This window comes from Pipra filicauda, unplaced genomic scaffold (genome assembly GCF_003945595.2).
Source record: "Pipra filicauda isolate LSUMZ 115617 unplaced genomic scaffold, ASM394559v2 scaffold238_size1193820_pilon, whole genome shotgun sequence".
Classification (NCBI taxonomy): domain Eukaryota; kingdom Metazoa; phylum Chordata; class Aves; order Passeriformes; family Pipridae; genus Pipra; species Pipra filicauda.
The window spans coordinates 1122547-1193792 of NW_024104352.1; the positions used below are offsets into that span (position 1 = coordinate 1122547).

A 71246-nucleotide genomic window follows, 5' to 3' on the forward strand; every position below is an offset into this window, starting at 1 on the left:
CAATACTTGAGACCTATTTAGACAGTTTTTGTTCCACCATGTAAGCAGTGTTGCCTTCCAATGTCAAATGCAGAGCAATGCTTCTCCACAATATCCTTAAAAATTCAGGCTCACTTTTCAAGCAGGACTGAGTGAAAACCAGGAACAAGAGTAGAGCCTTAAGACAATACCTGGAGTGGCACACAGAACATTGAAATTCTGATAATGTAAGTCTTAAAATAAAAATCTGATATCTCATAACTAAGTCATGAGAAATCATCAGCTCACTCCAACAGTCTCAACGCTTCCCCTAAAAGCCAGGTTGCCTCCAGGGAGCCATCTTGCTAATATTTCTCAGTAGAACATCGTCTGAGCACAATTGCCGCTAATTTTACTTACCTCATTTGCTTGGTATCTCAGACTTTTATAATGGCTGGCACTCCTGATGCATTTTAATATGGTTTAAAAACGAATCAGGCTGAATAAAGAGAAGAAAATGCTATTGTCTCTTTCCCTGCGTAGCTGAAGTCTAGTTGCAAGCCCATTTTTCTGGGAGAGCTACCAGTTTTTCACACAGGTCTCATTCCTGAAGATGTACAGCCTGCAGTTCAGTACAAGGAATTAACTGGTACCAGAGTACAGTGTACTCTAGCAATTTTTCAAAAGCAGAGCCAGACCCCAGGCAGCCCATGGGCAGGAGAGATGGTAAGATCCCTCACCACCGAGAGCAAGGAAGACGCCTGGATCTGCAATTGGGAGGCAGGTGGGAATGGGAAAGAACAGGACCCAGTTTCTTGGGGGATGCTGCAACACAGCCTGAAGAGAGGCCACACAGAGAGGCAGCTGTAGCTGGACAGAACAACCATGGCAGAAGTCCCAGCTTCGAGTGCAGGACACACCACAGAGCAACACAAAAGGCCTGTATGGAGGGGAAATGTGTAGGATGGACACTTCAGTTCTTTCCCCTCACAGCAGCCATCATCCCTTCCCCACTGGAAGGTCCTGTTCTAGCAGCAAGAGCTGTGACCTCTGCAGGCTGTTCATTGTGCTCACACAACCATAGGATTTGAAATTAGCAAATGAATATTTAATCAATTAATATCAGGCAAGTGTGACAGCCTCAGATAAGCCAGTCTTTTCCACAGCAGGAAATCACCAATGTTTCATTAAGCAGAGCATATTTCCATGCATACCTCATGTAAAACAGAAATGTTAAAATGTAAGAAAAAATAAACCCACTTCCACAAATTCCTCTAAAGGATTTTTTTTTTTTAAATGTATAACAAAACAGTATCAAGCCTTCGGTAGCTATTTAAAAAAAAGTTCAAAGCTGTAAATTATTTTAGATTTAGATTTGCTGAAAAGGAGATTACCCCACACTTCGCATGGTTTGTCAAAAAAGTCCCAAATTCAGATAATGGTCTCAATGTCATCTCAAAGAGCTGCAGTAGGAATGCTAAAACTTTCCATGACCCCAGGAAAAATGCTCTGTAACTGTCCAAAGCAGCAGCAAGATCCTTAAATGAGCAGCACTGGCTGCCCCTGCCCAGTACACATGGTTTCATTCAATACCCCAGGCTGCCAGTGTGTGGTCAAGGCATTTGCAGTACCCAAATAGAGTATCTCTACCACAACCCTTTCCACCAGCTAGATTTTCCAGCAGCCCCTCTTCAAGCACTCTTCCTTCCCAGGGAGGGAGCTGGGAGCACACTGGGTTCTCCCAATGCTCAGGTGTGCCCCTGGGAGCAGGTCTGGGTCCATTGCAGTCTGGCAACTTCTTTCTCCACTCACAGAGATCAGTGGGAAAAGAAAAATGAAAATAAATATATAAAATAAAGTGGACACTTCTGCTGCCACGACATGCACACTCTCTAGGCACAATTACTGAACCAAAAAGTAGCATCACTATGATTTTCAGTGGAAGACAAAAATTAATCAGCTCTGCTTTGACGTAACAGTTTCCACAGAGCTCTCAAAGACGTTCGATGACAGGCTACAGAAACAGGTATCGGTGGCCTGTCAAGATGGTGTTTTTAAGAGTTTTCATAAAGGATACAGAACCTTATGCAACAGTTACTAGTGGGCATTTTTCAATCAAGTGCTCAGGGCTTTTAACTTTTCAGAGATAATTGGCTGCACTCCCCAGAGTGGATTTACATACGCTTATTTCCTTGGATCGTTTTCTATCCGTGACAGTAATTGCTGTCCATCCCCGTGTACAGTTTTCACCTTACACAGCGTTAGAAACACTGTGCTGCTGTTGGAGTGCATGGCAAGACACTGATTTCCCAGAGCACCACCTTTCTAGCTCCAAACCCCACATCCTCAAAACTTCTTGCTGATCATGAGCTCATACAGACCAGCAGCCACCTGTGAGTAGGTTCATCTATTTAATTTACAGCAGAGGGACACATTCTGCCCATGTAAAATATCTGAATACTCCCTTTCCAACATTAGTTGAAATTAGAAAGATTCAACAGCAGTACTGGCAACTTTGGGGATAGTAAGTAGGCACTTTGCCAAGATTTTCCTGCCTTGTCATTCTCCAATCTTATTCAAAGCAGCATCACGGCTGTCAAAAAAACCTCTCAGTGCAACAAAGCTGTCATATTTCAGTTCCTTAGCGGTGCCCTTTATGGGATTCCCTGGTTAAAAAGTTAGGGCACAGTGGAAGGTGCAGGAAAATATTCATTTTCTTTTTCCATCCCCAGGAAAAACAACCTCCCACCCATATCTTTTCTATTGGCATGCACCTTTTTTTCTAAAAAAAGGAAGAATACATCACTATATTTAAAAAAAACCATAGCAACCAAGTTAATTGTCCTCTAAGGCTTTACAAATACTTGAAATCCCTCACAAGAACCAGACTTCTTGTTTTAAATGGAAATTTGCAACCTGTGTCTGGATTCTACCAAAATACACGACTTCCCCTCTTTGGCTCATGTACAATGATAAACCATTTATTTGGGAATGAGATCCTTCTTAGTATGTATATAATTAAGAAAATGTCTGTTTTAGAGCAGGATGGCTGCCCTGCAGGTTATGCATTGAAATTCCTCTACAGCACAGCTGGTAGCCAAGAAGGCTTCTTTTAATAAAATCTAACTTTGCCTTTAGCCTTCCTGTAAATGTGGTATTTACCTTATGTTAACAGTCTTTCAGTGATGATAATAAATGTACTGCAGACAGAAAAGAAATACAATTCTATACAGTACTGTATCTGTATGGCAAAATAATAGAACTACATTCTTCTGTGCAGTAGCATCTGCCAAGTCTGATAAGCAACTGCAAGAAAACACTTTTTTTCATGTATAAATCATGATCCGTGTGTAACACAGAAGAAAATTTGAATGGTCTGGACAAAAACCTCAGCAATGCAATGCTCTGGAACTAAATCTCTGGATGTTACTTACTTATCTGCCTTGCAGTGGGCATAGTATCACCTTCAAATATAGAGTTTTACTGCAAAAGAAATCCCATGACCAAATAGAGAAAAAGTTTCTTTCTGCACAGTCTTTCACTCCCAGACAACAAATTTCTATTTTCCAGCTGTAAATTTGCATATAAATATTTTCCATGCAAGAGATTATCATACAGTGTATCTCAATATAAATGTTAGAACCAATAGCCCAGAATCCACCATATTACACTTCAAATAGTAGAATTCCATTGAAGCTGGAAGGAAACACCTTGACCACACTCAAAATCGTGATAAAGTCCTCTGAATTGAATTATGTAAAGTTCATAACCAAGAAAGAAAAATATACCACAAAACTACCCTCAAAATTAGAGCAAGAGAGCTCAGGTCACAAGAAACTATTTTTTTTTTTGCAAAATACATTATTAGCCCTGTGCCGAGCCATAGCGAGCTGAGGTGTCTTGAAATTTATTTAGCAAGAGAAGATCTCTCTGATGCAGATTTGGTTTGCTCATATTTTAGTTTTTATTGTGAAGAAATTGCTCAGATTCTCCAAAAGAAAGAGGTACAAACAGCACACTGACAACTCTCTCATATGCAAATTTTATACCCGCTATGTGACCTCCCCCACTCTGCTTGAACCCTTCTTGCCCAACACAGCAAGAAAAAGAAGAGAAAGTGTAGTTTCCTCTAGTAAGGGGCCAAAATGCCACGCCCAAGGGTCTGAGATGAGTCTCTCCGGCCCTGGGAGGAACAGCTTCACCCACGAGCTGAAAATTAATTAGCAACAGGCACAAAAGAAACCTCTGAATTTTTTAAGCATAAAACTTCTCAGGATGTATCTTAGCATTTGTACTTTGGGGGTTGGTAACACTAATCCAACTACTTAAGCCTCTGAGTACTTCTGAACAGTTATTAACATAAACATTAGACAGTTATATAGACACTCACAACAAATACTTAAACAAGCATAAAATCAGCCAAAAGGACTCTGTTCATTTACATAATTTGCCAGTACCTCTAAAGTGTGTCTTGCAAGTTGTAGAAATGTCAGAATATACTTTCAAGGGTAGATGACACTGAACTCGGTCTTAACTCTTTAAATCTAGAACACATTTAATTTAGAAGTATAGTACATAAGGCATATGCCCCTTTCAGCTAAACATATTTCAAATATATGGGCAGTTTATGATTTTAAAAATATTTTTATGGGAGTATAGCATTAGAAATATCTTAACCTATTAAGCCAAACTCCTGCAGCTGCACTTTTACTGAAAACATGAAGTTGGAGGTACTCCAGCCATACATTAATATATGAAGGATGCACTGATCCCTCAAGTTAGCTTTGCAAAATCAGCTGCTGTGCACAGAATTCAAAACCAGGAGGACTAAAGAGTTCAAAGTAAAACATTCAAATGGATGATCAGTGATGACCATCTCATTCCCTATGGCATTGCTTTGGAAAGGCCAACAAGTGATTCACAGTCAGTCATCTCTCGTAGTTCATGTTCAATCCTATCAGAAGCTCCTACTTTAATATTTATGACCCAGTCACAGGAGACTGGTGCTCAGCTGCCCACTTATGTTCAATTCCTTCCCTGCCACTGCCAAAACATGGACAGTGATATGGCACCACTCCATATCTACCTCACCATTAGGTGGCAATGCAGCAACGTGCATCCCTCTCCTCACTTCACGGGGGCTGACCACCCACTTACCTGTATTGCTGACAGAGTAGATAGCAATAGATCCAACTGAAAAAAACAAAATCGATTGGGTTTTGGGGGGGGGGAAGGGAGTGTTGTTCTTTGTTTTTTTCTCTTAAATATCATCCGAGTTTAAGAAATTTGATCTATAATTCCCTGTCCCAAATATTCCTATTTTAGTGTGATAATTATTCCTTCCTTCATTTTGCTCACAATAGCTATCAACCAAGGGCACTCTGATAGTATGTCTGAAGGGCAGGAAACACTATGAAACATCCAAAAGGTGCCTGACTGCTGGTAGGACCCGGTTCTCCTGCAAACCATGGAAACATGAGGAGTCACATCAGTACAAAACTATCAGGCAGTGGCCTTGGCTATAACTGAAATCTCCAGCACCACCACATCACCTGGAGAAGGCTTACTGCAAAGCAAAGACCAGAGGTAATCATACATAACAAGTTTCATCACAGGCTAAGGGTTCCCTTACTGCTCCTCTATCTCACAGTGTACAGAACCAATATAGATAAGACTGTTTAGATCATGAAGCACTAACTCAGTCCAACGTCTAACTTAAAAAAAGGAACTTAAAATATTTGTTTCACTTCAAACCTGCTCCTGTTTTGCCTTGATCTCTATTTTTATAGCTTAAAAGTCCAGGAAGGGATGTTTAAGACATGCATGATGAATTTTAAATAAACCTAGGAGATTTGTCTTTTGCTTAGAAATCCAGTGATTTCACAGAACTAAAGGAGAGATGCTGCTCCATCCCAGGAGCAGAGGCTCACATGGAGGGTGAGAGCACCCACCTCTCTGTCCTGCCAAACTACTTAGCCCAACCTGGATTATAAAAAGCCTTAGGGACTGATTTTTAAGACCTCGTTCCCACAACATCCAAATACAGCTTTCCTAAACACCACCAACATTTAAGCCTTAAAAAAACAATGGATATGTTTTAGGATATCAATTCTGTAGTTATCAAGAAAAATTGCCAAAGCCTTCGAGGAGTTTGGGGGGGAGGTAGCTTGACCAGGAAATCACATTTCAAACCTGTCAGGCTGAATTGGGAAATAAGATTGTCTCCTACAGGGAAAAAAAAAAAACCAACAAAACAGTATGAAAAATTTATTTTAAAAGTTGAAAAAATTCATATTTGGTTAAGAAAATACTTTTTTCAACTGAAAGAGTAACTCAGTCACACTTGAATGTCGTTAATTTTTCTTTTTCTTTGTGTTGCTTTGTTGCATTTCTAGTGCCAGAAAAGTAGCTTTTAACTAAGCAACAGCTGGAGTCAGACTCTGGGAATTATTGTGTTTTCATCTATGCTTGGGCTGACTCCTAACCACACCACTTCCTCTAGATGGAATCAAAGTGTTTTACATCACAGGGTCACAAGCTATGACATATGTAAGCACTCTGCAGGAATTCAACAAAAGCATTTGCAAATAGAAAGGACTGGAAAAAATTGCTTCCATTAAGTCTTATTCATTGACTCTTTCAAATTCCTACAAACAAATTCCACAGTCTGCTTCTTGTTTTGTTTGTGGACCGTAACATTGGCCTTTGCATTCAGCTTGTGTTATGAAATTCAGCTGCACCCAGCACAGAGAGGTCAATTCTGAAGACCCAACAAAACAAGAGATGGAAGTATAAACTCTCTCCTCCTTCCTCAGTGTGTTTCTGTTGCAGTTGGATACCATTAATTCAGATGGGGGAAACTGAAAATTCAAGTTCTTTGTATAATTTCGTTGTGAATGAACAAGCACACAAAAAGAGAAATATGGGAAAGTTCTGCATCTACACAAGGAAGTTTTAAAATCTATGGGCAGTAACAGAAATCTCAAACAACCTAGCCCTGCAAAGAAATGTGGGCTACCTAAATACAGAAAACTGAACTACAAGTTGTATCTTCATCCAAAGATGGCAGCACTTCAATTTTAATTTTTTAAAAAACTCCACCATCTATCTGGCGCACAGGCATCCCTTTAAACTCATTTCATTGGACAAAAGACAACAGAAGTGTGTTAAGGGCTTTTAGCAAATCTCCTTCTGCCTGCTGTGTCCTTCCAGGTAGGCTCTTAAATCCAGGTCTGTTTTTGGTTAACTTGGTGACTGAGCTGCAGCAGAACATATCCCCTGACACCTGCCTGACTGGTCCATACTCTTCACTACCATATTCCAGACTTTTGGCTCCAGGGATGTTTTTCCCACTCCTTCCCCTGCCTGCTAGCTTCTGAAAAGTTGCACTTGCCCAACTGGTCCCACGAAGAAGTACATTTCTCCCAGAAATCTCCAACTGATCAACCCAGTTCCTTTGCTCTATAAGGAATATAATATGAATTTTAGAGGAAGTTGTAAAAATCCAAATATTGTCTATCATAACAAAGGGGGTTTACAAGTCTCCTCCTCCTGAGTACATAGATTTATCTTTCTAGGAGCAACCCCTGTATTAAGAGGAGGGATGCAAACCCATGGGCACACTGAGCACTTTGGTTGAGCTCCCCATTCACACTGTGTGCCATTGGAACCATACAGAACAAGAGGGCCTTGTTCCACAGAGCAGTGCCCATTTTCATCCACGTTCTCCTTTCATTACCTGTATTTGGGCACCTCACTAGTGGATGCTCAGTGTCTGCCTCCTCACCACAGAGATTCTCATGTGTGGCCATCTGAGTATAGCAGGACAAATCCATACAAAGGAGTACCTGTGGCTTAGAAGCCTGTACACCTTTTCACACCTCAGGAAGCCTATGAAAGAAAGAAGTGACCAGCACACATCCCCACAGGCATACACCACCAGCAGAACCTGAGATTTCACCTTTGAGAAACAACAACAATTCATCCCAATCAGATGATGACAGAAAAACAGTGGGGGTGAATATGTCTGCATCCTTAGTCCTCATCCAACATGAATGTCTAATAATCCATAAATAGCTACACTTCCTTGTGAACAGTCTGATTTTCCCAAAATAAAAATTCAATACAAACAGAAACAGGTTATAGTCGCTTACAAGTATTTCCCAAGTTTTTGTTAAAGGAGCTATAGGGGCCACACATGAACTGCTGTAATTGTTTAGTGTCTGAGATAAATGAAGAAGGATAAACAAAGCTGTGGTTAGAATTTACAGTTCAGGTCAGAACACACATGAAATACTGCAAGCCCTTCAGCAGTGACCATTTGATTCTGATGTTTGTTCTCTGTGACAACACTGTCTCTAAGGAGCCCCTAAAAAAACAAACACAAACCCAGATCACCATATTCCCTCTTGGTTCCCTACAATCTGTCCTATACCAGCAAATCAACAAAGCACAAGTCCTTAGCAAATTGAAAAGAGCATTTAATAAATATAAAAAGTCTTAATTACAGTGAAGCAGAAGCTCCATGGTAGTATGTGTTTTTACCCTCACTATCTTTGCTATCACCACAGCAGCATTATGAAATGATGGGTGATATCAGAAAACGACCAATAATGACCTATAACACCTCGTTTAGCTTTCATGCTTAGTTATCAAGTAAAGATTTATACCTGATACGGGTGGACAGCACAATTCAGTTTATGTTTACCACACTACAAGCCAGTAGCAGAAGAACACAGGTAGAAAAATCAGCAGCAATCTATAATCCCCATTTCTCCTTGCTGCAAAGAGTTGGTAACAAGAATTCCTAAAACTGCATATTGTGACTAAACATAAAGAGACAAAGTGAAATACTTATCAGGTTACTCTAAGAGTTTGTATAGAGAACAAAATGCTCCTTGCTGTCAAGCTGAGAGCAGTCATCTCCCTCAGCTCCAAGGTGTGCCTTTATGCAGGATAGGTGCGAGGACCTTTGGTACATGTGTGTGACTCAGCATGGCCAGGCACACAAAGGATCTGCAGCACACTGAAGTGGCACAGATTTTAAAGGCTGAGAAGCATTCCTCTCTGGGAGCTTTCCACTATGCTTTATAGCTTCTAGATTTTTTTTTTCAGGGCATTATTTTTTAAAATAATCACCCCATTAAAAGTAGTGCTCAAGATTAAAGTTACCAGCAGGAAAATTATTTTACTTATAGTTGATCTATGTATTACTGATATATTTTCATCGTCTTTATGCTATTCCTGTAACCCAGAAAACATTACAGGTCTAATCAATCCTTTTGTAGGACAGGGTTCAGGTGACCCCCCAGATCAGTTGGTTTGTTGGGTGTGTTTTTTTACTAGTATGAAATTCAGTATGATCAATGAACTCACGCTGCCATATAAAAATCTATATGAGAGGTAGAGAACAAGGCCAGGAGTGAGGAGATCCCACTTTGATCAATAAAGTTCACATACTTACTACCTAAGAAGCACTAGACACAGCATGCACTACCTGTTCCACAGTGAGTCATGCCAAGCACAGAGGGGATTAGGCAAGCCTGGTAATGGTATCCCCACAGTTCCCTTACAAACAACAAGGAGTAAGTTTGAGAGGACACTCCTTAAGTGAAACACTGGCGAGGAAGTGTGAGCATTAAAAGGAAATCAGTGTAAAAGACCTTAATTTTATAGAAAGCACAAGTACACAAAATGGAACCCTGCTTGTAAGCTCAACTCCAAAAGCTACGTTATTTGACTGTTATTTACAAGGCAATACAACGCTCACTCACGCTGGGGGATTCAGATTCAGAGAAACTTGTGCCATCTTTATCCTACCTTCTTGTGTCTGCTCAGGGCACAGGGGTATCATGTAACAAAAGGCAGCTGATTACAAACAAATGTCTATCACACTGCATATTTACCATGCTTCCACAAGACTAAACAGAGCTGCTGGCAGCAGCAGAAAGCTATTATCCTAGGGAGAAAACAAACAAACAAAAAAAAGAACACAAAAATTAAGTAATCACTGGGTCAAGGTGACTGAATTTGACTCCTTGAGGCGGCAAAGAACATTTGGCTTGTCTCCACAGGTACAAGGACTAAGTGAGTCTGCCAAGGTGACTGTCTCAGTGAAATCAGAGTGTGAAGCAAGAGATATCACTTTTTGGATGGTGGCTACAGAGGACAGTTAACACTCAAAACCTCTAGGATCATGGCTATAGGGTACATAAGCTCTAAAAGAACTTCCCCAAGAAATGATCCATGAAGAGTCAGGAGGTAGGTCTATCATATGTCCATCCCTGTAACTGGCCCTGTGAGTTCCCCCAGGCATTCATTCCCTAAGCAGCCAGTTCCAAGACTTTGGCAGTATCACAAAAACTGGCTTTTAACTTTTACCACTGAAGCTGGTGCCAGCATTTTTATTGTACAAAAATAAGTAACAGAAAGGAAGTTAAGATTATCACCATCATACATCTGAGTCAAGATGGAGCATAATTTCAGTCAAAAAAGAAATAGCATTGTCACAGCCTTAGGGCTTTCCTCTGCTGACTTCCAAAGTCTAGAGATGCACACAGTAGAGATGCTGAGCTTCTCCAGGTACTGCAAAACCCCATCCTAAAGTAAAGTGGTAAGAAGTCTCTTCAGAGAGGTCACTGCCAGCTCCCCTCTGTAACAAGTTATAACTTGACTAGAATGGTAGAAAATTCAGTGGTTTACATGTCACCTCTATTTGCAATAAAATTTAAAAAAAAAAAAAAAGGACAACAAAAAAGAAAAAGAAAAAAAGGCAGCAAGTTAATTTTCAGGAAAAATCAATAAGCTATACCTTTTTTTATCATTAAAAGAACAACAAACAGCATGACCATAACCTCTGCACCTCAGAAGGACACATCTCAACCTGAGACAGAGGACCTTCTCACTTTGTGACAAAGCACTGCCCACAGTTTATTCCCTTAACAGAGCACGGGTTAAAGGCTTTTCTAGCAGGCAGAGAAGGGGTAGGGTACCACAGCCCTACAAGACCTTCATACTGATTAGGTAGTAGTGAGGTTCTTACCAAAACCGCACAAACGCACACCACTCCACAGTCATTACAGTAGACTCCCAGCCTTTTCAAACACATCTCCTAAGATCCAGAACTATGCAGTTAATAATAATCACAAAAGAACACAGTATAGGCCTTCTTGTGCTGTCACACCTCTCTACAAAAAGGCCAGTTGACTGGCCCCCTAAAGAGGTAAAGAGCCTCACTCTTGCCTTGCTGCACAGCACTTCTGGAGATTTCTACCATCCATCTCCCCCAAAAAAGTCACTGACTGGCACAGTTAGAGCTGGATCTAACAGTGATTCCCAAAAGCGCTCTTCTCACTGCTTTTTGCAGAGGAGCCAAGACACGCACTACAAGTCACTTCCAGTTCCCACTGTATCCATGAGACATTGTATAATTTAGGGTGCATCATAGAACAAAACCCTGGAGATGACAAGTTCAAAGCGGGATGCTGAACTTTAAAATGCAGGCTCATCTGGGTTTGCACTCAGTTCTTATTCCTTGTATTGTTAAAGCACAGGGGAAGGTGGGAGGGAAAGTTGTGAAAACGTTAAGGGGAACGCAGAGGAAAAGGCACAGCTGACAGTAAAATGACAGAGCTTAATCTTGCCAGATTGTCTGTAGGTGCAAAAGATTTTGTTCAGCCCTGGGAGAGCCTGGGTTTTGAATTGTTTTTATTAACTCCTTCCTCAGCATACCAGGGCAGAAAAGCATTTGGAGCCCAAAAGGCTAATTTATTTATTTTTTTATCACCAAAGCAAATGAATCAAGACTTCCAAAAACGTAAGATGATGGCCTCTGCAGACACAAAAATCAATTTTTCTCCCTTTTAATGGTCACCTCTGCCAAGCTACAATTCACTGTAGATTTTTTTGCATCTGCATTTTAAATCCTCAAACATAAATGTTCATATTGCAAAGTAACAGACTTCAGAGCTGGAGAGTGGGACAAAGAGCTACAGCCAATATGTTGCGAGCAACAAAGTGCAGATCTTTTTGTCACAGGCACAATCTTTCCTGTAATATCTGTGTATCACTCTGCAGTAGGGCAGGCGCCAGTCTCCCAGCTAGTAGCTGAGTTCTTCATTTCACCTATATTTTCTCAACTACTTGCTAAAGCAGTGAACCAGATGAAGCCGGTTTGCACTGCCTATGACAGGATATTAGCTATTGAGAGGCTGCATACATTAACTGCCAGAACAGATGAGTGCTTTAACACTTACAAATCACAGGAGGGGAAGAATAGAGCAAGAAGAGATCATTCACGTGCTCCTCACTTAGATATGCTGATATCTTATCAGCTCACTACAGACAAGCCAGATGTTGAGGTGAGTGGAATTCAAGTACAAAAAACCCTCAACCTGTCTGCAAGCACAGACTGCAGGAGTGCAAGCTAGAGCACTCTCAGAGGTGTTTAGCTCCAGCACTACAGAAATTCCAGCTGTCATAAACCTCGATCATATATGGAAATTAAAACTCAATCCCCTGGTGAAAAAACATCATAGGGTCATGGCAGGCACAACTTCCTTGATTCAGTGCAGGTGGAGAGCTTGCCTTGCTACTCACATTCCTTTATGGCAATCTATTACTGGGGAAATGACACGAATTCTGCTTAATCCCCATCTTACTGCATATTGCTATTTGCTCACACAGGAATTTCATTTGTTTCAGCCTTTCACGAGGTTATTCAAGGGACAGTGCAAAACCTTAAAGGAAAGCTAAGAGATCATTCTTCCAGAAGCTCCTCTTTAGGAGGAGAAAATAAAGCATCTATTGCCTTTATGGACTAGATAAAGGCTGAGGTTTCCCATACACACATAATGTTTGTTTAAATGAGTACAGTAACTTTACATTTGAGGAAACACATTTATTTCTGTATATAAACAAAACGATGAAAGATTAAGGACAGCTGGGCATCTGTTTATCCGTAACATATACACTATTATCTGACTTGGGGCAAACAGACATTTTAACCTCTCCTTCAGCACCTGATCTATCATTTCTTTCATACCCAAATGCCTTCCTGCTGCTCTCGCAGACTGCGGAGCTGCTTGGGCGGGTGGTGGGGAATGGGACTGTTCACATCACACTGTGGCAGCTGGAAGAAAGCAAGGGGTTACAGCTCTTCTTTACTCAATCTCTCTCCACTCTGTATCAGTTTGTTTCTTTCACTTCATAGAGCATCCTTGCTTCAAGTGCTGAGGCAGTTGCGCACAGTGAAAAAAAATTGAAATTAAGAATAGACACAGATTCCTTTAAAGCCAATGGAAAGGGTAAAGACTCAGAATTTTCTGGGATTCAAAATCAAATCCCACAGTGACTCAATTAATTTATTAAAAAGTAAAAGATGCAGCTACCAGAGCCATCATGGATTTCTGCAAGCAGGCAGAATCAGACAGTTTTCACCTCACTTCCCTAGTCCTGTTACTGATATCTGTGGCATATCTGAAGAGGGAAAAGCTGTTAGACCAAAATGAGGGCAACCAGATCTGGTTCCTGAAGACTAGAGCACGTGTGTGAGCACCCAATGTTAGTGGGAACAGGCAGGTATGGAGAGCAGGAAAAAACTTGGTGCTCCAAAAGCATATTCCAGGAGGACAGGAGGTTTGGAAAGGTGATCACGGAGCATAATTAAACACACAGAAACTCCAGAGGGGCCAGCAGCTGGGGCTGCCCTCTGTATTTCTTCCCTCAAGGGCTGATCCACACAAGATGTTTGGACATTTACAGACACAGCAGTTTTTAACCACCAGAATAATTCACAACTTTCTGAATCACTGCAGTCAAAAAGAATATTTAATGCCAGGGGAAGGATAAATTTCCCTACTTCAATACTTTCTAATATAAGATTTTAGGTATTACCAAAAGAAAAGGGTTACTTTTAAGTATGAAAAGGACTAAAGAAAACTCGAACAAACCATTTGCCTTCAAATACAGTTTCTTTAAAGTTCAAATGTTTCTGGACTTTAAGTTTCAGCTCAGGCAAAAATAAGACTTCTTTTTTTTGCAGTCAAATATTAACACAGTTCTAATAGCAAAATTGATGCAAAAATGGTGGCTACATCAGCCCTTACAGGGTAAAGAATGACAGCATACCCCTCTAACAGGGATGTGGAAAAAGAAGTTCTAGAAATCGCTAAGTAGGGAGAAGGTAATTAATTCCACATTTCCCAAAACATTTTTGAGTGTGTTGGTTGGGCTATTAAAAACACAGTTATTTATAGAAACCTATAGGGCTTGTGTGAAAGAAGACCTTGTTAGGAGAAGTAGTATTCATTTTGGATTGGCCAAATATAACATGTGCAGTGCTTTTATACCTGCAGGGCATTTCCTCAGGGTAGAGCCAACACATTAGAATGCAGTTTCTTGCAGTATAGTCTCCCTCTCCCATATTTCTAGAGGTTAGTCTTCCCCAGGGAGGAAAAGGACAACAGAGAACCCCAAAAAATTAAAACATGGAGGCACTGACTGACTAATTCCCCTTCAGAAAGGGCATATATGTATATACATACACAATATATATACCTGATTGCCTGTCTTATAAGCAAAAACATTCTCTCTTCTTGGAGGAAGAGACCACATACATATGCATGGGACTCTTGAGTTTTGTCTTGGTGCTTTTATTTTTCCACCCATTTTTTCCATTTTTTGGTTAGCTGGAATTGGGTTTTGGTGGATATTTAAGCTGTAACTTTAATTTTTTTGCCTAGTGTAAACTGAAAGTAGAATAAAACACAACAAGGTACATTTCTATAAAACAAGTGCCTGCTTCCTATAACTGCTACCTAAATTTGAAGGTCTAAACTTGTAAAAGGGATATGCTTGCAGTTTTGTTATCTGAAACCCTGTAAAACCCTGCTCAACACAGAAGGAGAAAGCTCAAAATTACATCTTGATTTTGTCAGTGAGACAAACCCTTCTACAAACCACCAGGGTGAAAGAGCAGCTTGTCTTTGTTCACTTGTATTTACAACGCTGCGAACAAGGGCAGGTGCAGATACAGCACAAGGATGCTGGGGGACAACCCTGGGAGCAGGGAAACATGCTGCTCCAAGCAGAGCAGGGCAAGCATGGCTGCACCAGCCAAGAAGAAACCTGCACCTGCCTTGCTTTCATATATTAGAGCCTTTCTTAGTTTCTCAAGGCACTGAAGCCTCTACACCTCTGAGAAGTCTATGCAGTTAGAAAATATCTGGGTATCAGCTCACAGATTTTTTTATGTAAATTTTCTATCTAATTACTTCCAGTAATTACTTCCATCTAATTACTCTGTTTAGGCCTACAGAAAAGCTAAGCAGCTTCCTGTATCCAAGACATTGTTAAAAACTCTGAATAAAAAGCTGATTCTTAATTGGAACCAGAAATGCGGTAAAACAGCAACAATCAACAATTAGCATCAACATAACATTAGTGTAGCATCAGACCAGGACTCCTGTCCCCCTAGTCATAAACCTTTCTTAAGCCTGGATGTCAGTCATTGCAATGCAAAGCCTTTCCTTTTTTCTGCTTGTGGATGTCTATTCCCACAATTTTCTGCTCAATTCTCCTTCCCCTTCCACCATTTTTCTCTTCTACTCTATATTAAGAGAATAAAGATGCAGACTGCTCTGATTTCTTCCTTACTCAGCCACCAATTTACACAAAGCTTATAGAAGCTTATCTTCTTGAAGACTTCTACCCATCTGTCCAGTATGACTAAAATTAGCCAATAAGGGAGGTAGTATGTAGGAAAAGGAACTGGCAGTTGGACAGAGGAAAATCTCAAGTTATTTCCATATTAAAAAAAAAAAATTAACAAATTCAGGGAAACAGGAAGCTGGGTCTGTGCCTGTAATTCTCACAGATCACTTGACTGTTTTTACTTGAACTATTTCATTCATTCTTAGTCAGGTGTCTTTAGAAACGTGGACTTTTCAGGAACAGATTAAGAACCTGAAATACCAGGGTCACAGTCTTGAACAGAAATGCAGATACAAGTCAGGATAAGTTTTTTATTGCCTATAGCACTCCTAAAAATCCCAACTAGCAACCAGGGAAGCAGCACCCCAGGCGTACGCAGGCACCATCAGCAAAATCTTCTCATGCAGTCCTGTGTAACTATTGCTGCACAAAACCTTCAGGCTCAGGAAGTAACTTGTCATTGATCAATGGCACAGACACTCTCCAAACACATTTGCACTGTTACTGCCATGTAGTGGGTTACACCATTACTTTTTGCCACTTGCTCCCCTGGATCATTTTTTCCTCTCTTAGCAATTAATAATGCCAGTAATTACTACATGAAGTCATACTTCTTTAAAAGCATAATTGCAATTTCCACTCCCAGCTAACACAAGGTAACAATCATTTGAGTGATGAACTTTGGCATTCAGTGTTGACATTATTGAACTCAGAGTCGAAATACAGAGAATAAATGACACACAGTCCAAGGAAATACTTGCACTATGGACTTTATCACCAAATCACAAAGTTATTTGCTTCTTCTGCCTGGAAACATACAATTATTTAGTATTCATATTACAGTGCAGTCCCATCCCAAGCTGATTTAAAGCCTACATTATAATTGCTAATGATTACTCATGAAAAAGAGACTATTATATGTAAAAACTGCAATCAGCACTAATCTATTCACCTATCCATTTTATACTGATACATTTTCTAAACAAAGCTCTGCCTGAATTGCTCATAATTAGCTTCTATTCTTACATTTTTAATTGCTCTTCTCCCCCTCCCATTTTCAAACAGAACATTTTACTTATCTTCAGAATTTATTTTTTTTAAAGACTTGGACTGAATTTTTATGAGTGAAAACCTGACACTGTACAATTTGGAGTATTAAAATAACTCCTCTGTTGTCAAATAATAAATGCCTAAGCAGCGTTTCAGGAAATAAATATTTTAAAACAAGAACAAAATTTCAGGCACAGCATCCGTCTATGTAGTCTGAGAACATCTAAGAGTTACAGCACTAAGGGAGAAGGCTTAGCCACCATTTTTTTTTTTTTTTTCAAAAGCCAAGTGCATTCTGCCCCTCATCTGCAGGCTGTCAAGAGCCTGGTAATCAAGAGACATTTGGCACTCCTGCTGGGAAAAACACTGCATTTAAGGATCTCTCTCTGCTGAGACTCTAGCGCTGTTATGCCAGCTCTAGTATACATGGTATTGAAGCTGCTCTTTCTACTCCACTATCTTTCAGACACCCAAACTGCACTTCATGGAATGATGTGCTGCTTTTGGCTGGGATGGAGTTAATTTTCTTCACAGTAGCTGATATGGGGCTGTGTTTTAGATTTGTGCTGATAACAGTATTGATGACACAGGGACATTTTTGTTACTGCTGAACAGTGCTTACACAGAGCCAAGGCCTTTCCTGCTCCTCACCCCACCCCACCAGCGAGGAGACTGGGGGTGCACAAGGAATTGGGAGGAGACACAGCTGGGAAAGCTGATCCCAGCTGAACCTACATAACATCACGCTCAGTGGATAAAGCCAGGGAAGGAAGGAGGGACATTCAGAGAGATGGTGTTTGCCTTCCCAAGTAACCATTATGTGCTATAGAGCCCTGCTCTCCTGGGGATGGCTGAACACCTGCCTGCCCACAGGGTGTGGTGAATGAATTCCTTGTTTTGCTGACTGCATGCACAGCTTTTGCTTTACCCATTAAACTGTCTTTATCCCAACCCACGAGCTTTCTCACTTTTGCACTACTGATTCTCTCCCTCATCCCAGTGGGGGCAGGGAGTGAGCAAATGCCTGTGTAGTGCTTAGTTCCTGGTGAGGTTAAAACCACAACAAAAGACAATTGGAACAGCTCACAAGTAAGAGCCAACAAAGCATCCTCTGCAGTGCACAGCTGAAGTTCTCCTAGTTATTAGATAATGTGTCTTGCTTAGAAGCACATCCCTGCTGACGTGACACTTGGAGAAAACAGGAATTCCAATTGTAATTCCCATTCTGGTATTTTCTTCTTTCCACTCTATGAAAATCAATTCCACCTTATATCCAGAATAATATCTTATCTCTGGTCCTTAGAGAGCAAGAAGGAATACATCTGCCTTTATGCTACAGACTAAAGAGAGCAGCTTGTTGCTGAGCGCTCTCTGCCAAATCTCTTCCACATACAAAGTTATGTAAAAGCAGACAAAATTATCCTGTTTCAGTGCATTTGACTTGTGGCAAAAACACCGATTTTAATGAAGTGTTCCTCTGCTAAAGCACTTAAAAGTGGCATTTGCTAATGCTCGTCTTTACATCAATTTCAGCAGCTGTTGGATCAGACTCTCAATCTGAAAGAGTCCTTCATGGCCAGTTTTATGCAATTTCCAAAGTGTTGCCCTAATCAGTAGATGCTTTAATCTTCATAAATACAGGAGAGCTCTTAGGCACTAGTGCTACAATCACTGGAGAAACTCATTCCAAAACATTTTAATCCTTTCAGAAGCCTTGCATTTTTAAGCTCAACAAAAAAGGCAGAGTTCATAACCTGCATGAGTCTGGATAAGGCACGATTCAGAGCCTAGAAGTGACCAAATGCATAGTATAAGTCTACTTGCCAGCACAGTTCATTAACCAAATTCATGGACAAATTTCTCATCAAGCCAGACAACACCTTCAGCTGTTTTAATTTGCACCTCTATTTCCAAACTTTTAAAAACTTTGAAAGATTCATACATATGCATCATATGCATTCACAAGAAAGTCATGCATACAAACATCACACACACTGTTTTCAGCTCAGCCCAGCAGGGTACCTGTGTTTTGGTTTCAAGATAGTACTGCCCAATATACTTAGGAAAAGTCACTGTTAAGAGTTGCTGGTCTCACTGTTGATTTGGTTTATCTTAAAATCACAAGTTGCCATATCCTCAGAACTGCTCCAGCATATGCTTGCAACACACCCAAGCATCCCTGTTAGCATGAACAGTGAAGCACAATGTGCTTCCTGACATGTTCTCTTTACCTCTAGGCCCACTATGCTCAGGACCAGAGGACAGTACCATAGGTGGATTTATAAGGCAATCAGTAACACTGCAGTGGATGTAAGGAAGAGAGGAGAAAACAAGATCTGGTTAGCAGGAATTTTCAGATCAAGAGGTTTTCTCTTGGTAGCACTTCTACTGGGTCAGAGTTAACTTTCCTCACAGCAGCCATGCTGTGCTGTGCATTTGTGATAGAACAGCACTGATAATGCACCAGTGTTGTGGCTATTGCTGAGCAGTGCTCACACAACAGCAAGGCTTTCTCTCCAACCTCACCCACTCTTCCCAAAGGCCAGCGAGCTGCTGCAGGGCAAGAGGCTGGAAAGGGATGTAGCTTGGACAGCTGTCCCAGAATGAGCAAAGGGATATTCCTTACCATGTGACATTGCATTCTACAATAAAAAGCTGAGGGAAGGGAGCCTGGGGACACTTGTGGTTAAGACATGCCTTCCAAAGCAACTGTTACACATATTGGGGCTCTGCTTCCCAGGGAGCGACTGGACATCTGCCTGGTAAAAAGAAGTGGAGTGGCTTTGGTTCTCTATGCAGCCTTTACTTCCCTCATTAAACTGCTTTTATCTTGACCCTTGAGCTCATCCATCATTTATCTTCCTTCCCTGTTGAGAAAGAGGAGTGAGAGAACAACCAGATATGGCAGCCAGCTGAGGTCCTTACACCATCACATCTATTTTAGAGCAAAAACTGACATTGGCTGTTTTGAAATAATATTAGGGTTCAGGTTTTAATTGAAGCTCACAGTTATGCTGACACAACAGGAGCCCCCATACACCAACACTACACTCACATTCATGGTTTAATAAAACAGAACTAGGAAAACATTATCAATTTGATCCTTCTGTGCAAGCCAAAGTCACATATAACAATCTGAGAATGAAAAACTACTGTAAGTATTTGAAAGAGTAGCTTCTATATAAGGATGTGTCCTCAGCAGATTAAAACCCTAAAAAAAAAACCAAAAAAACAAACAAGAAGAAAAAAAAAACACCTGTACTGCCCATCTATGCTTCTGGCCACCTGAGCAATAAGATTTTCTCTAGCTGGTGCTGTATCACTAAGTGTTTTCCTTGTTCTCTTGAAGGGAAAGAAAACTGAAACTGTCTCATGTGCCCACAAATATCACAAGCAAAATAGTTATTCACTCTATTGTCTTATCCTTGTGCCAAGAACATGGCCATCTTTTATGAGGCTTGATTTGAATCAAAACTGCTGTGCTTTGAACAGAGCTGTCAATGATACTTAGGCCTTACACAAGCCTTTCCTAAGACTTATGAAATAAAATCAAAATCATTTGATTATCTGCCATTCATGTGTACTTGGTAAGCTGAAGAGAGCTAACGTTCAAGTCCTTTAAAAAGAAATGAAGTTATTCTTTTATGAAGTCCCACTCTAGCTAAACACAGAACGTCAGCTTGGAAGAGCAGAATGATACATTTCCTCTTACAATATCATACACCCGACCCTTACAACAGGTAAAGACTTCAATTCTGAAAGCATTGCCAGAAAGTGCCTGAAATTTTAACCCCAGTTGAATGGATATTTATTACTACATCCTGCATGTACATGTGGGAATTGTTCTCCTTGAGTGAAAAAGTGCAAATGAAGATGCCCACTTCATAACCTCTTCTGTAAGACCCTGTGTTCAACAGAACCTTCAACATTGTTGGGTCCTGGGAACAGCCATTAGTGCTAAGTTTGCCCAGAGCCAGGCTGCAAGAAGAAAGAATTTGGAGACCAGCTTTAAGACAAAGCTCCTCAGCATTGAGTGATCCTAGCTGGCACAGGATCCTGAGGTACAGACCAGGGAAACGAGCTTCAGTTGCAGTTGCTTACTTGGGAGATGAAGTGACTAAATTACTCCAGATCTGCAGGAAATGGAAATCTTTTCCTCTTGTAAAGTCTTCCTCCTTGCTGAGGCACTGTCAGTGAAGCCATGTTTCCTGTAAAATATTCTTACTTTCCATAATACTACACACCAGTCACCTCTCTCCCCTCTGACTGAACTCTCCTTTGCCCCCAGCTGCACACACTTTGATTTCCTGCATTATTTCCTTCTACTCCCAAAGTATTTCAGCTCAAACCTCAAAATCCCTTCCTCTGTCTTTAGTTGTATCATGACACGTCACTACAGACTCACAGCAGGTTTAGCAATATGTACTAGGTCAGCAATTGTCTGCCTCTCATACTCCAGAACATCCTTGGGTTTAGCAGCACAGAAGTCCTTATATACAAGAAAGATCTGAAGACAGCAGCTGGCGAGAAAAACTCTGCTACATCTACCCTCATGGTATGTTTTTTCCAAACTGGATGAATCCCAGGTACTTCTCAGCTTGGGAAGATTACTGCCATTTCTACTTCAGTGAAAGCACACTTTCTGTACTTTTATGAATATAACTTGAATTAAAATGTCCACACAAGTAGACAGTAGTGTTTTAGTTAACTTTGGGGAGAAAAAAGAAAAAAAAAACAAACAAACAAACAAAAAAAAAAAAAAAAAAAAAAAAAAAAAAAAAAAAAAAAACAAAAAAAAACCAAAAAAAAAAACCAACAAACTCAGGCTAAGCTAAGTTAGAAGAATTTGCCTTTCCCTCTCATATTTTCCCCAAACTATTAACCATTATCATTAAGGGAAACAAACTTGCACAATATCGTATGCTGGGGAGGTAAATTGCTGATGTCAGCATCTCCTAGTATGATGTTCTCTCTCCAGGGAAAATTAATGAGTATACTTTACTTGTTCCCATATGCCATTTCATTTTCATTTCAGAAAATGAGAGATTCACTAGTCTTTTTACTGTAGTTCAGAATCAGACCAGGTCTAAGGAGTCTTAAGTTAGGGGAGAAATTGAACTAGAAAACAACTCCTGACTGGCATATGACAGATCAGTCAGAAAACCTACAGATTTTAAATCACTGCAATCAAAACTAACCAAAAGTTTCTCTCAAACTGTCTTGCCATATTGTCTGACACCAGTTCTTGACTATTACTTGAGTGGGTTTCCCCATCCATGGAAGCATTCTGGACTGGGAGCTTTGAGCAACCTGGTCTAGTGGATGGTGTCCCTGCCCATGGCAGGGAGATTGGACTAGATGCCCTTTTAGGGCCCTTTGAATCCAAAGCCTTCAAGGAGTCTGAGCTACATTGCCTCAGTACCTTTTAGAGAGCACTGATTAGATAATTACTTTTCTTAGCTATCAGTAAAGCAGCATATATTTTTTCCTTGCAGAAATTTTACATGGACCTGCTGCAGTAAATGAGGATGTTACGGTCATAAGAAAGATCTGAGAGAAAACTCCACAGAATTTGCAGGAATTAAAGCAATAACGCATCTCCTAAACACTGATTCTGACATGATAGTTAGTGCACTGACACTTATGGGTAGAAAAAAACTAGTTGGCATAAAGCATACACTTCTCTGTGCCAAAACATACTTAAAAAATGAAGCAGTGCTTTGGGTATCTGAAATAAATAAGTGACAGATTCCAAGGCTCCAAGTTGCCTTTTACCACATGGGGCAGCTGCTGAGAAATCTCAGAAACAAAAACGTTCTTGCAAAGCCAATAGCACAGTGTGGAGTTAGACAGCCACAGAACATCTTAACTGATGTCAGTCTTCTGGTCTGATACTGAAATGAATTTGTTAACCAAACAATCATCTGTGGACAAGAAAGCAGCTCTGGGCTGCATATTTTTACAAGCATTCTGTAGTTTTCGCTATGTTGCTGTAGCATAACGACTTTTCACACTGACAGAAGAACAAACCAGTGTTTTAATTTTGAAAGTGTCATTACTCATGTATCCAATTTTCATGAATTAAAGTTTAAGTAGAAGACAAATGAGTGCTGAAGTTGTACATTTTTCTTCAGATTTATTTTTATTTCATATGGTGACTACAGAATGTATAATGTATTTCAGTTCTGGCTGTAAAGTCATACAGTCAAGCTTAACTGAAAGGCATCCAAAAGTTACAGATGCAAAAATTCTAAAATAAGTTTGCATAACTAGGTACTTTTTATATTTTCAGCTTTCATCAAATTACAAACTTAACTAGAAATGATATAAAGTAATTCATTGCATGAATAGCTAACAATCTCTCATGTGTTATAATTAGTCCTGCAAATAAGAAAAAATTTCAGATAGCAAACAATTAACTTAATTTTTGGAAATCTTGCTGAAGTACTTCTTAGGAGTGCATAGTATGAACCAGGTAGTAGTTTATACACCAAAAACAATGTCAGTCTCGAGTTAGGTGACATTCACATACAAAATAACAAATATAAGTGCCAAGCAGGGCAAAATCTGAAACAGATAAAGATAGGTATACACGTACACTATAGGCATGTTTAAAAAAATAAAATACAGAAGTTCTCACATTTTAAAGAACATGGTACAGCTCACTAAATTTGTTTCCAAAATAATTGTTTTCACTGTACTTCTATTCGTAACAGATAAACAAAGACGTAATAGGAACAGATAAAGCTGATTCCATGTTACAAAGGGAATGAGTCAAAAATGTTTCATGGTTCCTTTAAATAGAAATCATGAACAGGACCCAGTAGCTGCAGTTTTGAAGCAGGATTTGATAACACAAAACATAGTAAGCAGGAAGAAACATTTAGCTACATTACTGTGCTATTGAGCAACAAGTTCTATTTTTGAAGAATAAATATAAGTTTCCATTAGAAGAAACCCAGATTTTCTTCATATTTCTTTCTTTATATTTACATATACACTTGTACAAGGTAAAAAAATAAAGACCTATTGAAAATTCTTGTAATGTTATCCAAACTGACTTATTTACCTCCTTTCTGTTTTCCAGTCCTTGCTCAGGCTGATGGTGAATGCTGTATATCTAATCATAATCCTGCTGTTATCACAGCTGTTATGTGCTTTATTTTTGATGACTTAAAGACAGATGTTCCAAAATTGCCCTAGATTCCTACCAGCCTTTTCAATTGCATTATACAATCAATTAAACTTTCCTGACCCTATTCCTGTCTCTAGATGAAATTCAGACGTTGACACTTCAAGAAGCAAATCATGTATGTAAATTGGTTCTAATGACAGCTATTGATGTGTAGTCATATGCAAATAGAGTATTATCAAACATTAAAATGTCCAGGAGCAGTAGCTGGATGGATGCAGTCAAGAAAAATTAACTAGAAAATGCATACTCCAGATACTTCCCACAGTATGTAATGCAATTAAACAGAAGCAAAGGGAAGTTCACACTAGAAACTGCCTCTCTCCTGCCATGCCTATTTATTCCCCATCATCTGTTATTATTGTTGAGAATCTTCACATTGTGTCCCAATTAAGCAAATCTCTCAGAATTAATAAGGGTTCGCCTTCTCTATCACCACATCTCTAGTGTTTGGAACTGAAAACATTGGCACCTCATGCAGTACACAAGTGTGAGCAGTTAGAATAAGAACAATTGTAAGATGTGCTTGCCAAAAAATGATTACAAGTCAAGCTTTATTGCAAGGGTGTCTTGTTTAGGAGGATTTAGCACAATTCGATGGGGTGACAGCAGTTGTCAGGCATTGATACTAAGCATAATAACTATTAAAGAGACAACTTACTTATTGAATATTCAAAGTGCTAAGCCATTGTTTGGGCATGTTTGGAATACAGATCATTTTGCTATGGTTTCTTAGTCCCATAATGGAGACTTTAAAAACACCCCAGCAAAAGAGTTCTTCTTCTTTTATATTCTACCCAGTGGGTTTCATAGAACCCAATGATAAAATGATGAGATCATTCAAAATTTTCAAGAGTATGACTAATTCAACTTATCCAAAGCATTTCTTGATTCTAACTTGTCAGAGTCACCTGTGAGAAGATTTTAAGGATTCTGTTCTATTTTTCTGTATGTTTCTGTTCCATCAATCTTAGCATTGTCTCTTACTTACTTTGTGTTTTCAAGTCACTTCTCATGGTTTTTGTCATTTCATTTCAAAAATGATCAGGAAAGGATATGAAAAAATTATGTCTTAAAGAACTCTGTCATTTGTTTCTGCCTCACAATACAGGGTACGCTGATAAGATGCAAACTGGGTTTTAAGAACTATGACTGAATGATCTTCAAGGATTTGCCCTGCAATTTGAGCCTTCTCCTATAAGTACTGTGTCTTCCCAATAAGCATCAGCAACCATTTGGGAAAGGTTTTGTCTTTTATAGTCATTCCTGATAAAAAGCTTTAAGCAGGGTTTCATTTTAGAATTTCTAGTCTAATATGCTGGTCCAGCACAGCTCTGCCTCACTCTTTGCCTGTTCTTTCATTATCTCACTCATCCACCTTCATTCTGCTAAAGGAGCCTCTGCATCATATTCAGAAGAGAGAGCTAATGCTGAAGGTGTTTGTGTTACACCACACAGCACATGATACAGTGGTGCTCTGCAGCCACTTGAGGTAGTTGCCACATCCACATTTAGTCTGCATCCTGCTAATGCTGCACACAGCATACTAATATTTAGCACCAAAGTTAAAGGGAAGCAAGGATCCATTTTTCTGCTGCACGTTATTTCACAGAGAAAAAAATGGCAGCTACACACTTGTGAAAAAGTTGCAGTGAAAAGGAGCAACTGTTTTGGAATCCCTCTGTACTCAGGGGAGGAAAAACTCCCCTCCAAAAAAATTAAAAAACAAACAGAGTACACATTCAAACAGAGCTCAATGTGCCTCCTGAAAATCTTTTTCCAGACTATTCTGGTATTGCACATCAACTCAAGAAAATATCTTACTTTATGGTCACCTGTGCAAGGCAGAAGGAATGGACAGGAAAAGTCAATACTATTATTTAACATTTAAAGCTAAATAATTCCTTTTCTGACCTGAATTTTTCAAAGGATAGTTTGTACCTTCATGAAGAGTGAAGCATGGGAAGGGAGTTTGGCCTTGATTAAACATCAGCTTAATAAACTGGATTTCCCTGTTTGTCTACTCTGTATTGTATTATCATGAGTACACTGGAAGTACATTAAGATGTAAAGCTACAAGATTTAGTCATGTTCTCCCCATTCTTCTTTCCCTACATTGCTTTCCTTGCTCAAGAAACATATCTTGGATAACACAAGTAGAGACTATTTTGACGCCAGGCACAGTTCCTTGTGTCCAAAGAAACAGTAAAAGCTCTCAGACACATTAAAAAGCTTCCCCAGGAGCCCTGGCAACTGCTTGAAGTTTAATGCAGATTCATCAACCAGGAGAAAAAAAAAATATTCAATCACACATGAAGAAATAAAACTGGGAGACTGTGACAGTCGCAAACTATTCTAGTACAGAATCACTGAATATTATACACTCGAGTCAATCATACTTCATTTTTCCTGGTCTGTGGGGTGACAGAGATGCATAAACATTGCTTATTTTCCAACAAATACAGCACCTTTTCTGCCTCACTGAAACCAAAATAGATGCCCATCTCATTCATAGACAGCACAGCACTAAAATTACCTCTTCAGCTCCCGTGTCACAGCACTAAGAAAAGACAGAACCAAAGGGAAAAGAAACACACAAGGAAATCTTGAATAGTGCACCTGTTATAAATACACATAAGGGGGGCAACACAAGCTTAACTTGTTTTTGTTTTTGAACAAACGTGTTCTAGTCCAATGCCCATGCTCAAGACATTAAGTGGTATTCTCATGGGAGAATTTTGACTGGATTGTAGATAAATTTTAAAAAGTTTTTTTCATTAAGTGCTTCTTCAAGAGTCACACCCTTTCCAACTGGGAAGCTACATTATAAAGTAACAGTAGATCTAAGGCCAGTTGTTGCATTTATAAACCTTGCAGGGACAAAAATGCACTCGGATGAAGACACCTTACTGAACAGGTACTGACTGCTCAGGTTATTTTCCACTGCAAGCCTTCCCCCATTCTAGTGTTGTAACCACTTCAGGAATTTCAGCCATAAAGCTAGCACCATGAAAGCTAGACTCTCTTTTGAGAACACAGTTTCTTCATTTTAATCTTAGTTTCAGACCCACTACTCCCAAGTTTCACCCCAGTCTTTCCCCCTTACCTCATCATAGGAAGTACCTGACAGAGCACAAGGATTTTGGTGAAATTGAGGTGGATGAAAGCAGGCCATAAAACACAACTCAAATTATTTCTGAGCTAGAACTTAGATCCGAGTTTAAATTTAAGTTAACACTTAATTGTTGGGAAAAGATAATTCTCCTTTTAGGTCTATCTTACAGGTATGCAGTTATCTAAGTGCCTGGAAAAGATTTGTCATTTAAACCAACAAGCAAATTTAGCCGAATCTGAAGTTAAATCCTACTTCTAACAAAGCACATCACTTCCCCAACACAGCCTTTATGATTTCAACTTTGGTTCTTGTTTCTCTGCCCTGTAAAAGGCTCCAAACTAAGCCAAAAAAATTCTCCCAAAATGCACATTTTCTGCGGCTGTTGTGGTCACAGGCAGCTGTGCACATGACACAGTTAGGCGCATCTAGCCTGTGTCAGCAAACAGGCTGGATCAATCCTCAGCTTCAGCATCTGGGGCCACAAATCTGGCCTGCAGTCACATTTTCTGCCTTCACCTTTCCTCAGTATCCACCATCTGGTACAGATTTTAATTATCAGGAATCTTTTAACTGAATTGGCAAATTTTAGGTCAGGCCTTTGGTGAGTGCTTTTTTCTGCTGAAATTCAGGGAGTTCAGACATACAGGTTTTGCTGCTCTTACTGTTCTTTCAAATGTACCTGCATGAATAGTTCTTTTTATACAGATTACTGCACAGTTTATTTTGAACTATCGCAAAAATCAATTATCCCAAGAGATCTTTCATCCATAGAACTATCCATCTTCAAACTCCTGCCACATTTTTGGAAGAAACTTTCTTCCCCTGAAACTTACTGAATATTTGCCTCAAAGGCAAGATCACTAAAATTTCTAGATTGCCATAAAACTTAAAATCCGCACATCTCAGTACAAGCATATGTAAAAAGACGAGCACATTTGAAGGGCATAAACAAGAGAGTTCAATAAATAGTGACAATGTGCATAAGTGTTTTCAGATTCTAAACCACAGCATGTTTGATGTTGTACATGACAGTAATAAAGGAAAGCTGTTATTAAGATTAAAATAATTATTTCAAAATAGTAAGGAATGCCAACTTTATCATCCATTAGGCCTCCTAAATAACTAGATACAACAGCATTAAAAGTACACATCAGAAGCAAACTCAGGAAAAGCAGTGTGGGTGTATCTTTAACTCAATAAGCATATCAGATCTCAGATATACCCAAACCACATAACAAAGTAATTTCGATGTTTTGGTTTTTTAAAGACTTTACACACAGTTTTACATAGACAGAAACAGGTTAAATGAGACCTTCCTTAAGAAAACAAGGTAACTATTCATCTGTGTTTATGATGAATTTATATTAGACATCAACATGTTTATTGCATCATTCATTAAGTATATTACCCTTAATAAGGGCCTCTTACCTAAATTACAAAGGCCTTGCAAACACTTAATATACATTGAGATAATTCTAGAGCACCTCCAAAGGAGCAACCTAATCTGATCTACATGTACTATTCCTTCAGGACAGACCCCATCTCAGTCCTGTTTGATCAGAGCTCTTTCATGGAATCTGAACGTGGGGAATGTCTTCCCAAGTGTCAGAAAAATTCTCATTAAAATGTGAACTTCAGGCACAATTCTCTCACAGGGCTTTAATTTCTCACTGCATGACCACTGTTCCACATGTCATCTTATTTCAATTTGAAACACTTCCTAATTATCTTTTTATCTTATTAAAGGGTGAAAAATTCTCCAAGTAGTACTTTTCTCTGGAGATTGGTTTCCACCAGAGAGGCTGTGTTAATATGTACAGTCTGATTTGCTGTCCTTTTAGATTATCTTGGTCTAAGGCTATTCCTTTGCTCTAATCAAACAGGTAGGCTAACTATAAAATAACACAGTAATTCCAATATTTTCCTTTCTCCTTTTCAAATCTTTAGCATCTAAAGCATATTTCCCCTTATGTACCTCTCCCTTTTTTACAACTGCAGTATCTCATAGAAGCTTTTTACATACACTTGTACATGCCACTACCTTCACATTCTGTTTCACTATCAGAAAAAGCAGTTTTCAGGTTGAGAAAAGGAAGTGACACTTAATATGTTTTTGTGGGCACTAACAATCAACTGGTAGACTTTGTACAATATATTCCAAAGCTCAACACACACAGTCCCTCAAACTGAGGAACAACAGAAGATGTAGTTTGCGTTCAACATGTGAACTTCTATCCTGATTTCTAAAATAGAAGTTTAAAATCAGTACCTACAGTTCAGCCCCTGACAAGTCTGCATACCCGAAGACTCAATACTGAGAAAAATATAGGAATTTTAAGACACAGTAGATTTAGTAACAGAGTAATTACTCAAACCCTTGCTGAAATCCTCAATACAAAATACTGGACAAACAAACACTACAGTCTTAGATCTCAGGATAATCCCTTCATTCTCTGGAAGAATCTACCCACCAATTTGTCATCAAGCACTCTAGAAACTTTCTTTTCTTAATACTACACATGCATGAAATATCTAAATTGCCAAAATAGTCAGCCTTACACTACAGTACAGCTCTTTGCCTGGCAATCAGTAGACCTCACGCTATGGACTCTGCGGCTTCCAGAGACCAATTTGTGTGTGATCTATTAACATCCATCCTTCATTCTGAAACTCTGGTGTCCAGTCCAATTTTATATTTATGAGCACTACTCCAAACAAGCAAAGGCCTCCTGCTGCTTTCTGCAGAATGAAAGCATGTGTCTGACAGGAAGCAGAGAAAGCTATTTCAGGATTATCCATGTGGCTCAAAGTTAAACAGGATTTCAAGATGAAAATGTAGCAGATCTATAAAACAACACCTTTATGTTTTTTTCAAGACTGTTTAATATGAAAAAACATAAATCCATATCATTTGTTAGTTTAAAAAAAGGGGGGAAAATATTTCAATTAGAGGTCTTTTACAGCAGCAGCCTGATTTCTTTAAAAGAACAGACCTTCTTTAGAAGCCAAGGATCCAGGTTAACAAAAGGTTAATATCTGTCACCTGACAGAGATCAGTATCTCTCCATTCCAGTGGCTAACATTACAGGGGCTGCAACAATTAAACCATAAGAAAGCCATAACCACTGTAATGTAATAGTTGTATTAGTCAGGCAGATCATTTTACATTGCTGGGTATTCTGAAAGATCCCATGAGGATTCCAGATGTAAATTCTTGACGAAAAAGGAAATGATAGAAGTGTCTCAAAGATTTATTTTTACTTTCTGTTCAGCACAGTGAGCACATGGTAGAATAACGAGTCCATTCATTCATAATTGCAGATGTTTTACACATCTTGCTGAAACATGTGCATTAGTGTGTTATATGGAGCTCTCTCTTGTGTTTCCAAAGTGTTACAATAATTATTCTTTGATTTGCATGTTTTAAGTGTATACATATATGCATAAACTCTTCTGAGCTCCTGTTACAGTTATCACTGTTACAACTCATGTCAATCACAAATCAAATCATCTCATCACTGGAAGGTAGCAATGCTGTGCAGTTATTGATACATAACTACACAGTTCACACTCTGAAAGGTTCTGGCAAGGCCAGGCAAAGAACTAGGGTTCATTTCTGTGGGCTACACAGTGTGAACCTCCTCACCCATGTTAGCTGATAACAGCACCTCATATAACATGGATATTTATACCACCCCTGCAAGATTACTTCCAGTCATTCTGGAAATCCCACAAGCTGGCTGGTTACTATATATGAACCTTTCACAGTATTCAAAGATACTATCACAGATACTATTTCAAAGCAAGAAAGTTGTTAAGCAGTAAGAAGAGGGGTTTGGGGTTCTTTTAATTAAGTATTAAAACCCTTTGGATAAATTTCTTTCAGTTTCACATATTTTCTTTTTTTCTTTTGAGTCTCACTTCCTCTCCTGTTCTTTCTCCTTCCTCATCCCCTAAATAAGCAATTTGTTTACCTATAAAATGCTGTGTTCCCTCCAATTTTATAATCAATGCTTTATTAGCCTGATATGCTCCCAAAGACATTCCACCTCTAACCACATTGTGCAAAGATTAATCTTTACATTTTTTTCAGTCCCGCGACTTTCTCTACCCAAATGTGCTTTGCCAATGTATTTGTTTATTAGTTACAATACTATCTTCATTCACGAGATTACTGTATCCTGTTCCCCTTATTTCTGATGATCTTTTCACACAGATACGATTTGTATGAAAAAGTTCAAGGAATGCTTTTCACATTTGAGCACATACGACAAGTCACTGAAGTATAGATGTAAATGTAAAAGGAGCTGCCTAATTTTCAGAAGTCCCAAGTCCTTGAGCCTCCACTGACTGTAACATACATTTTGCCCCTTCAGTTGCTGTGAAACAGACTCTGCTACAGACTCAGGTGATTAACTAAAATGCAAGCTGGATCGCATTAGTCAACTTGGACTACAACAATATTTTATCAATCAAAGCATTTAAGTCTCACCCCAAAGCACCAGTATATAGAGTTTCGTGGTGGAAGAGATTAACAAAAGTAGCAGCAACCCCAGAATCATTTGCAAAGCCAAGACCAAAATACAGACACTGAATATGGTGAAAATAAGTTACTGAAATACTGGTGACCAGAGTGTAAAATCACAGAAATCATGGAATATACAGAGTTGGAAGGGACCCAACTACTGGCCCTGCATAGGACACCCAACAAATCACACCATGTGCCTGTAAGTGTTGTCCAAACCCTTCCTGAATTCAGATAGAATTGATTAATTCTCTTTGAACAGAAAAACAAATCTGCACTTGGTTCCCATTTTAGAGTTTATTGTTTCAGAAATAATATTTTGCCTTTGATTTCTTTTAATGTTACCACTGTAACCACAGCATAAAGCCTGACACATTAGGAATAACTGGTACTACATAGTAATTTGAAGACTTTTGCATAAGCTTTCTCCTGGAATAAGAGCCTGGTACACAATGTGACAGCCCCCACAGTTACATTACTACAAAAGCATAAAGATAAGAACTCAAAAGGTTATGGAAGGGTTGGGACTTCTTACCCTAAGAGATATGTGTTTCTCAGGAAAAAGGCAGGGAAAAAAACCATTATTGAGATAATAATACAATAGAAACTCTTGAAGGAGTTTTTAAGGATAATTGTCAGCTTCATCTTCATCATGAGATCCTTTGAATGTCCTGGTTACGTTTGGTAACATGACTACAGAGACACACAAGGTCACTGACTGCCCAACAACTTCTTTCCTCTCCTACTGGTTAAACTACTTATTGGATTAAAACCTCATCATAAGTATGAAAAGTGCAGTTCAAATTTCTCATTATTTAGCACTAAAACCACTTCCGAGGAGCTGAGCTGGCAGTCCCAGTCCACAGATCTTACTTGGGAAAAGTCACTACCCAACAAACAGCAGTGGACACTAATCTGAAACTAGAAGAAATCTTTCTTGCTATGTCCTATTTCACACAAACTGATTTAATTTAAATAAATGAAGTACTTCAGCTGTTCTCCCAAGTTGCTCTCCACTGTCTTAAACAAACAAACAAGCAAAACCCCATATGGGTTCTTCTGGCACCTTCTCCAGTTCTGGCACAACACAGGCACCCTGAGCATCGGGCAGCTCTTCTCAACCCCCTGGGCATGTCTTCAACCAGAAAGGAAGGGGAAGTGGGTACAGAAGGTGCAGTGTCCTCTGCTTCTCATCCATGTCCACAGCTCTAATAATTAATTCTCAACACAAATGGATTTGACTCTATTTGTGCAAGTTGCCCCCAGTTCAAGGGAAAGGCAGGCAAAGCTGAGCACTGATAGATAACAGAGCTCTTATAAACAGTACAGTAGACCATAACAATGGCATTCTGGTATGTTTTGTCTATGCTGGCAAGAATTTTGCTGTACAGACTGCACCAAAGGTCTCTCACTTTCCAAGGAACAGTGAAACATTTCTTGGTGCTGTCTGTATCTTCCCTTTCCATAAAAAAAAAAAAAAAACCAACAACAACAAAAAAAACCAGCTGTGGGCACTTCCCTATTCTTTTAGACAGAGAACTGCACTTCACAAGCTCTCACACAAACCACTGCTCTAAGATTACAATTTACTTAGGTGCTCCATTCTTCTTAGTTTAAGCAAAGTCAGAAAGAACATAACCAGGTTTTTGCACAGAAATAGAATCATTCTTTTTCCCCTATGCCACTGAGTTTTCATGTAGTTAGCCTCAAAGATTACTTCCAGTAGAAAAAAAGAGGATGTTTCATGTTATTTGACCAGAGAGGAACATAGTTATTGACATCCCAACTTCCCCAGAAAAGAAGTAAAAAAGCTATTGTGAAGTGTCCACACAAAACAAGTTGGCTCAACCTGTCACCAAAACACTACACAAAAGCAATTTTAGCTTTGAGTATTTTCAGCACATTTCTACCTTAGCTGTGGGCCTTAGATATAGTTTTATTTAGTTTACAGTTACGCACAGGTAACTAGTGAAGAAAATTCCTATTAGTGATGGATATATGCTGATATTCTCATTCTTAAATGCTGCCTCTCTATTCTTGGTGGTACACAGGTAAAGTTTATTTTTATTCTGTAATTTCTACCTAGTCAGAATGAATTAAGAGTCTTGCACATATAAAGTGTGCAGGACACAAAATGTATTATAAACATGTCAAAGTAGGAAAGGGAATTAGTGATGATGGTTGAATCTAAGAAGAGCTTCAGGTTCAATTCACAAAGGGTCTTATTTGAGCTTTATACAAAACCACACAAATCTGAAACTGGGGTGAACACAGAAATAGCATCTGTCCATCTCAACCCCACTCCCAGCATTCCATCCAGGTGAGAAATACTAGGAATCTTATTCTTTTAGAATTTTGGTATTTCTTCTTCTTGTCACTGTTGAAGCTGGAAACTGCAAAGTAAAACCCAGACAAAAAGCAAAGGAAAGTTACGGAAACATTTTGGATTTAGGATAGAGATGCCACGTGCTAATTCACACTCAACATAGCAGAATTTGTCTGAAAATGTACTGTAGAGTGTGCAATAGTCCCTGCAAAGAATGAGAACACAACCATAAATTGAGGGACCCAAAGGTTTGGAGGGTAGGGAATAAGCTACAAGTTAAAAAAAAAAAAAAAAAAAAAAAAAAAAAAAAAAAAAAAAAAAAAAAAAAAAAAAAAAAAAAAAAAAACATAAATCCACATTTTTGGATAATTAAGCTATTGTAACTTCATGTGGGTGAATGCTCAAGACAACTGATATGGGCTATGAGCTGGAGCAGTGAAAAATTTAATTTACACAAATAGTAAATATCCTCTTCTCCTGATGGATTTTTTTCCTTACTAAATGCAAGGGTGGAGTATAACAAACAAATTTGCCATGAAAAGTCATTTTTCACCCATGTGAAAGAGTCAAATTTTCCCAGTATGGTGATTAAGCAAAAATGAATGATCTTGCCTGGAGGTTGCATTTTTTTCACTGTGTCATAAAAACATCAGCTATTGAACTAATGGCAGGGTTTGTGTGGAAAGATAATTTTCATCTGGATTAGAAATTTAAAAAAAAGGCAACCAAATACTTGAAAACATACATGTGTTCTTATATGAACAATGATAACACGAAACCTAAGGGGGTTTGCTTGTTGGTTTGTTGGCTTTGGTGTTTTGTTTTGTTTTTTTTTTTTTAAAGAGTTCTATATTCTTTGTATATCACACAATAAAAAAGTAAACATCTATTATGTGAAACCTAAATTATTCTGCACATGACATCGCATTAGGCAGGCTTTGAATTTTTTTCTTGAATACTAAAAGCTCATGTGTTGCATTAGGCAGGCTTTGAATTTTTTTCTTGAATACTAAAAGCTCATGTGTTGCAGACACTAAAGCAATGAGACTGAATCTACAGAAGAAAATGGAATTATATAGCCTTAAGCATTATGGAGTCTGCACGCTGTTCTTTGTTAAACAAGCGCCATACTCCCTGTCTGTCAGGGCTCCGATTTTCAGCAGTAGCTCAGCACTGCCTCTCTAAATGACACATAGCAAGGAAAATAAGGTTTTCAATGAAGCCTCACACAATTAAAATGTTAAATATTTCACATACTATTCTGCTGTCTGCAGGAGGTATAGCTTCATGTGGAGCTAACTTATCCTCCACAGTCAAAGGAAATGAAGCAGTTTCAGCCATCAGATGGCTTACCTAAATGCATGCTCCAAAGAGATTGCACATGCTTTGCTTTAATACTTAAAAAAAAAAAAAAAAAAAAAAAAAGAGGCAGGGGTTGGAGGCAAGAAAGAGGCCAAATTACAAAGAAAGCAGTTCAGCCTTGTATGACAGGCAGTAACTATGGGTCAGACTGTACAACTGATTTTTCAGCAGAAAGTTTCTTTGATTTCTATAGGGAGTTTAGCTTAAAAATTGATGACACAACATGCCCTTATTAAAGCAGCCATGTTCAGAAAAAAAACCTCACCTGTTTTAAGTTACACTCTTTCGCCCACTGAAGACTGACAAAACCATCTATTGCAATAGAACGAGACCATCCCTTCAAGCCCTGATGCTTAAGAATTCTTAGACACAAAGGAGTTAGTTTGCAGAAGAGCATAAATACAACTGCTTGCAAATAAAGTTTGGCAAGTGTCTAAGGACTTGTAGGATTGGAGCCCAGATCGTTGGGTGGCTTTTCAGTGTCGCTTTCCCCAACTCTCACCCTTAGAGCTACAAGGAGTGGAATGGAAACACGAGCAGAGTATGTGCACAGAATCAGAACTTGTCTACACCAAGTGTACCGACTTCTTCACTGGGAAATGAGCGAGATTTCGCAATGCCTTTCAACAGTAGGAGTGTGTAATCCCAGCAGGATTTGGCCGACAGTGTCCTACCGTTTTAGCCCATTCCTGGGAAGCTGCGCATACCAAACAAGCCACAGGAGGGCTCTGCCAGTGCTTCCAGCCCGTTCCGGGCTACCCAGAATGCGGCACAAAAGGTAGGTGGTTCGAATTGGAAATGACACAGTCGCCTGGCAGAGTTACTTAAACGACACGTAAAAGCTCCATTAGGAAAGGAGTTAAAAGTTTTGAAATACCACACTGCAGTTAATCACAGAAGCAACTTATGGAAGGATTTCACATGTCACACTTACTGGCTCTTCAATTTTAAAACACAGGAAAGATCAGTGTCCTGGCCTACCTTTATCTACAGCTGCCTGCAAAAGCAAGGTAACATTTCACTTTTAGATGTCATATAGGAGGCTTCATGTGTGCAGCGCCAAGGCTGATGTCTAACAGCAAATCTGTTTTGCACAGTTATTACACACCATTTATATCTGAACAACATTTAAGTCTTTGCTCAGTCCAAGTCCACCCTCTGTCCTCAGCTGCACACAAATATTACACATTTTCTGCCATAAAGCCCAAGAACAGAGATAAGACAAGATATGAAAAATACTGAAGTCACGAGGGTGAGAGAGTTGGAAAGTTAACATCACAGCAAAGTGTTCCAGATGTATAATGCATTCTCTGGAGGAAAAAAATGAAAGAAACAAACCCTCATGTACTTGATTTTTCCAACCAATTTTCAAATTCGTGGAATAATTTTACGTAGAAAAAAACCAAAACAAACAAACAGAGAGGGGTAGGGGGAACTACAACAAACATCTCAAATGCTGACAGAAGCAATAGCACTCCAAGATTGAAAGAAGAAAGGTCTTGGAAACACTTGGTATAACCAACATAATTTACAGTCTAGGTGTTTAGGATCCTTCCCCAAAAAGCTGCATAATCTTCATTCACAACTACTGCCTGCTTAATCCAGGCCCTCAGTACAAAGAACAAAAGGGATACATACTCCAGTGCACTCCTTCAGGACGTTCAGTCACAACAGTACTCGAGTTTCTCCACTTACTTTTCTAGCCCTGGTTTTCTACACATGCTCAAAGTCAAACATTTAATTTTATTCCAAATAAAAGCAGTGTTTTTCAGGGTCTCTGTCAGAATTGCAAAGTCAGCAGGATTTTTATGAACTGCATCAGGAATTTGAAGAGTAAAGGCAGAGTAACCCATCACCTGCAAAGTGCTGATAATGACAGCAACCAAACTGGAAAACCACTTGGAATATTTAATCTGTACCACAGCCTGATTAATTTGATACTGTCTTTAAGTGCTTTGAACATGAAAAGCATAAGTGTGTTATCTTCATCCTCATCACCACCACTATGCCTAATCCTACCTAACGGTGCAAGGCACCTTGTGAACTTCTGGTGCTACACTGGGCTATTACAATGGAGAACTGGTTCCCTCCTTGCATGGCCTCCTGCAAAACCATGGCCAGGCTCCACACAGATCAGTAGACTGAGTAGTTTGAAGAGGTTAGAAAGACAGTAAGACTGAGCCGGTTTACCTTTTTTCATTTGAATATTTAGCCAAATTGCTTTATAACATACACACAAAAAAAGAAAAAATCACTACCAAACCCCCCAAAAAATCCAACAACAACCCGACCCCTTTATCTGCTTTCAAGCAAAAACCAATGTTCTCTGTCAGCAAAAGAAAAAGCTTGGGAATGGAAGCAAACATGAGGAAAGAGACTGGAACTGCGAGAAAGCTCCCACAGCACAGAACCTGTGCACATGTAACACCTGGCAAGTGTCTGAGCCTGTGGTAACAGGCAGAACACACCTGAGGAACCTCACACAGTCCAGATCAACTCCTAGTTACGTATTTAAACAATTAGCATCTTATTCAAAAAGTGTATTTGTATCAATTTGACATGTTATGAATGATACAAAGTTGACTTGCTTTCCTCAGACAAAGGAACAAACGCACCTTCCGTCCTGTTTTTCTTTTCCTTTTTTTTTTTTGGTCTTCTCCTCATAATATCCAGCACTTAACTAAAGAAACCACATAGCTACCATGCAAGAATATGAAGGGAATAGCACACTTTCCATGGAGAAACAAGATGCACTAGCTAGTACACACAAGATAGAATAAGGAATTACAAAGTTCTTTGGTACTTGTCATGAATTTTCAGGAATTCTCTTATTTTATAAATGACTTCATGTAGGGACACACAGGCCCTCATTAATTCATCCTCCTGTTGAATGGACAGTATGCTACAACAAAGCTCTGTGATACAAAACCCAGTGAGAGAATGCACAGTAACTCAGAATTTCATTTGGTTTCTATCCAGACAAACTGAGTCAAGTAGATTACAGATAAAATACAATTCTCCAAGTTCTCAGCCTTTTCCCAGAATCTTCTTTGTGACTATCATAAAAGGTATGCTAGAAATTGGCCACTGCATTTTATTTGCTCTGCCTTTTCTTAGAGTTACTCATTTTATTAACTGTCTTAGAGCTGAGGGAGCACATGTGCAACCTCATCCTTTCTGAGCAACAGGCCCCCAAAAATTACTGGTTTCACAAGGCTGGTAATTCAGCCAAGTGTCAACCTCAAAATCCACAACAGAGGCTGAAATATAAAAGCCTTTACATTAGACTATTCTGTCTGGCAAAAGCTCTAAGTTTTGCCATAAATGGGAAGTCTTCCATTTCAAAACACAAGGAGTTTTCAATGGAATATCAGAACATGGTTATGGCACTGTTGAAACAATAGAACTCTTGAGGACTTACCTCCAGCTTTTACATATAAACACAGCATTCTGCACATAAATTGAGAGAGACTTCAATAGAAAATGTTTGCATTTCAACACAAGTCTCCTTGGTGAGTGATCTAGCTTGTCTCTAAGATCAAAGAGATGTACATTAACATCTTCTGGCTTGCAGAAGAAAACACACACAAAACCCACCCAGAACTGAAAGTATAGTCAACTACAGAAAAGCAGCCAGATGAAGGAAGAGGAAACCAAATGGATAAACCAGATCATCTTCCAGAAATAGGACTGAATAAAGATACAGATTAGCCTGGCAAGCTGAACATTTCTAGGAAGTGCTGATATGTCACTGTATTGCCAAAATTAGAGAAACTATGTAGGAAGCAATTAGCTACTGTTTCTTCTCCCCACTTAAAATGATTGTTCAAGGCTATATTGTAATATGCAGTTGGTCATACCAATTCAGCATGTAAATGTTGGTGTGAAAAATGCCTTTTATTCTATCTCAACTTAAAAAAAAAAATCAAATTGAGTTGAGAAAAACAACAATTCTTTTCTTGACCTATTCTGCATTTACGCTCAAATTCTATGCCCAACACGCAGCTTTGCTGCGCACACTGTATGAGTGTTCTCCATAATTAAAGCTTTATTTGAACCTCCCCCCTCTTTCCACAAGACTCTTGGTTAGATCAAAACAGTAGAGACAAAAACTGAAACATGCCTGGGGTGCAGAAGAGAACAAGAAAGACTATTTAGCGAAGTAGGCTAATAGTGGTGTGGAGGAAGGGGGTTGATTTTCACATCTGAGAACTGTTGAGCCTGCAAATATTACTGAAATCACATCTGGGAACAAAGCTCTGCTTTAAGTAAGTTCACCCATGAGTGTTGCTAAGCAATGGAGAAAAGAAGAGTGACAGGGAGAGTGCCTGACTTTAGGATTAGGAGGATAGAGAGAAGATAAAAAAGTAAGATTTCTACACAGCCTTATTTATATGAACTTTCAAGTTCTTTGTTTCTATTGCTTGTCTTCAAAACTATTTGTACCATGATTAATCTTATCTGGTTCAGTATCTATACCAATGCACACGCAGCACAGAGAGGTGCTGCATCCTGGAGCACTGGCACAAGCACTTGGGCACCAGAACTGTCAACATCTGTCTCTGGATTAAACAGGTAAGAACAAGAGAAACTGTCCTGATGCAAATATTTTATAGAAGTTGATGTCTATATGTTAGAGAAATACTGCAGATGCTTGTATATAACTTAAATTATGCATTGTATGGGAAATATAATGCTTGTGATAGCTACAGCTTGTTCTAATTCTATTCTTATACTAGTAGTTACAGAAAGGTGAACTATTTTATCAGATAAGATCAATAAATGCCATATCTTCATCTGACTTCAGTTTTTCTGTCCACTCTCTACTGGCATCTTGATATTGTAAAAGTTTCTTGTTCTGCTTTAGCGAGATTACTTCCAATCCTTAGGAAAGCAACTACACGTTTTCAACTGTAGACAAATACTTACCAGAAAACATTTGTTGCCTTGTTCAGCTAAATGCCTCCATAAACCATAGCATGTACATTTATAAAGCATGCATTGTTGAAACAGTAAATTTGTTTCATTTTTACATGGCAGGAATATTTTTTAATTTTTTTTTTAAATCATCATAAATACTCTGGAATGCTCATCTCTATTACTTGGAATTATATTCCATGTGCTAAGACATTTGCAGCCTCACAGGTCATTTCATAGGCATTAAACTTTTACTGTATACCTGTCTTTTTAATGTTTGCTAATAATTCATGTGGAAAGAGAGTGACGTTTGTTGCTCAGTAACAGATGTCTGCATGCACAGCATGAACTAGGAGCATTTCTCAGCCTGAGATGCTAGATTATGATTAACTACCTAGTTGGTATTCTAGTTAGAGATATTACGAAGGCCTTTCCCAAAACTCAGGATATTCAAAACATATCACTTCTGCAGCACTCCAGCAGTGTTCCCTGCACATGGGATGCATTTCCCTGACAGGCAAATGGCTTTTAACAGATTGAACAATAGAGACTAATTAAGAAGATTGAGTCTTGTAATCACATTTTTACTTTGTACACCTTTGATATTTTCAGAAGCAGAGACTCTGAATCACATATTTTAAGTTCAAAGAAGCACGGACAACGTACAAAAGCAAATTAAGCCACATGCTGAAGAAACAACCTATAAGTTTTCCACTGAAAGGTGACAAATTAATTACTGAGACTGGAAAATTTCCCATACCTAACACATAAAATAGGTCACCTCTTGTTCTGTATTTTATTTACACATACAGTCAGAAGCAAATCTATTGGCAGACGCTTTTACAGCTGAACAGACACAGTCAAACCATTTTTCATCCTCCAAGAACTCATACAGGCAGTCCACCACAAAGTGATCAAGTGCAAACATAAACCAGGATGGAAGAAAGATGCTGTGGATAATAACCATGTTATCAGTTTCATATAGCAAACCTCTTGAAGTGGATGACATGTAGAAAATGTACAGAGATATATCATGTTGCATTGCCTAATTGACTTCTTTTCCTTTTGCTTTTTGTTAATGAAAAGCAAGGAAGGAGAGAAGAAATCTTCCCTATCAGCTGCAGCAGGGGTTGCTGCAGGAAGATGATAATTCCCTCCTGCTACTCCGCTGACAACCACCGAGCTGCACAGGAGGAGGAAGGCATTTTAATCATGGAATTGAAAAACACAGCAGTTTCTAAAGCTTCACCTCACCTTGGTTGATTTACATTAATTTAGGATCAACTGGCTTTCGGTGGAATTATGTTATATATGGAAGATAACAGAAGGAAAAATTTGGCGTCATTTCTAGTTTGGCTGTCCATTAGAGAACGTGTGCCTATGTATATAAACAGTTTTGGAGAATCTCAGATAAGCATAATGAATCCCTTAAAAGCACAGTTCAAACTTGAGGGCTCCCTAATTCCATAGTAAGTGTCTTATAAATGCCAGACTTCAAAAAAAAACAAAACCTTAACAATTAGCAAGTCAGGGTCCAATCCAGTGTCCACTGAAGCCATCAGAAAACCTGTGACAAAGGCCCAGAAGATTTGACTCTGGCTCTTTCATCAGATTATCATTATAACAAAGGCACCCCATAAGGGGCTGCTAGAGAAATGCAAATCTTGTGTCAAAGACAGTCAGACACCCCCAAAATTAAAAATTTGAGCACACAGCAGCTTACATGCAGCAGCTTTGGGCATGTGGCACAACATCTGCTACAAAAACACTAGAAAGCAGACCTGCAGCAAACTGGACCACTGCCAGCTCTCAAGATTATTCTTTTTTCCCCCCTGACAAGGCTGTCAAGTAAATGGACAGATGGCAGCCGATGCACTCACTGGATAGTTAGCTCAGTTAACAATCAAGTATGCTAGATGATTTCAGATTCACTCTGCAGCAAGCATTGTATTTTCTATTGAACCATTAACACTGTGTCCTAATAGGAATATAGTTTGGTATTAAGAAACTGGCAGATTTTGTATTTTACAAGACAGTTTCTCTGGAACAATTTGTCAGGGAACATTAGATCTGCCGTCATGAATAAAGTGAGAATCTGCCAAGTTTACCAGGCTGGTTTGTTCATAATTTTAACTCGACAGTGTTTGAAGAACGAGGATGGAAACAAACGCTAAGATGCAGGTCAGCTATCCACACAAGCTGCTCCCAGGGATGCAGTCAGCTAAAAGCAGGGTAGATGTTAAGAGCACACAGGATATTGCAGCTGTACTGCCTTGCCCTGCAGTAGGACATGGCACTGAGCCCTTCTGGACAGGACAGCTCTCACCACCAGCCTGCTGGGTGACACACTTATCATCTCAGTGCACAGATGTGAGGATTCATCCCAGAAAAACTAATAGTTCTTGGGTTAAAATGGGTGCAATCTGTAAACAAAGATTTGGCCCTCATACCCCAAGGGGGCAAATAACTCAGTACTGAGCACTAGCACACAGCATACAGGTGGACTTTTGGCCCCAGCATTACAAAACACATCTTTTAATTCTTCCTCTTTATGACTATGTCTTTAACAACATGACTCTAGACTAGGTGACAATGTTACTCAATTGGTTTTCTTTTCCACAAATTAGCAGGGCAAGAATAATCTTTGAAAAAAGTGAAATATGTTGTTCTACCTTTTAATTCTCCTCCCTTCACCTTTTGTTCCTGTTGCATATCCATTTTATCCATCCACCAAAAGTCCCATACCACTAAGCACATGGTCAAAGGGATAATTAAATATAATAGAAGCTATTCATCCCATATTTAGCTCCCACAACCATTTTATTCATCAATGTTGCACCTACTAAGTACCCCGAGAAAATAGACACCACACCTTTTCTGCCCGCATTATAGAAATCCTTTAGCAGAAAAAGGGTTGAGGGGAGAACCCAAAAAAAATAAGCAGAAGAGTAGGACAAGGAAGAGAGCTCTCTCAAAGGAAGCAGGAGTTGTGGCATGGATACAGGTGAAGCCAGCACCTCATATTTCTTATCTGTTGGCTCAGTTGCAAAAAGTAGGACTGAAGCAAACTGAAAAATGCAAAGCATGTCTAGTGGGCAATCAACAAACTATGGTTTACACAGTCAGGTGTCAACTGCAGAGCAGCAGGTTCTGACTGGTGCTGTGAAAGTCTTGCACTTTGGACCCACACCCTGAGCTCTCCAAAAGCACAGACCTTATCCTACTCCAAGTGCTGAACCAAGAGAAGCTGCATTGCGTGTTACAACGATCTGGAAAACTCCCACCGCCTGCCTGTGGTCAGTCTGTGGACATCACACAGACCTGCCGTGGACATCACACAGACCTGCCATGGACATCACACAGACCTGCCATGGACATCACACAGACCTGCCATGGACATCACACAGACCTGCCATGGACATCACACAGACCTGCCGTGGACATCACACAGACCTGCCGTGGACATCACACAGACCTGCCCTTCACTTTGCCTTTCTGCTATGACACTGGTTCTTCAGAGATGTTTACAGAGTATCACTACAGTTATACCAGGAAAATCAGCAACAGCAGCCAAGAACTTATATGCCCTGCTCTTCCAATTCAGACATGGAAAAGCATCACAGAAATTTCAGGAGAACAGGATCAAGAACTCTGCCATCACACTGAGCTCCTTAGCAGCCCACTCTCTGCAGCTTTCCTCTCTCTTGAGAAGGAGACAGTGTTGTGACTACCAGTGTGAAATCACCACAGCAGGGAAGTCAGAGATGCAACTGAAAAAAATAAAGTGCAAACCAGTCAAAAATGGAGACAGAAGCAACCTCATCTTCTGGCTCAACTTTATGAAAATCTGATTAGACCTTAGCAAAATTTAATCTTTGCCTTCCAGACCTTCTGAGACAACAATAAAGATCTTCTGAGGTCATAAAGTATCAAGAGAGGAGAGACACCACTCCACTATAGGAAAATAGCTGAGGAAAATTGTTTTTCTTGGCACTATTCGCCTGGTAAATCTGCAAAAAATGTTATTAAAAATTGAATGATAAAAAGCTACACATCACTATTTTTAAAATACAAAAATACACTTTATCAGATAGAAAGTAATAAAATAACATGAAAAAGACAAGACAAATTAGTTACAGCAATAATTAGGAATGCCAGACATTTAGAAGAGAGTATCTGTTTAAATTGCTAAGACAGCCAAGAGACAGAAAAATGGACTCCCAGCAGTCCTGCAGTGGTAACATTTCTTTTTCCTTTTTGTTCCTATCATAGATCTACAGCAAAAACAAAATCTGCCAGATACATTTTTCTATTATCAACCCTTCCCCAGAACAATTTTGCTTCAAAACCACTCATTAGGCTGGAATTGGCAAAACCCAAGTCCCAGTCTTTTTCTCAGCCACAGAGGCCACATTTCCTTCTTCTTCCCTGTCTCCTTGTGGTAGCTGTTCCTACACTGCCTCACGGGAAAAAAAGAAAAGGGAATTTTTTGACTTTCCTCAAAACCTTTTTGCTTTCACAGACAGCTAACACATGGTGCCGTTAGCCCCAAAGAGGCTACACTGAATGCTGCTGCCTGGATGTCCTTCAGCCATTTGCAGATCAACAGAAAGCTTTCACTGGGGGAAGGGCTGTTGGTCGGGTGTCATTCCCATCTGTCAGCTCAGCAGCAGCAACGGTACCAAACGAAGTCTTTCTGCTCATTCAGCATCTGTGGTTTAATATTTGCCAAGGGTTTGATCTTGGCCTCTTGGTTTGTGCCTACAGTACCCAGGATTCCCAGGTGGTCTCCCAGCCAAACATTAGCCTACTTTAGGACTGCTGAGCCTGCAGAATCAATCTGCCATAAGCCATGTTTTGTTGACACAGTGTATACTAACAAACCCTACACACTGATGGTTTCTTAGACTCTTCCAATTCTCTGCTTACAGTCCAGTAAGATCAGGTTTTGCAGTTTTTGGGAAAGAAAGCAAGCAATTCTTATCAAAATACAGCAATCTGGGAAATTAAAAAAGGAAAAACAAATATGAACAGGTGGAAAAATTGTATTTGTTTCCTCTACTTATCTAATATATCAGCTCATGAGACCAACTCATCTTCACCCTATATCATGCCAGACAAAGTGGCATCTATTTTTTATATCCAGAAAGTTTAATAAAAAAAAATATAATTTTAGGGCCAATCCAATGGATGTGCAGATCTAAAGTAACTGAAGACGATGTACACAAATTAAGTAAAGTTAAAAACTAGAGAATGGTCATATATATCATCTAGGAGTTCAACTTCATTTTTTACATGCATTGTTCCCCCCATATGCTTATTATTGCCTATAGAATCCTTCACTTAGTAATTCCACAATTCATACAGTCATGCAACAAAAACATGGTTATGTTGCAGATGGTTATACAGCAGAATTTCTGTAGAATAAAGTTAACTGATTAAAATCCTATTTTAATCATGCAACTAAAAAAATCCACAGTAATATTGTAAAATGCATCTATGCAGAAAGCTAGAAAACTGGAATGAATATGGTAGTTTGATCTCTTACAGTACAGATGTACAATAATTCTCAATCTGTTCTTGCCTGGGCAGGTAAGGGGCTGTGTACTATTCAAGATTAATTAGAAAAAACACGTGTTCCTCATGAATGATGTCATGTCTAGTAATATACATAAATTAATTCATGTCAGCGTTGGCCATGTTGTGTCATGATTATTTCTTTTAGGTAAAGGATGTTTTTTTAAAAATTATTTTTTGCTACAGATTGCCTATGAACTTTACAATCTTTGTAGAGAGATTTTATAAAAATAAAAGTACCAGACAAGAACAAGTTGGTTTTCTGCTGGGGTTTTTTTTCTGTTTGTTTGATCTTTGCCAATAACTGGGCTAAGAGAAATCATGTGGTATGAACACATTATATTCTGTTTGGGCATCTATAACGTGAACACAGAGTGGTTATCACAAAGGCTCAATAATAGCCACCTATTCCAAGCTTATCGCCTTGAGGAAACAGCACTGTCTTCAACACCAAACACAAAATAGCATCACATTACACATGCAAAATTCAAGGTCTCAGCTTTAACTGTCCTTTGATCTCCTCTAACAGAAGGAAGTGTAAACCAAGATCAAGTTTATTAACTACAGATCAAAGTGAAGCCTAGTTCTTCCCTTTCCAACAGCAATTAAAGACTGGAGGTGAATTTCTAGGGAAAATTATTTATATATTTATAGGTTATTTTTTCAATCATAGAAAGTGCTATCCTAATTTAAAAACAACTTCTGGACACTATGACCCATATTTCTCCTAGCTCTAACTTGCAAATTCCTGCTCTTCCCCTGACATTAAGGTGTTTGTTAATTGGGAGCATGGACACAGAGCATTGTATTAAGAGCTAACAGAATTATTGCAATAATACAAAACTTAGAAGTCTGAACATTATTCTAAAATGTGTTTTAACCACAAAAGATATTCTGCCAACTGATTCAGCTTTACTGAGAGGTTGGTGGTACAGGTTATTTGAAAACTTATTCGGTATAGAAAAATTAGATATATTTCTCCAAACTTGGAAGCACTTTGAAAATCGCCTTCTGTTCCTAACACCATGTGAATTCATCACTTAAGTGCATTGCATAACAAAAAGCTGCACTTGGATTTCACTTTTAGGAGCAGTTTAGGCACTTTTTATACCCCAAGAATTGTAATTCTTTACAACAGTGGAAGCATGAAATGCATTATAGTGCCTAATTCTTTTGAAATCTAATTGTAGAATGCTCTTAATATGGTCTTTAAAATAAAACAATCTAAGTACCATAAAAATCTTACAGCTTCTTCCACAATTAAGTTCCTTGAATGAAAAGCAGTATCTTGCAGCTTTGCAAGTCAAAGCAGCGGTTGTATATGCTAAAGCACAACTCAGCATAAGCAGGTGCCATTAATGATTGAGACTTTTATGACTGAACCTTTTTTCCCCCTGAATATGAGCCAACATGAAACCAAGGTGTCTGTGAATCACATGCTTTTTTTGTGTGTATTCATACAAATATATCAGTCTTGAAAGAGGGCAAATATTTTCATTACAAGTTTGATCATTCTCACAGCAGTCAGCAGGAGGTTTGGGGTACTGTTCCTACCGGTATCAGCAACATAGGACTGGCTCTTGTAAGGCATCACCACCCTCAGCTTACACCACACTAAGTCAGCTCACCTAAAACAACATGTCCTAAAGTAGATTTTATTTCTTAAAATATCAGTTGACAGACAAGTGATAACAGCTAAAAATCAGACTACTTTCTTTATTAAAAGTAACACAGCCCTGCCTCTTCAAATTAACACTTTCGCTCCCTCTTCTCCAGCTCATCTCAAGGACCCTCTGTTACATTCCAGTGCCACCAGACCCACATATCAATGGCTGGATCACATCCAGGGTTCATCACCTTACAGCTGGTTTCAAAATCACAAGGTAAAAAGCCCAGTAATCATTACCATACTGTCTTCAGCTCCCTCCTTAGATTGACAAGTACTGCTCAATATAAAGAGTGAGGGTTTTTTTTTAAAGATATTTTAAAACTACAGCCAATACAGACACTTTTCCCTACATTCCCAAATTAGTTGCATAATGCTGGTGCCCTTTTGTAAAGATAGATCACACTGGCACTTCAGAAATGGCTCCGTTTCCAAGTGATGACAGAATTTCACATCCCCGCCCTATTCCCACCGAGTGCCAGGATCCTTTCCAACGCCTGCAGCAATGCTTTGAAGTAGGTGCAATTGCAGCAAATGCAAAAGATTAAAGGATTCTGGAGTTCATGGAAAGAGGTGCAGAGCTCACTATCACCAGCAAGATTCAACTAAACATTTTAAATTTTTATTTAAAGAATTTCATCATAAGAAGAGTTACACCATGATACTTTTCCCCAGGATATATTTTACATAACTGCCTATGCTGCCTGTGACTAAATCCCTAGATGCATAGAAATGGACGTACATTCAGCCTTCCACCGCCGTTCTCTGAGATAGTGCAGATCTCACACACAGACAACAGCATACCAAGAATTGAAAGGATGAGAAATACTCAAAAATAGACAGCAATATTACCTCAACATTTTCCTTTTTAAGCAGCTTTCACACAGAATGTTTAAAGGAGAAATTATACATTTAAAACATCCTTGTCTGGGGGAAGCTGCAGTATTTCTGACAGACATCTTCCTTTTTGTTAGGCATTTCACTTACTCAGTATCCTGTCAGTTTAGGAACTAAGAGTCAGGGCTTTCAATAATCAACTGATGACATGAGTCCCAACTGCTGTGTGTCCCTCCAAAGGTGGCTTACCAAGAACTGTATCTTTTAAAGTGAGGGGAGCAGGGTTGGTGGCAATTTATTTTGTTAATCCATCAAATCACAACTGTTAAACAAGTCAAAACTGAAAACTCGAGCAAAGGTTTCCACCCCACTGACCATTGCTGAATGTCCTGGCACATGTACTGCTAGCAAAACTGCATACCCCCATGGGAACATGAAATCTGTTCACTAAGACATACTGACATCAAGCTTCTACAAGGTGCAGTATAACAGAGCCCTACAAATTTAAGTGTAATTTACAGTAATATGCCATAAAAGACTCCCTAAAACTTCCTGATGAGTATACAAACAGTTGAAAATAAAGCAGATCAGCTGCACTGATATTTTATTTCTATTGTTATTTAGAGATAAGTATGATTTGGAAAGCGAACTGGTCTTAGATTAAAGGCCACAAATAGAGCCAAGAAGCAGAAGCCTCTTCTGTTACTCTGCTGCTTCTATTTAACTCTAAGTCTGTCTGCCCAAACCTCATCCTTAAACTTGAGCTCCAGCCTCTTCCTTTCCCTGATGGCACATCTTGCCATCTCCAATCAAGGCCTCAACAGCATATTCCTTTTCCTCCAGTTCTAAAACCACAGCCCTATCTTCCCAGCCCACCACAAAGTCTTTCACCTCCCGCCCATCCGTGCTCCTTCCTCAGCCTCTTCCCTGACTCTGCAGATCCCAACATTGCCTCAGGGGATGCAGAGCAGACAGCTGAGCAAACATCAGCAGTGTCTTCAGCAGTAACACGTTGGAGGGATCCTACACTGGTTGAACCATCATAACTGCAGCAAGATGCTTCTGCATTTACTGAGCTATGTGATCCAGAGTTCCCATAAATCAGCATGGAAGGCACGTGAAGTGTGCTGCAACTCTCCCACCTTCTAGTTGATCCCAATCAAACTTCTGTTACTGGTGCACTTTCATTTGAGAATCTATGCAAATTGTCAATTTGAAAGACCAGCATTGCTGAAATAAAGCTAGTGCACATCTTTGTTTCTCCTCCTGGTCCTGTTATACACTATCACCATAACAGATTTTGTCCTCTTTCTGATACTTGTCCCTCTCCTTCCTCCATCCTAGGCAGAACTGCTGAAACACTTTATGTGGGCATTACCAACCTCGGAGTTCTTGTATAAGATCTCTTCCTTTTTGATCTGCTTCCCTTTACTTTGTTAATATTTAAGAGAGGAAGAGTGGGGGAAAGGAGTAAACAAGTGAGGGAGTGTTGGTTGGATAGTTTGAACACCTAGAACTGCTACAAGATAAAGAACGCAGTAAAACTAGTAGAAATATTTGCCAAGATAAGTTTAAAGGCCTAACACATAAACAGTACTCTGTGAGTTACAGCGCTTTATGCTTAACAGAGTCAGCATGAGAGCCCTAAGGCTACAGTAAAGTTAACAAGCATGAACAACAGAATTACCAACACCAGGACACAGTTTATATGTATCCCGTGCACATGCTTTTTCAGATGTAACTAATTTTTACTGAAGATAAATAGGAACACTAATGAAAATCTTAGCCTGTGGCACTGCGTTGGCTACGTACCACGCACAATGAGAAAGCACAACAAAATTAAGAACTTTTAAAAATATATTAGCAGTAATAACAATTTTTAGCTTCTTGCTGTTTTGTCGTACATTTTCAGTGAGATCTAATGAGGTCATTAGACTTACATAATGATTTAAAATTTCTTCATTTGTGTAGAGTATGCCAGGCTTTTCTAAGAGGGTTAGTGCCCAAATACTTGCATTTGGTCCACCTTTCCAAACTGGATGGCCATTTGCTCTCCCCTAACCCCTGTATCACACTAGGGTGGAACACTGCTTAAGCTTCTATATCCTCAGACTTCCTCTGGGCTTAGGAGTTAAATTTATCATTTTTCACCAATAGAGTGGTGCCTATGAGCCCCAAGGAGTGAACAGCTAGTACTCTGTTTAATCTAGTCTGCCCCACACACTCTTTTTTCTGGACAAACCTTTAATAACCCAGAGGTGTGAAGAGATGAAAGCAATACAGCAGAAATGAACAACTCAAAATACTAAAATAACTCTATTCCCTGACTTGTGATGTCTAAGTTTCCTTGGCGAGCCCTCAAAGGTTCTTGCTGAGACCAGGAGGCCTTATCTGATGGAATTCAACATCAGTAACTTCAAAGTCATGCTCTGCAGGCATGATGGGGAAATCAATCCAACTGTGATACACAGTTATTAGCTCAGCTATTGCCACTCAGAAAAGAAACCTGTGAACAGGTCTGTGGAAGTGTCAGCTCAGTGATCATAAACAAAGGAAGAAATAAGTCAGACGAGCAATCCTGCAAGGACCAGAGAATAAAATCTAACATACCTTCACGTGTTTGTCACTACAAACCTGGATGGTGGCATCCAAGTTCTGTTTCTTTTTTTTAAACTGTATTCAGCTCTGCCTTCTAATCCCAAAAGAACAATGCAGACAAGAAAATTCTAGAAGAAAAGGATGATTATAGGCAGAAAATGTCCCCAACACTGAAAGAGACTAGAACTATAATACTTTCTGACTGGGGAAAAAAGGTGATTTAGATGGGAATAAAGTATCACAATACAGTTTCAGAGTTTAAAACTCTTTTCAGTTTAGAACACTTCTTCAAAGCATAACTGAAGACTCGATTTCGATCAGGTTGCCGTGGGCAAATCCCTGAGAGTCTCCAGCCAAAAGGTCACTTGAAGTTGCACACAGCAGTAGAGAAAAAAAAAAAAAAAAAAAAAAAAAAAAGGAGTATTTTCACCATTACCTCAGCCAGAGGACAAGACCAAACCAGGCTGATTCAGTGTTCCTACCAGATGGTGTGTGCCAAGAGGCTCCCACAGAGCGCTGGCTAGATGCTAAAGCTGCCCTAAAGATAACATGCAATCTGAAATTGGAGATTGTGCAAAGATGCCACCTGCTCCCCCTTGCAGTGTATGTAAGCCTCTGGATGGGAGCCAGTCCCAGGGGCATAGAGCACTGCTGCTTGTTCACACATACATACATACAGATGAGATTGAATGTGGTTTTTCCTAGTGTAGAATTTTTATTCCAGAAAACATAGGGCTGTTGGGTATTTTCCCACCCCCCGCCCTGTAGATGCAGTGTAGTCTGGAGAGAAAAAAAGAAGATAAGAAAAATCTACACCTTCTTAAAAACTCTTTTAATAAATTTAACTCCTTTCAATACCTTAAGCAGCAGATTCAAATCAAGATGAACATGTGTTGTTATACCTTCAAATAGGTCTTATCGAGACCAGACAAATACAGTCCAGAAGTAATACAATCAATATTTCCCTATAATACAGCCTATCCCATTCCAGAAGGCTTTTCATACACGTAAGTTGGTGCAAAAAGCCTCCTCATTCTTTGAAACTCAAAACCAAATATTTTTGCCAGAAACTCTTCAACATTTTTCACCAAACCAGAAATTTTGCCTCCTGACTCACGAGCTCCTGATACAAGCAGCTGTGCTGTCCCTTCCACATCTCTAGTGCAATACCAAATCCCACATTTTAATCCAGCACTTTTCTGTATGACTGCCTTTGGGCACAGTGAACACGGTCTTTCTTCAGGCCTTTGTATCAGAAAGTTGCTATAGGTAGAGACCAGAGCCAGTGTCCACTGGTGTAAGAGCAACAACGGTGACAGAAGCACACACACCACCAGAACTAAATTGATAGTGAGTTGAATGCTGTCCTCTTTTACAGGGAAAAAGACATGAGCATGTGAGCACGGAAACTGTTACCCGAGAACTAGTTCATAGGAGAATCAGCTCTAAGACTCAGAGAATTGCAACATAGTAGTCTGAAGAAAACTGAAAGTAAACGCTTCAATTGCTGGTATAAAATGTATCTGCTAATTCAGGCACTGAGCAGTGCTTCAATAGAAGGATAGCTTAATAGCTTAAAGGTTGCTTGAAGTTACCAGCTCATTGCTCCAGAACTGGTCCTGCTGACCAAACTTCAGTATAAGTTTGGTTGCTCCTTAAGGCACCCTGCACTATATACCTAGATTCTGTATGTTTGACCTCTTCCAGGAAACACCAGCTGCCCTGCCTTGGATAACAACAGGCTATTACGGTTTCCACACATCATTAAACTTAATAAATTTGAGTTTGGGGTTGGGGGGATTTGCAGGGATGGAGGTGGGGGGAACAGTGGGAAGAGGCCCACAGGTGACAGAAGCAGTGTGTCAACTTGTACTCTTCTAGCTGGCAGTATCCCAAGCCACCAACCTCAGAGTCAGTAAAGTGTCACAGCATTTTCCTCCTGCAGCTTTCCACCCCATTAACATGCTCTGCAAAGGTCTAGTGTCTGAACAGGAGGAAACATCACCTCTGGAATCTTTACACCACTCGCTCCTGTTTTGACAGTGCTTGATTATAACCTACGGTGTAAAAATAAAATGCATTTGCTTGCCTGCACTGCAGAATAAAAATACTTCGCAGATACATGGTATAACCCTTCAGAGTTATATCCAGCTCTTATATTGCAGAGAAATATTCTGTTCTTGTTTCTAGCTGAAACACAGAGGATTATTTTAACAGTCTCAAAGCTGCTTATTACTGTGGAAGAAACAGAAAACATGAATATCTGGAAGAGTGCAAGATCCAATGATACAAAAAATACAAACTCATGACATGGAGGACAGCTGTGCAAAACAAAATTAGCACAGTGTTCACTGGTCAGAGCACATACTGAAATGATAACTAGAAACCCAGAGTGATATTATTATGTTTTTGTTATATGACCTTGTCAGAACTTCACTTGGCTGGAGAAAATCCTGTAGTTTTGTACTTTCATTTCACCCCTAGAGCCAAGTATCACTTCAGTGCATTTATTTTCCCAGCATGTCATTTTAGAAAGTTGTAATTTTATTTAATACATGAAGTTTTTTCTCTATTCTCAAAAAAAGGAGCCTCTATTCAAACTTGTGTATTGTGCATCTAAACAGTAAGCAAAATCATTGCACTGAGAAAGTATTTCATTATCAGCCATTCAGACCACATCTTTGTTGAAAAATTTTAATGAATAGCACATTTATACTACAGGCTTCCTTGTGCTCTAAACTATGTTTTAACCACAATATCCACAAAAACCTTCCTGTCCACTCTTGCAAGTGCTACAATTGTTACACTGTAGAGTGAAATTCCTATTTTGCTTTCAACTAAAATTTCTAAACATACACACTTGCGGCAAAAATCCTGCTAAAATACTGGGAGATAGAGCCATGAGGGCCTATACGTTTGCTCTCACTGTATCCACGTACCATATGCTACTTTCTCCTTACCTGGTTAATGGCCATCTCTTTCCTTCAATGAAAGCTGCTGTGTTGTTTAAGTGAATCGATGCATGGCATTTTCCCACTATTCTTCCAATTGCCTGAGGAACAATCTAGAATTGTAGATAAACTTATCATCCCCCTGTATTCATTACTGATATCCTGAGCAGTGTTTGAAAGGAACAAAAACACCTACAAGAGGTTGGTAGAAATAAGGGTCAGTTAAGACTAAAAGAGCACAAAAGGGTTGGGCCAGATCCCTTCCGATCTCAATCATCCTGCTACTTCCAGGCCATAATCAGCAAGTTCAGCAAAAGCAACATGATATAGGAACAGGCCTCTTTTATCATCTCTTTCTTTGGCCTTGCAATTGTCTGTGCTGCCTGTCTAACAATCTAATTAAACCTTTTCCTGCTAAACACCATATGGCAAGGTCACATCACAAGCCATGGCATGATAGTGCAAGTTATCAGAAAGCAGAAGGTCATTTCCAAAAGGTCAACTCCTATTTGCTACCACCTGCCTTTCTCAGCAGGTGCTCATGGCCCTGCTTTTTCCTCAACACACACCCACAGAAGGGTGAACAGCTTTTATAGTCTTCAAATATTCGCACACACCTTGTAGCAAATTAATTTTGGGAATCAAAGTGTCAGCATAGGCTTGAGTAGTGTTTGGGCAGCCTGTCCTTTCAAAGGCAAGCATCCAATTACACTGAGCACATTCATCAGCCTAAAATATCTATAAAACAAGTGCCTCTTCAACTGGCTTACCAACAGATTATGCCATGACATCCTGGGCTGATATCTCCCAGGTAACAGCAAGTTCTATGTTACCACAGGCTTCCTGACCCTTACCAGGAAAGTCCAGCCACACACAGAATTCCTACATCCCCTGTGCCATCAGCAAGTGATGCCAGCCATGTATCACTGTCTATGCACCTGCTTCAAGGGCAGCAATCTAAACTGTGACTTTTACCAAATGCCTTCATTCTGCCAGGAGCTAATTTCTCCCTCAGGTCCTCCTGACATTTCCATGGATCAGAAACTGTTAATTAAACACTTTCAGTCATGTCCTTTCTCCCTGTTTGCATCCTGAATGCAACACCAGTGCAGCTGTAAGCAAGAACACCTCGTCTGCCTTGCTTCCAGCTGGGTTTGACCAAAGCAAGGAGCAGGCAGACCTGAACTCATCCATTCATACCCAAGACCCTTCTCCAGAGTCATAATGGACAAGGGAATCCTTACAACAACCTGGTACAGCAATCACGGTGCTATTGAGATCCTCCAGGAACACATACAGAGAATCCAGTAATTGCAGCTGTATTGCCGTGGGTACACAGACGTCAGTCGTGCAGCTCTACACTTGGAGATTTGCAGCTGTGCTTGGGGGGGTTTCAACTGGCACACAGGGAGCCTGAAAGCTACTGCAGATGCCTCAAACCAACACACTGAAAGTTTTCAGCTTAATTTCAAGATGATCCTTTTCCGATAGATTTTTATCTTATGTATACTGAAAGCTCTTGCTCTCCTGGAGATTTTGTTTAGAATTATTTTCATGTATTTTGCTTACACGCTCAGGAGAAATACTTTAAGTAAACCTGCTCCTTTAACTGTTTGCTTAAGTGGATGCTATTGCAATGAATTATCTTTCTTTAGCCACAGCTGCCTCCCAATGGATTTCTTCTGTTTCTTACAGGGAATTTCACAGCAGTCTCTCCAATCCAACAGAACTGACAAACTACTTTAGTTTAGCGAGGCTCCATGCTGGGTGAGTCCCAGAACCTCCTATCCTTTACAAACAGCATTTCTTTTGAAAAGGTGCAAAGAGTTTGTTTCCATATGCTCACTATTTCTCAATACTGCTGTTCTTACAAACTAGTAAATGAATGCCTCCAGCTAGCAGTAACATTTCTATCAATGTAACAGCCCAGCCCACAGGGATCTAATTTACTGAAACTGGTTAAGTGCTACACAAACATCATCTAGAGAGATTAATTGGCTGTTAAAGTTTGATTGCTTTGCAATCCCTTGGTGATGGTTGGAAAATGAAAAAGTGATCTTTTGTCATTACGTAAATACCTTAAGGTACAGTATATATGCAGGGCTTTGTGTAGATTTTATAAACACAGCAAGTCTTCAGTGGGTAAGAGAGCTGTGACCCATTTATTTATACTGAAGTTTATTTAGTATATTCATTATGGATGACATTTTCCTGAAGTTTATTTAGGAACAAAGTCTTCCCAGGCTGTAATTAATCCAAATTAAAACACATTTATGCTGATCATTAAAGCAATTTGTTGCAGACAAGTTTCCATTTGATCATTTCCCAAAGTCTGTATTACTGTATTCTGAATCTTCCATTTCCTAAGTGCAACTTTGCATTTCTTCTAAAAAAAAAAGAAAAAAGTTAACCATAACCCAGATACCCCCAGCTCCTGGAATTTCTCCACGCTGAGGTTCCCTCAAGTTATACAGGAATTTGGTATCACTCTTCTATTAGTTAGTTTTCTCAATTTCTGCTTTGTAAAGCTCTTCCTTAACCAGTAGTTTATAACTCTGGTTTTCTCATGGGGAGAGCCCTAATCAGATGTGAGGGAGTGCACAGAGCAGCTCAAAGCTCTGTTCACTGACCATGCTACAAGATTATAGGAGGAATCAGAACTAGAGACACCAGCCAAATGAGCTGTCAGTGTGATTATTTCATGTAACTTCAGCAAATAAAATAGCTGATTTACACTGTGCAATTCCATGGATATAAGAAACTACTTTTTCTTGACAAACTGTCATAGTTTTTTCACAAGCTATCTCATTGACAGCACTTATACCTAAAATGCCTACAGGCATGCCTAAATGGATAGGTACCCCTCATTATTGTTAGCATCAACATTTAGGGTGATATAGTAAGGATCAGAAATATGTAGGCAATAGAGTAAGAACAAGTGATATTAAGATCAGAGTGGAATTACTGAAATCACTATTAGCAATGTGAACAAGAAAAGAAACTTCTTGTCTTTCAGATTCAGGTGAATTTGAAGCTCTTGCATAGTAGGAAAAAGTCTTTTTAATCTTAGGCTCAGAATAAGAAATTCTCAGCATATCACATTAAATTCCTCTTCCACTATTATCTGACTAGATATCCATAATGGTTCAGCATCTGGATTGCATGCAGAGCTGTAACACAAAGGGTGGGGAAAAACTAAGAGCCATAGTACAGATTTCACATAAAAAGTTCTAAACCAGACTTTCCAAGGCAGGGTGCAAATTTAATCAATTTGCAGATAGTCATACATTCATAGTCTGGATATATGAACAAATCCCCACAAACACTTTGCTGTATGGTGTACACGTGTGTGCCAGCCCATTTACTGAGGAATTTGCGCAGTTCTGAAAGGAGGAAGTCTGAATAAACAGTCTCCTCCAGCTGGGGTGTAGGGTAGGGGATGGGTGTTAATCTGTAGTGAAGTCTCCAGCTGACACAGGAAAATAGGTAACAGCCTTTTGGAAAAAGTAATGGAGTAAACACCCATGATTCTGTGCATTAACAGGCACTTTTAAGTTACTATCACAGAACAAAGTGCTCAGATAGCATGGTGATGAGCTCGTCATAAAAGCAAAGAACAAGTACCAACTTACGGACTAAAAGGTTCTTACAGAACTGTCCATCAAATGGGCATGGATATAGTTTGTTTAAAAAAAAAAAAAAAAAAAAACCACAAAACACAACAAAAGACACCAACACAACCCCAGGAAAAGCATCTCTTGGCATCGAGGTGCCGAGCTCAGTCCTTTGGAGTGCCTTATCTGCCTTGTTAATTACAGCTTTGAACTTGTCTTTGGCCATGGCATTAAATCTTGGGGGAGGAAGCAAGGAGTTTGAAGTTTGGAAACCAAGTTCTTCTAAGCTAGATGCAAATGCCTGGAGAGCCACTCACTACCCAGGACCACTTAATCAGAGATGCCACTTGCAACCAAAAGATTATCGCTGGATTTGGCAAGTGAGATATGCTGGAGGCCAAGATTAGTGGGGAATAGGGAATGCGCCATTTGGAGCTGCTAATTTTCATCTACCAAGCAGATCTTGTGCAACCAAAGCCTGAATTTGCACTCTGCACTATGGGTGAACACACCAAATCCTACTTTAAATTATTTAAAACTATCATACAGCTGGCACAGATCATGTTTGTGTAAAATAGCCCACTCGAAACCTCCGATTGCTTATCCTGTTCAGATTACATTCCCTCACTCATTCCTGTATTTAAATGAAATGGTTTTAAAGTAGGCACCTATATCACTTAGGAAAGAAATACACTTTAAAAGAAGTAATAAAACTGTCACCTTTCTGCAGTGAAAAGGATCCTAATTGCCTTACGCTTACTAACACCTCCAAGATTTATGGTGCCAGTTGGATTCATCTCCCTCATATCCCATTAAGAGTGGCTATTTCCTGTCAAAGATACACTGAGCAGACCCTGTGCTCATGCTCTAACCAGCAGATAACGAGAATGGCAGCTCCCTTATTTACACTGCAGTCCTCTGGCAGTAACACTGTTTGCCTTCTTTGCTGCAGCTGCGCATGTTGGGATCAGCACTTCAAGGATTTTTATGTTCACTTGAAAGTGTCTTTCCCAGGCAGCATGCTCTGGAATCTCACCCATTATATATGATGCCTTAAACTGCTCCCCCCCTTTTATAGCTTCCTAACTGACTGCTTTGCAATTTATGAGCAGAAACTTAAATGATCTGAATCTCCTGTATCTAATTGCAGCAAGGGAGGCCTCATCATTTATTGTGCCTTTTCATTGACTTTTAGCCTTGAAATCTTTGCTTTGTACAACATTGTTAGAGGCAATTACAGTACACGTGTAAAGCCTGGATTCCACCACAGATCCTAAAATCTCCCACTATACTATAGAGTTCCTTCAGAACCTGTAAGGCTTTACTGATGGTTCCAATTTCCTTTTTGAAGTTGGCCATAAGTAATTTCCCCTCCCCGAGTATATTGGGTTGTTCAGGGGTGGGGGTGAAAAGGCATTTGTTAAACTAATACCCCATTTTTTGAAGTTATAAAGATTGCTTAGATGAAAATATGTCCTAATATTTAAGATATATTCAAGACCGGATTTTTGTCATCTGGCTTCTATTGAGAACAGCAAAACACTGATGGCAAAAGAGCTGCCAGCACTTTGCAATGCCCAGCATCATCTCTACACAACTTTCCTCACAGATTTCATGATTCTGGAAGGATCTCTTTGCCTTTTCATACTCCTTTGCAGACTGCCAATGGGACTGGTTTGTACTTCAGGAGGTAAACAGTTAATCATATGATATTTTTTCCAAGTGTTCTCTCATTTGGGCCATTAAAATTCACTTAAACTTTAAAACAGCTTCTAAGACTTTCCACATGAGTGACATCAAACAGTGCAGTCTAAAGTTTTCCAGTATGTTACTTGACCCCCTCAAATGAAAGCATTACATGTTAGTCACATTCTAGACCTCAGGAATCTCTTAAACTGAGCATTTTTGTTTTGTTTTAGTCTGACTCAAGCTTTTAATCTCCATTTCCCTACGCAATACTGGTAGATACCAGTTATGCTTGCCACATACTATTAACCATTTCTATTATCTTGAAACAATTCCTGTGTTGTTTTTCTAGCAGAAACATATCTGAATAATGATTAAAAAGGCATCTTTGCACTTCTAGTGTATAGTTACTGCACCTGCAAGTCTTTCATTGTAAGTGTGAATAATTTTTCCATATTTTTCAATTATTGCTTTCTAACTGAAAGAATTACTAGAGTGCCTTGCACTACATTTCGGATTTCTAAATCTAAAGTAACCAGAAAGTTATTTGACTTCCATAGGTAGCCCAGGGAAGGGCTTCCTTAGTCCCGCAATTTAATATATCCACTGCTTATTAATTTGTTTTAGCAGTGATTAAATTGAAACCATATACTAGATGCCTTTTTCAGTTATGCTATAGAAAAATTTTTCCTTAACGAGTTTAGTTTATTTTATAAGGTTGAAAAAATAAAATAATTAAGTCAGACATCACAAGAGCTTATGAATATTTACTTTCACATATCCTACCCTGGCATACTACTTTTCTTCTATGATGTTTAGCTTAATGCATTCATGCTATCACAGACATACGAAACTTGAAATATCAAACTTGTGCTCACACTCAAACAATTTAGAATTTGATTCACAAGATATATCACATGTAAATGTGAAAGAGTTTAACAGCATTCTAATCCTTTGTACTGAAAAGTACAAAAAAAAAAAAAGAAAACCAACACCACACTTCCCATTTTTGCACTGAGCTAGACTTTCTTTAGACCTCTTTGGTGAAGGAGGTATTGCCAACTTTCTAAAGCAACAGAGGATTTAAATTATGAGAGGCTAACTTTTAAGCTCTCTGCTCAAGTGAGAGAGTAACACAGCTACGTGTGTTAGAGAAGACTGATAAAGGAGTAGACAAAGTAAAGCACTGCACAGATTCTCCATTTTCAGTTTTATTAAGAGCAGGGCATAGAGGGATAAGTTATACCATTTTACCCTGGGGAAAAAAAAAAAAAGATGTGTGAGAGAAGGGTTGAACAAGGCCATTAAACACATTTTCCTTGTTAATTCCTATGTTTTTCAACACAACATAGAACCACAGAGTACTGTCTGAGTTTTGCCACAGTACCATAGAAAGAAATAACACTCCTTATGTATCAAGGAGTCCTGCTGAGCAACACTTGCACAACAGAAAACCGTATCAGAGCACTTACGTCAGCATTAGTAAAGGGACACATAAGTTTTGTTTCTAATAGAAATAAAGTGACAGCTCTTATCATCCACAGTTCTTTCTCACCCAATTCTCCTTATGACTTTTTAAGCAAGAACAGTAACCTCATTCGCACATGCCAGAATAAGCACAAAGAGTGTTGTTACGGCCCATTTTGTTCATTTTTTCTTATTAAACTCTGACATACAAAGACCAAACCCAGACAAAATATGACATGCTCCACACTGAGGACCTGCCTTACCCTAGCAAGCGTCTGTATCTAAATATCATGAAGTGTTATATAATCAATCTATACCAACACACTGACTGTCTGCAAATTTTCAATTTTCATTTCGGGGGGGGGGGTGGAGGGGGAAGACAACAACAAAACCAAAAAACCACACACAAAACAAATTTGTGGTAAAGCCATTCTTAGGTTAATCCATTGTAGAACAAACTTCCAAGATATCAGACACTTCAAATTAACTAAATTTGGACATTCCTAGAAACATTTAAAAACAAGCTTTCTAAACATAGCCCTGATCCTAGCACTATCTGGAGATGCTGATCAATTCTGAAAACAAACAGCCCTGGCACTGTGTTTAAAATAGCCACAAGCAGTAAGCATTCATCTCTTAGCACAGCCTCAGAATTACAGTATTTCTTGTCATTCCTGAAGGAATTGCTCTAATATACTTGACACCATTTGTGTGGCATGTACATGAGCACAGAGCACTAATGCAGTTTCCAGGTAATTTCACCTGTGCCTTTTTTGTCTAGTTTTCACTAGACAGTTGCAAATGTCTGACTCTAGTGTTATAATGTCTAATTTATTCATATCAACTTTACTGAACACCACAACTCCACTGATGTGTCACTCTGGAGGATCCATGGCTCCAGTAGCCCAAGGTACTTTTCAACTGTCTATTTACTGAAGCAATGTTTAAAAAAGGAAAAAACAACCAGAAGGTAGAAAAAAGAAAAAACCACACACACACAAATGCAAGAGCTCTCAGGAGACTGAATTTAACAGCAATTGTAGACCACAGAGTAAAGACCTTCCTCCCTCAAGTGATCGCTGTAATTTCTTCAAAAGAAGTACAAATAGCATTTAAATTTCTTTAAAATAAGGTTAATTAAACTGGAATGTCTCACTACAATTTCTTTCCCTTAACTTAGGAATAAAAAAATACTCCAAACCCTGAAACGTATCAAAAATTTTGACAATCAGTTTGTTCAAAACATTTGTTCACATCTCAGGTTACAAAGGAAATCTTTGCATCATTTTCATGCATATGGGAGTATTATAAGGACATATTAATATTCCCCTTAAATTTCTCTGTACTTGAAGCTGAATATCCCAGCCCTTCCAAATTACACAAAGAAAAACTTGGCATGAAATTCACGTGGATGTGGGGTTTTGGTTATTTTTAACAAGTATTTCAAGTACTTTTTTCTCTCTTGCCATGCAGCTAGAACTAAAGAACATTTCAGTCAAAGTTTAAAAAGGCATTTGACTGAAAATTGGAAATGGTTAACATTCTGATGCAATTTTAACTGCCACGTGAATATCTAATTGGGCAATCTCTTGCCTTAATGGACTGTTTCGAAGTGCTCTGTCCTCAAAGCTAATGACTGATTCAGCACTGCATCAGCCCACTTTTACAGTAGAACTAACTCAGATTACAGTTCTTATCAATTTTAATCCATATGATCTTATGAGTTCCTTCAGAAAGCTCAGCCATTTACCTGAACCCTGTAAATAGATATTTCTCACATATTACCAGGGAAAGTGCTTAGGGAGGGAAGCTATGTGTGGTGTGGTCTGTGATATAAGACCACCTTAAAGCATTAGGTGTTGCAAAAGCCAAATAACATTTAGGTAAAACAATTTTTCCCCACCAGTGCTGTTTTATGGTTTTTAAAGTGCTCAGGCAAGCGACTGCTAGTAAAATACCACAGATACGGTCATGATACTACACAAACTGCAGCATACCCCATGAATCTCACTGTGCTGTAGTATGCAAAAGTGGTGGGTATATTTTAAATTTCATATAATCCCATTATCTAGCAACACACAATACAGAGAACTGTATAGTTTCCAAAGACAGGCTCCTGGCACATAAAAAGTTATCTCCTTACTAATAAATTGGGCAACTTTCATTATGAACCAAAAAAAAAAAAAAAAAAAGATATTGCTCCCTTCCAAACTTAGACAAATTTATGGGCTCAGAAGAATGAGGTAAATGTTATCTGCTCAAAAAGAAATTTCTGCACAAACAATGTCTCCATTCATTTTCCTGATCGGCCATCTGTTCTGGTCTCCTCACGAAGATCTACAGCTTCTTGCCATCTTTGGTTCTTAAACATTCCTTTCTTTTATAAATAAGGAATAAATGTGACTTCACCTACCTTTGGATCTGACTCACTGATATTTTTGAAGAATGTATAGCACAGTGGACACATCCAACAGTTCTACCTCTCCCTACGTTGGGGGAAGTCAGTCAGTAGGTCAGTAATGACCCTTAAATGAAGGCTACAGGCAACAGAGACCCAGTGCCAGGACTGGATTGGCCAGAGGGACACAGGAACCTTAAGAACTGCTGAGGCTGCAGAACATGATCTATAGTTTGACTCATGTACAAATGTGTGAAGAGGCCTGTAAACACACACAGGTTATGGAATAAACTGTCTTCGCTAGTTGCAAACTTAGTTATGTTCTATAGGAGTGTTGTGGCCCAAAATGAATGGCAAAGAAAGTCACTGTTTTTAATAGCTTTATCATGACTGTAGAAAAAGCTTCTTCTCTCATAAAGATGTTTCATATTTATTAAGTGACCTGACCTATTCATGACATACATTTAAAAATTCATTAAGCACTGCCAACAGTAGTGCAGTAGAGGGGCAAAGGACAAAGACTGTCAGTTAGTTAAGGTCTAACCAGACCGAAAACATACAAGGATTAGTTTGTGCTGAAGTTTAAGAGGGAATACAAAGTTTTAGGTTGCTAATAGGGTTTAGGAATTGGGGTCGAAGTAGAACTAGCTGTTTGTTCTGAGCCATGACTGTATTCTAACTTAAACCCTTCCTGTGGAATATTGAATCAAGTCCATCTGCATCTGAACTGAGACTATGACTACGGGTTCCAACATCACAAACCCACAGCAATGGCAGCAGAGCCCCTGAAGAGATGCAGTCATGAACAAGTTAGTAGGCATGGACTAAGGTCTGCAAGAGCATTATACTCCCAGCTTCAGTGGTTTTCTTTTCTTCTTTGCACTAGCACTTGTATTTTTACTATGTGGCAAAAATATCTAGAGGCGTAGGTTGAAGAGGTTTTAATCTGTGATTTGTTTAACTTCAAAACAATAAATAAAAAATAAAAATCAATTAGAACAGCCAGGAAAAGAGAGCTGCTTTTGTTGGCTGCAAATGAAGGAGTCAAATATATCCTTTCATAAACAAACCTCGTCTGTACTAAGGTTTCTTGTAAGAACAGGCAGGCTTCAAAAGGGGTTCATAGGTTTGGTTTAGAATAGGAACCCAAAAGTTCAGAAAATTCATTTGTCTGCAAAGCAGAGCGGGAAGTCCCAAGAGAACAGCTTGAGTGAGACTTTCTAGTACTTACCATGTCTGTTCAATCACAATGGTACTGTAAAAACAACCTCTCAGGGTGCTTTTCAGGAAACCAGACATTTTCTGCTGAACCAGCCAGAACCCATTAGTTTCAATACCTAAAATGATGAAAAGAGAAGTTGGCTGCCCTCAAAGGTAAACAAAGGTCAAGGTGGAGCTTGGCAAGCAGCTATTTTTTGGTTAAGTACTACCCAAAAAAAAAAAAAACTTCTTTCATGCAGAACTGCTCAAATTAAAGGAAGGAATTTACATAAACAGTTTATAAACTATTTTGTTCATCTTCCAGGAATAATCTAGTTGATGAGTTTATTGGCAGAAACATCAGATCAGAACACTTTTGGGGAAAACCAAAAAAACGTGATTTGTATGTCTAATAACATGAAGCCATAATATTCCATTTCAACCTGACCAACTAACTTGTCCAAATAAGAGGCCTACAAGTCTTTAAAGATTTTATTTAGCATCAAACAAATTGCAAGTTATCTGCAGTCAGAAGTGAGAAAATAAGGTTAAAAGTCAATAAATAAATTATATCCTGCATATTCTCCTCTGGATAATTTTATCCAAATTGGCTTCCTGTTCCTTGATCCACAGGGCTACATCTTTTGCAGTTGTAACAGCCTCCATATTTAGATATCCAGGAGAGAGGATGGGAATACATGTTGCAATGGAAAAATTACAAAAAAGTCTTTCAAAATACATTTATGCTGTTACAAAGAAACAAGAATCTTGACTGACAAATCTTCCTAGGCCTCAATTACTAATCCATTAAATCAGTACAAGTGTTCAAAGCTAATATTTGCAGGCTTCCTGCTTTTGAGTGTATAGATGGAGTTAATAAAACTACCAGGACTGGGGTAATGAGAGTCCTTTTGCTCTCCTTTTCTTTCCACCTTCTAGACAATCCCATTTTAATTGCTCCCTAACCCCACATACATCTTTTCTCCTCTTCTGGTGCTTAGTTTTCTGTTCTCCAGCCCACTTTTAGCTCCAAGGCAAGATAGTAGCTGAAGACTGTCAGAGAAAGGGAAGGAAGACTGGGAGGAAATGCCTTTCCCCTGCAGCCTGTGACTGAGAAAAACAGGTTTTCAGAAGTTCTCTGCTTTCTCATCTCAGGCAGTGCCAGAGCAAATAACCAGGGAAAGCAGTCACCTGAACCCATGGCCAGACTCCCACTTAACACACCCCACTGGCCTCTGTTTGCCAGCAGATGTGATCAAACATGTTCCTAGCTCCAGGGTTCCCCAGCTGACAAATTTTATACATCAGCCTTCCACAAAAATAGAAGGAAATCAATCACAAGTGTTACTCATACAGTCCTAAGAATCAGCTGCTTATGATGCCACTGGCTTGAGGATGGATACAGCAAGGGGACTGGAGGTGATACCTATTTGCCCTCTTTATGGAGCAGAGGTTGATCAGAGGAATCTACCTATACCTATGGCAAACAAAAGCCTTGGAATGATGCAAATCAAAGTGTCCTTGCCTTAGAAAAACATTACAAATAGATACTTCACTTGTATTTAGAAATAAAAGGCATGTTTTGACCCAGGCAAGTTCAGGCTCGGTTGCCCCTGACCTTGACTAATCTTTTCTTGGCATGTTTTTTGTGTGTATCATCTCCCTAGAGCACAGCACACAGAGAGCTTCCAGTTGCTAATGCAGCTCTTCTTTCCTAAACATGCCCAGATGAAGAGTTGGAATCTAGATTTTCCATGAAACTTATTGTCAGACCTTTAAGGGCAAGGGAAGACTGGAGGACTAAAATGAAGATATTTAGAGGAAAAGAGAGAGGAACAAGGAGAAGGTAAAATTGAAAGATCCAAGTTCCCAGAGGGGAGACTAAAACAAGGAAGAATAGGAAAGAAAATGAGAAAGAATTAGTACAGAAATCATTCCTCAGTAGAAGTCCTGCATCCTAGGAGTAAGTGAAAGAGGGTTTCTCTAGAAAAAAAAAAAAAAAACAACAAAAAACTAAGTGGCTCCATCACACATCAATATTTGCTTCTGACTCTGCACTTTCCTGACCTACCCTACAAGAGCACTTGGAATCACTGCTTGGAAGGGCTCCAAATATTTCACCCCTTAGTATTTATCATTTAGTCTTTCTTAGACAAGATCACACCACTTATTTTTGCAAAATCTAAACCTATTAGATATCACTGAATGTGCATCTCTTAAGTTATCACAGTGACATTCTCAGAGAAGTGTCTGTCACACAGCAAGACAAATCAGCATTTGGTTCATCAATGAGCAAGAACTGGATACACAGTGCTCTAGAGCCTACAGATGAGGTGTAATAAGCTGCCCTAGCCAAAAACCCTCATCCCTGCCCTAGAGCTACACTTTATCAGATAATTCACATTCATACAGCAACTTCTATCCTATGATCCCAAACCCACTTTATAGGCCATACATCCAGGAAAATTTACATATTCATATATACTCTCCCACAGATGCAGCCACATCAAAGTCAGAAGTAATATTCCATTTTCTCCAAGAGGTGAGGGTGAAGCATTTTTTAAGCCAGATTCCTTCTGCTAACCAGACAAACACCACATGCTAAGTGACAGAAAATTTCTTATACTGGAATAATATCTTAATTACTGCTTAATTTTGCCAGTTCCTATGAATCATGAGGAAAAGATTAAAGCAAAATAAATATTGGTTCCTTGTCCTATTTACAGTAATCATCTCAAACAATGAAGCTACTCGAGTCACATTATTTAAAGGTGTATGTGGTTATATTTTTCTCATTAAGTTTGCAGAGAACTCCCTGAAAATGAGGTGTTAGTTTGAGGTCTAAGAAGCAGTTGTGCCCATCCTACCAATACAATGCAGTTTTTCCTGAAAATTCATGTGCAAGCTGTTCCCAATGACAGGCATGAGCAGAGCGGCAGTGGAGAGCTGAGAGTATTGCAAAGCAACAGCAGACTGTAAGCCTGACAGAGAGATCAACAACCTTACATTTATCAGCAGCTAAAGATTTTCATAGTGTGGTGAAAAAATAGAAAAACTTCACCACCCCTCAGCCCCTCTTCAGAACACACCTCTCCTGAAAATTGGCTACTAAATTCATTTTCCAGGAGAGCCTTAAGTATCTAAAGCAAATGACACCATACTACATCCTTCTGGTATTCCTTTCATCCCAGAGGATACTGCATCATTTAAATCAAATACTTGTGTTTTCACTCTTGCTTTTTCAATATCCAGATGTTTGAGCACTACTATCAGTGGTTAGAAGAGAATGGAGCCAGAGAGGCACGATGAATAGCATGAGGATGAGTGGGCAGCATTTCAAAAAGTCTGTGCTTTAAATCCATTAGTATTCAAGAGGTTTAAGTGCCATGATGCTCAATTCATTTTATCACAGTGATTTAAATAGCCTGTTCTGCCACTGTAAGTCAGATAATCAAGGGCATGAACATTTTAGTTATAAAAGCTTCTACAGCTACAACACTGGTTGATAATTATAGGTGTGCAATTTTATGGAAATAAAGCTTTCTTTTAAATGAAAGCCCAGATTTTTCTTCCTTGAGCCCAGAAAATTTATTTACAGAAAATGAAAGTAAGACATGCTGTTTCCTAGGAAAAAAATTTCATCTACAATAATACCTCACAAAAAGATACCCAAGTCATACTTTTGCTGGCCTTTGAAACAAAAGCCTCCATTCAAGTGAAAGAAAAGCAAAACAGTTCACACACAAATACACTTGACAGTATGAGTCTTTCAAGAAACACTGGAATAACAAATAAAAACAAGCATTTTGGTGTAATCTCAGTATCTATCTGATCTGAATGTCATAAAGGAAGAGCAGAAAGAAAGTTCAAATATAGCTTAAACTCTAGGTGTCTTTAAAATGGTGTCTTTGACACACTTCATTATAAAGGACCTCAAAAGCTCCTTATTGGTTTTCTTTATAAATTCCATTTCACCCCTTGCCTGCATGAACCCAACTCTCCAATGGAATGTTCAGCTTGTTAAGAGCAAGTACCAATACTGGGGAAGAAACTGTGTGCCATATTCAACCAGATCTATGAGGAAAGATATGGTGATATTAGAGTTCAGGTACAACTCTTCTCTTAAAGGACAAAATAAAACCAAACAAAATGAGTCTCTCGAGTTCAGAATGAAGGACAGAGCACAGTTTTCCTTCTGTGAAATGCCAGCAAGACACAGCCCTGCCATAAGTGCAATGCACAGGCACTGGCTTGCTCCCAAGCCTGGGAAAAACATCACAGGCTGAAGAAAGCCATAGAAGCACACTTGATGTTTCTGTGGCAATCTGTTTTGTACCCAGGGGTTTCCTATGCAAAAAAAAAAAAAAAGAAATCAAAGCACACAAATAATTGCAGATTAGTGGAGATGAACATGTTTCAGTTCTGTTAGAGCCCAAAGATTTTAAGACAGAAGTAGTACCAGGATGACCCACCATCCAGCTCATAATTCCCTAACAATATGACAAGCTGGCTTGACAACACTGCTTGTAGAAGATATCACTTTTATGTAAAACACATACGCACTTTCACAAAGGGTCACACAAAGAAAGAGCAAGCAATGCAACATTTTTCCACGTCATCAGCGTGAAACTCCACCAAGAAGCAAGACTGACTTCTAAAGCAACTTATTAAAAATAAGTTTTCTAGCTGTTTTCTGAATTTCAAAGCAAGCAATAGAATCTGAGTTGCAGCAAGTTCTCCCCAGAACATTCTCATCCTTCACAAGCCCTTCCTGTTGTGCCTGAGGCTTGGCTGTGTGATCCCTGCTCTTTGCATAAGCTCCTCACTCTTAAGTACCCTCTTCTGCCGCTCCTTACCCACTATGTGCCACAGTCAGCAAATCTCTCCTGTGACTGCAGTTCAGTAGAGCACTTTCCCCCCCTCCATCCAGAGTATTCATCCATTCATTCCTTAGAGAAACTATCCCAAGATGAACAGCTAGAAAGGGCATCTTGAAATCAGAACAGCTACCCTGACAGTTTCAATGGTCTCCAAGAAGCCATCTGAGAAAAGGCAGCCTTCCACCAACCAAATGGGTTGCTATTTTTGAGTTAAAGTTCAGCACTGGTATTCAAGTACTATGCTAATAGTGCAAGAGAGAACACAACTAGTGCAAGTTATAGAAGACAGCAGAACAGCAAAGAGTCTCACCACAGATGTTTTTCCTGCACTATGTTATTTTCCAGAAAATGCAGTTATCTTGAACAGCATATACTAATGCCATGGAGTTCCCATTTCCAGAGTATGACTTATAAAATGTTTTTAGGCCAGTTTTTCTTCTCCATTGCTGATCTCAGGCCTCTTCTGAATTCATCCATCTGCTTGCTTACACTTGAGACTGTCAGGAATACAGTTATTAAACCCAGTTATAAATCAAAGCTTTATCAGTACTGCTCCTAAAGTTCAATCAATGTTTCAAAGTTGCCTTTTCAATCCTTAAGTAATAATAAATAGTAGGAACACTATTACCCCAATGATGACCATTTCTGTAACAAAAGCTTCAGTTAACTAGTTTCATCATATTCAATTGGTTAAAAGGAATGCCCTTCTGAACCATTTCTTTGGATAAGTTCAATGTACATTGGTTTTTAAATTACTACCAAGTTAAAGAGCAAACCGTGCTCTGAGAATAAGTGGAAAGGGTTACCATTAATTCCTTTTTCATTTTTTTAAAGTAATACATAATATTACCGAAAAACCTACTGGCAGGAACAACATGCAGTTGCCAAAGATCTTTGATCTTAAGCAGTAATTGCCACACCATGTTTAGTGAAGTGATTTATGATCAGACAAAATTCACAACTTCACATATTCCAGTCACAGGCACTCTTTAAGGCAATTGGCATGACTATAAGTGGCTTGCCATAGAAAATATTTCCTAAAAAAACCTTGAAAAACAGGAGTCCACCACTCAGTGACAGAGTAATGGACCTCAAGAATCTCAGCTTGCTAGACAGTTTTTTTTCAACCCTATCTTTTCTCCTGAATACTTTACAGTCTTAAGTAGTTTGTTGTCTACACATACTAAGCACCTCTCAGCAGCAGCACCTTTCCATATTCCAACACCGTGAATGCTGAATTACATCAGCTTCCTGCTCCTGGCACAGATCCAAACACTTTGACCAGCCCATCCTTTCTTCCAGTTAACTTCTTGGGTAAAAGTGGTTGCTGCTTTCATAATCACACATTCATGAGACTGCAAATGCTTTGGCACAATATATCTTTGGTTGGCTTACACCTGCTCGAGCTTTTTCATAAAAACAACTACCTTCAACTATGATGAAAATTTTGTTTGCTTGATAGACCTGATCAAACCCTAGAATCAATCGTTAGCAAGTGTTTTCAATGATACAAGCAGTGGCTTTGCTGCTCTTTGTTAGCCATTGGTAAGCTGGTGACGGGATACTTGAAGTATTTCCAAACAAGAAAAGCTCTACTGATACCAATATACCACAAGATGCAGCATTTATTTAAATTTAACTTGAAATGGTTTGAATGACCTATTTGTACCTGGTCATTTAGAAAAATAATCAAGCAGCCAGAGAGAAAAACCCCTGCCATTCATACAGAAATAAGAGTGAGCCAAGTGTCAAGGCATCCACCACAAAGAGTGGATAGCAAAGGAGAACAGTTAACAAGCAGTTCATGGTGAAAATAAACAAAATGGGCTCTTGACTAAAGCAGCAAACATCAGCTGTGATAGTAGCAGTCAAGTTTCATTTGCAACTGAAAAATAAATACACAGTATTTATTAGCTCTTGCCCTGAGCAGCATCACTTTCAATTGAAACTTGATCAAAATGTCACCTAAGCATCTCTTGAATTAAAGTATGTTACTACATCATCTGCAATAAAACATCTAAGTATTATCAGCGTTTCATTCACAGTCAACTATAATTTAAAATAGTGATTCCCACAATTGTTTTTCCTGCTGAATATAAAGTTGTCCAGGAAAGGCTCAAACACACCCTTAGCCTGTAGTCCAGTGCTACCCCCAATTAGGCCAGGACAGAAGTCTGTAATAACTCAGTCCTTAATCAGATTTAGGCTTTTCCTGC

General features: G+C 39.1%; 1 long non-coding RNA gene across 2 annotated transcripts; it reads left to right on the forward strand.

The window, feature by feature from the left end:
- The first annotated feature begins 39355 nt into the window (after positions 1-39355).
- Positions 39356-45986, forward strand: LOC114001197. 2 transcript variants are annotated; one of them, XR_005563677.1, is made up of 2 exons: positions 39356-39814; positions 41243-45986. It is a non-coding gene; the product is annotated as an uncharacterized LOC114001197 (long non-coding RNA). The 2 variants fall into 2 exon arrangements; XR_003545477.2 differs by having other exon boundaries at positions 41247-45986.
- The last annotated feature ends 25260 nt before the right edge of the window (positions 45987-71246 follow it).